Raw genomic sequence first — 72,089 nt, forward strand, 5'->3', positions numbered from 1 at the left:
GGTTCTGTAACATTTTCAAACATGTTTGAAAATGACATATTCAGATTCCTTGAATTTTTCTGATACTTTTTCATATATAAATTATTTTCATTGGAGTTACAGATTAATTTCTATGAATTTTAGAAGTTTTAAACATTTCTGGAATTATTTCTATACTGGAAAATCCCTTTATTGCGTTAGCCTGGCATCAGCAGGTCAACCGACCTGTTCACGTCAAACCTGACAGGGGGGACCCACTGGTCAGCCTCTCAGGGGTTAATCCCGCGCTGACCAGCCCCTAACCGAGTTTGACTTGGCCTTGGGCCCACTGTCAGCGAGAGATTAAGCTTAAAACTTCTGGATTAGACTGGCCACGTCGGCCCTCGCCGGAGCCTGGCCGGCGGCGACCAGATCCACGGCAGAACCTCGCCGGCGACACGCCAGAACGTGTTGTGGTGCTCGGAACAAGATGCTGAGAGCACTGGAGTGATCTCCAGGCTCGACCACATCCATTGCTGGCCTCAGGGAGAGCTATAGGTGGCCGGAGTAAGCCGGCGACGAGCCGCGGCGGCTGCCGGAGTACGGGTTTGATGGTCCAGTGGCTAGGGGGCTCGGATCCGAGGGGAAAGAGAGGGGAAATGACTACATGCTCACGGGGAGTGCAGAGCAGGGCTTAGACGGCTCGGGGAAGGGCTGTTGCCGGCGTTTCACCGTCGATTTGCCGGCGGACGGAGGTGGAAGACGATGGCGTTGGGGGCGTTGCAGAGCTCGGGGAGACTTCGGCTTCTGCAGGGAGGACCAGCTTGACGAGGCGAAGCTGCTGGACTACTCGGAGGGAGGTTCCTGTGGCTAGAGGCGCGACGGCTCGAGCTCGAGCTCGTAGCAATGGCGGCAGAAGGAGGGAGGAGAGATCCGAGAGGAGGGGGAACTGGAGCTGGGGAACGGATAGGGACGGGCTCGGGGTGGATACCCCCGTGCTTGCTAGCGCGAGGCGGCGGCCAGGTAGCCAGGGAGCTGCGTGGAGGCGCACGGCGACGCGGCGGCCACCTCCTGCTCCTACTGGCGAGGAGGAAGACGACAGGAGCAGTTGGGCCGGGCCACGTAAGCGTCAGGTAAGGTTTTCTCATTTTCTTTCTGTTTTGTTTCTGTTTTAAATACTGAAATTGATTTACTAATTATTTCAGCTCCCAAATGGTTTGTAAAAACTATGTTGAGCACCCTAGAATATTTGTTGGAATATTTCCAACCATCCCTAAATTTTTCAACATTTTTGAAAGTTTAAAGTTTCTGGTTTCAAATCTAAAACTTGAAACCAGTAGCTTTTTGCATTTATTTAAAATGCTTAAAGTGTCAAGAAAAAGGTTTTCTTCATTGCTTATATACTTTCATGATTTATCAGAAAGTTTGAACTTTTCTTGAGGCCATTTTGGGTTCATTGATTTTAAGTAGTTCGAATTTCCTTAAATTTGAGAAATGGCTAGGGTTTGTTGAATTTTCCTTCACCACTTACTTTGTTCTTGTTGAAAAATTCTTAGATGCAATGCAAGAAAACATGAGCACAAAGCTAACTTGCTTAAGGTGTCTGGGATGTGATAGTTTAAGACTTCAACATAACAATAATACCCCCCTCCTTCGTTTTCAAAATATAAGGTGAAGTAGGATTTTCAAAAGTCAACCATTTGAATGTTTGACTAAGATTTTTTGAAAATTTATCAACATCTATAATATCAAATCTGTATGATTAGATCAATCACAAAAAATATTTCTATATTTTATTCATTTTGTACTATACATATTAATATTTTATTCTATAATATTGGTTAATATACATAAATTTAACTTGCACGAAAATCGACGCATCTTACATTTTATGAAGCGGATGGAGTAGCATATAACATGCTCAACGAAGTACTAAGGAGTCGCTCGGCTGCGGCAAGTAAAAGGAATATGGCCCGAATCGAAGGTGATGGAGGTATGCCCGTTTGCGAAGGCGTCGAATAGAAGTTGATGCCAAACTAAGGATGTAAACCAGGTCATATCGGTTTAACAGTTTAAGGATTTTTTTCCCCATAGAGAATGAACTTTAAGCTAACTAAACATACCTTGTGGTGCCGTTGATTGTGTCATTTACATCTCTAGGCCGAGCTAGCCTTTTGTGTTTGATTTTGGGATTCAACTATGCTCATGCGGCGGCTCGCATGCACATGCATCACGTAAATATTTTCTCCAATGCTTGAAATTCAAAAAGTTTTTATCTTTAAAATCGTTAATTCAATCGATGATCTGTTTTTACCGTTGGCTTTGTCGCGACAAGATCTTCAAAACTAGATCCCATGTCGACATATTTCGATAAACTTTTTTTTTCTTCCGTAATTGCCACATTGTTCCACTCACTTGCTATATTATTGACCACTTACTTGCTCAATAAAAATAACTTAATTGCCATGTTTTTTGATATCGTTTCGTGCAAAGATTGTCGATGCTTATAAATGCAGTCCCCAAAATGTTTTGATGTGCTTGTCATATTTATTCTACTAAGTTGTCATGTGGTCTCATAAAGCTTGTATGTGCTTATAAAATCAGAGTTACCACATATATTTTTTGTGCTTGTCATTTTAATCCTACCTCGTTATCATATTGTCCCATACAACTTGTGAGTCATTGTAAAAAAATAGTTATCACGGTGTTTGCTGTATTTATCTGTTGAATTCTATCTACAATTGTTATGTTGTGTGGTAATAAAAGGACATTTGATTGTTCTGAAACGTAGTTGTGGTAGTGTTTTGTTGTGTCAGTCAGTTAAATTCTACTCAAATGACATGATTTTATATCATGTATAATGAAATCTGTTACAAGGCTTTTGTACAAAACAACATTAAAAAGTGACAATTGTTAAGAATAAGCAACTTGTATTCCTATGAGGCCATAGGCCGATATATATACATGTACACGTGTGGAACATATGCACGAAACCCCTTATACAACGGGATAAATACAAACGGGTACATGCCTTATATTATAACTCTAACACCCCCCTTCAAACTCATGGTGGATGAACAACACTTAGTTTGGAGAGATAAAAGTCATGTCGTGCTCTAGTCTCGGCCTTCGTCAGGAAATCCGCCAACTGTAACTCGGAAGGCACACACTGAAGATCAATAACCTGATCCTGCACACCAGCGCGCACATAGAAAGCATCAACACCAATATGCTTGGTGAGCTCATGCTTCACGGGGTCACACGCAATGCTAATAGCACCTGTACTGTCAGATAAGAGCAGAGTCGGTGTAGTGACAGAAACACCAAAATCTTGAAGTAACCACCGTAACCAAGTCACCTCTGCCGTCAAAAGAGTCGTCGCTCGCAACTCAGCCTCTGCACTCGAATGGGAAACTGCAATCTGTTTCTTCGTCTTCTAGTCAATGGGAGAACCACCAAGAAACACATAGTAAGCAGAAAGTGAGAGGCGATCTGAAGGATCACTAGCCCACGTAGCATCCGAATAGGCCTGAAGCTGTACAGAACTGGAGCGAGGAAAGAATAGATAGTGAGAGATCGTGCCCCGAAGATATCGGAGAACAACAAGGAGATGACTGTAGTGAACCGATGTGGGATCGGAGACGAACTGACTCAGAATATGAACCGGATAAGAGATATCCGGACGAGTGACAGCTAGATAGACAAGACTGCCAACAAGATGACGATAACGCGTTGGGTCGGGCAAGGGATTACCATCAGTAGCACGGATGTGAACATTGAGCTCCATAGGAGTCTCAACAATGCGCTTGTCAGTAAGAGCAGCACGAGCAAGAAGATCCTGGATATACTTTTCCTGGGATATAAAAAAACCATCAAAGGTAGAAGAGACTTCAATCCCAAGAAAGTATTGAAGAGGTCCAAGATCAGACATAAGAAATTGCTCACTAAGACGGGCCTTTACAAAGGCAATATACTTGGGGTCATCCCCAGTGATGATCATGTCATCAACATAGAGAAGAAGAAGAGTCCGACCACGAGGAGAAAGGTGAATAAACAATGCTGGATCATGAGCACTCGCTGAAAAACCAGCGACAGTCACCACAGAGGCAAAACGCTCAAACCAGGCACGAGGGGCTTGCTTAAGGCCATAGAGAGAGCGACGAAGACGACATACCATGCCATCAGGAACAAAATACCCAGGTGGTGGCTGCATGTACACCTCCTCATGTAGCTCACCATTAAGAAAGGCATTCTTAACATCAAGCTGAGATATAGACCAGTGGCGTGCAGAGGCCACGACAAGAAGTGTATGAACAGTGGTCATATGGGCCACAGGAGCAAAAGTCTCGTCATAATCACGACCATGCTCCTGGTGAAAACCACGAGCCACAAGACGAGCTTTGTGACGCTCAAGAGAACCATCGGAGCGAGTCTTAACCTTATATACCCACTTACAAGTGATGGGACGGACTCCAGGAGGAGGTGAAACAAGATCCCACGTACCAGTGTGTTCAAGAGCAGCAATCTCCTCTGCCATCGCAAACTGTCATTTAGGATGAACAACAGCCTGATGATAGGAAGTCGGCCCAAGAACAGCAGCACCAACGGTGGGAAATCCAAGGCGATCAACAGGCGGACGAGGGCGAGAACGCAAGGCATAGGGAGGCTGAGATGAGGATGACGACACATCCACAGAGGCATCCACATGACGTGAACGACGGGTGTAACACTGAGGAAAAGATGGAACAATGCAAGGTGGATCGCCAAGGTAGAATCGAGGGGTGAAGACGTATAAGTCACCGGAGATGAAGGTGCAGAATCCGGTGACATGCCAAGAGAGGAAACTGTGGGAGATGGTGGTAGCAAATCGACATGAGGTGGAGAAGCAGAGGGAGCGGAACGAATAGGCAAAGTCTCGATGGGGGTGAGAGGTGTATCAGGAAAAATGAGGAAAGAAATATCCTCCACTCAAAATGTCGAGGAAGATGGGCGTGGGTAGAAGGGACGAGACTCGTCAAAAGTCACATCCCGAGAGATACGCATCCGACGACCGATAGGATCCCAACAACGATAGCCCTTATGCTCATCACTGTAGCCTAAGAAGACACACTCAACAGACTGAGCGGTCAGTTTGGTGCGTTCGTGAGGGGCAAGAAGAACATAGCAAACACAACCAAATAGGGGAAGCATTGAAAAATTGGGAGAACGGTCAAAGAGACGCTCAAAAGGAACACCACCCTGTAGAGCAGCAGAAGGTTGTAGATTGATGAGATAGGTGGAGTGGAGACAGCCTCAACCCAAAAATGAGGCGGGAGAGAGGCAGCAATCATCATCGCACGAGCCGTCTCAAGAAGGTGGCGATGCTTGCGCTCGGCCACACCATTCTGAGCATGAGCACGAGGACAAGAGAGCTGAGCAAGTGTACCCTGCTCAGCGAGAAATCCACGCAACATCTTGGAGATATACTCTCCAGCAGAGTCAGCACGGAACACACGAATAGGTGTAGAGAACTGAGTGTGAACCATGGCAGCAAAACACTTATAGATAGATAATACCTCACTACGAGAAGACATAAAATAGATCCACGTGTATCGAAAGAAATCATCTATAAAGATAATATGGTAGCGATGGCCTCCCTTCGAGGAAAATGGAGCTGGACCCCAAACATCTGAGCGAACAAGGTCAAAAGGACGCTGAGACACAGTCTCGCTATGAGGATAAGGTAATTGAACCTGTTTACCAAGACGGCAACCCTGACAGTCTAAAGACACACCACCGGAAACGGATCCAAGAAGACCACGTCGAAGTAAGGATGAGAGACGAGAGCCACATAAATGACCCAAATGATGATGCCACTCTTGAAAAGAGCTGGTAGACAAGGCAACAGAGGAGGAGAGACTGGCTGCGGTGGCAGCGGATGGAAGGTGAAGCCAATCAAGCTCCTAGAGACCCTGAGAGTCACGGTGCCGGGGGCCAGCACCAAGAAGAGCACCAGTGTGACGGTCCAGAACTGAACATGAGTCAAAGTCAAGAATGACCCGACAATCAGAGTCAACAATCTGGCCACCAGAAAGGAGCTGCATGGTAAGCCAAGGAACATGAGCAACATCGGGAACATGAAAAGATGAAGTGCTAAGAGTGGCTCGGCCAGTAACCGGGAGAGAAGTACCATCAGCAGTAAGAACGTGAACAGGAGAATCAAGAGGTTGAGTAGATGAGAGAGTGGATGAATCGGGAGTCATATGAAAAGATGCTCCAGTATCAAGAACCCACGGAGTTGTACCTGTGTGTGTAGAAGGTGGTCTCACAATGTGAGAAGAGTTCGTAGCAGAACCAACAGAACCTGTCGATGAAGAAACAACAGATGGAGCTAGCAGACATTGAAATCGTCTCCTACTTCTCAAACAACAGTGCCAGAAATTGACACGTTGACGGAGACTGGACTTGCGTTGGTTTTTTCCCTTGAAGAGGAAAGGGTGATGCAGCACAGGAGCAGTAAGTATTTCCCTCGGTTTGAGAACCAAGGTATCGATCCAGAAGGAGGGTCTCGTCAAGTCCAGAGTACGTGCGCAAACACAAACAAACTTGCACCCAACGCTTCAAAGGGGTTGTCAATCCCTTCAAGATTGTTTACAAAGTGAGATCTGAAGGCGGAAAGTGCAACGAAGTAAAAAGTGTAAGGCTGAAAATATGGTGTGGAGTAGACCCGGGGCCATGGTGTTCACTAGAGGCTTCTCTCAAAATAGCAAATATCACGGTGGGTAAACAAATTACTGTCGACCAATTGATAGAACCGCGCAAAGTCATGGCGATATCTAAGGCAATGATCATACATATAGGCATCACGTCCGAGACAAGTAGATCGATACTTTCTGCATCTACTACTATTACTCCACACATCGACCACTATCCAGCATGCATCTAGTGTATCGAGTTCATAACGAACAAAGTAACGCCTTAAGCAAGATGACATGATGTAGAGGGATAATCTCAAACCAATGATGAAAACCCCATCTTTTTACCCTTGATGGCAACAACACGATGCGTGCCTCGCTACCCCTTCTGTCACTAGGTGAGGTCACCGCACGGTATGAACCCAAAACCAAGCACTTCTCCCATTGCAAGAATCATAGATCTAGTTGGCCAAACAAAACCCACAACTCGAAGAGAATTACAAGGATATGAAATCATGCATAAGAGAGATCAGAAGAAACTCAAATAAGATTCATAGATAATCTGATCATAAATCCACAATTCATCGGATCTCGACAAACACACCGCAAAAGAAGATTACATCGGATAGATCTCCATGAAGATCACGGAGAACTTTGTATTGAAGATCCAAGAGAGAGAAGAAGCCATCTAGTTACTAGCTATGGACCCGTAGGTCTATGGTGAACTACTCACGCATCATCGGAGAGGTCATGGTGTTAATGAAGAAGACCTCCGTGTCCGAATCCCCCCTCCGGCAGGGCACCAGAACGTGCCCCAGATGGGATCTTGCGGAGACAGAAGCTTGCGGCGGCGGAAAAGTGATTTCGATGATCTCCTGATTTTTTTGGGATTTTTAGGGAATATATAGGCGCAACACCTAGGACAGAGGGCGCCCAGGGGGGCCACAAGCCTGTGGGCCGCGGCCTACCCCCCTGGCCGCGGGGTGGGGGCTTATGGGGCCCTTGAGGCTCCCCTGCCTTGGCTCCCAAGCTTCCCGATCTTCTTCCGTTATGAAAAAAAATCTTTTCGGGGATTTTCTCTTTGGGTACCTATCACATTTGGGACTACTTTCATAGCATAAGCCAACTACCAAATCACGCACCGCCGTGCTCTAAAAGATATAAGTGAAGCACTAGAGCAAAAGTATCTAGCTCAAAAGATATAAGTGAAGCACTATGAGCAAAAGTATCTAGCTCAAAAGATACAAGTGAAGCACTATGAGCATTCTATCAAAATCACGATGAGTGCATGTCTCTCTCTCTCAAAAAGGTGTGCACCAAGGATGATTGTGACACAACAAAAAGAAAAGACTCTTACGATACAAGACGCTCCAAGCAAATCACATATCATGTGATGAATAAAAATATAGCTCCAAGTAATGTTAGTGATGGATTGAAGATGAAAGAGGGGATGCCTTCCCGGGGCATCCCCAAGCTTAGGCTTTTTGGTGTCCTTGAATTTGGCTTGGTATGCCTTGGGCATCCCAAAGCTTGAGATATTTACACTCCTTATATCTTTGTCCATAAGAACATCATCCAAAACTTGAAAACTTCACAACACAAAACTTAAACAGAAACTCGTGATAACATTAGCACAAGAAAACAAACTACCACTTCTTTTGGTACTGTAGCAAACTTGAATTCTATCTATATTGGTGTTGGGCTACTGTATTCTCACTTTTCCATGGCTAGTACCCCCCGATACTAACCATAGTTTCATCAAAACAAGCAACCAACTCAACAAAAACAGAATCTGTCAAAAACAGACCAGTCTGTAGCAATCTATATACTTCGTATACTTCTCGTACCTCAAAAAATCTGAACAATTACGATGGCCTGGGCAAAAAGCATATCAACCAGCAACAAAAAGAATCAACTCAAAATCTATTTCTGAATAAAAAATGAAAAATCATCTAGTGAGCGCAAAGTTTGTGTCTTTTTCCAGCACGATTAAACAACCATTACCAAGACTAGTCATAAAGGTTTTGCTTGGCTCAAACACAAAAGGAAACACAAAAAACACAATTACAACAGAATTGTGATGGTGTGGATGCAACAAAACAGAAAGAAAAAGATAAATACATTGGGTTGCCTCCCAACAAGCGCTATTGTTTAACGCCCTTAGCTAGGCATAAAAGCGATGGAATCACGTATCGTCGTCTTTGGTGCTCAAACCATAAGTGGCTCTCATCATGGATTCATAAGGCAATCTTATTTTCTTTCTAGGAAAGTGTTCCATGCCCTTCCTTATCAAATTGAAATCTAATATTCCCTTCCTTCATATCGATGATAGCACCGATAGTCCTTAGGAAAGGTCTATCAAGAGTAATAGGGCATGTAGGATTGCAATCAATGTCAAGCACAATGAAATCCACGGGTACATAGTTCCTATTTGCAATAATAAGAACATCATCGATCCTTCCCATGGGTTTCTTGACAGTAGAATCAGCAAGATGCAAATTAAGGGAACACTCTTCGATCTCATTAAAACCCAGAACATCACATAAAGACTTTGGAATCGCAGAAACACTAGCACCCAAATCACACAAAGCATTGCATTCATAGTTTTTGATTTTGATTTTGATGGTAGGTTCCCACTCATCATGAAGCTTTCTAGGGATAGAGACTTCCAATTCAAGTTTCTCTTCAAGAGATTTTATCATAGCTTCGACGATATGATCGGTAAAGGCCTTGTTTTGGCTATAAGGGTGTGGAGAGTTTAACATGGATTGCATCAAAGAAATGCATTAAATCAAGGAGCAACTATCATAATTGAATTCCTTGAAATCCACGGTAGTAATTTCATTACTACTCAAAGTTTTAACATCTTCTACTCCACTTTCAATGCTTTTAGCATCAATATAGATGGACTCCGAATCATTGAGACACTTTTCAATCAAAGTGGATTCATATCCAGCCCCATAATCATTAGGTTTGACACAAAAAAACAAAGATTCAATGGGAGTCACACCAAGCACTCTAAGATCTTCGTGATTCTCATCACGAGAACACCAAGAACAACTTGTATTCCTATGAGGCCATAGGCCGATATATATACATGTACATATGTGAAACATATGCAGGAAACCCCCTATACAACAGAATAAATATAAAGGGGTACATGACTTAGATTATAACTCTAACAACAATCAAGTTATTTTTTTGAGGCAAGTAAGTGGTTAATAATATGACAAGTGGGTCAAAAAATGTGGCAAATATGAACGATTTTTTTTGACGAAACATATTGACATGTGATCTAGTTTCAAAGAATTCGTCGCAAGAAAGCCAATGATGAAAACGGATCATCGATTGAATTAGCGGTTTTATAGATAATTTTTTTTAAAATTTTAAACATTAAAAAGGAATCAGACGTTGTCCTCCCACCGCACGGCAACGCAACCCCGGGCACGCTATCAATTAGATTTTCCCTTGATTTTGTGCACGATCTTTCTAATGTTTCTTATCCAAACAACCACTTAAAGCCAGTGGCCTAACTTCTCGTCTTTTACGGCTTGGGCATTGCGTTCGTGATAGGAAGGGTGAACTTAGGGTGAAATCATACTCACCCTTAGATCACCATCCAACGGTTTCGCGACCTTCTTCCCACCACACAACTACACAGGAAAACAGCGATGGCCGATTGCAACTAACATCAAGCTCCTGTCGTCGTCTCCGTCTCACCTCGTCAGATCTCACCAATCCTCCATCTCCGTGCGGTCTTCCCTCGATCTCGGCGAGGAGATAGTCCAAAACCCTAACCCCCTAGCCTCCCGGCTGAACCCGAGGAGGAGGAGGAGGAGGAAGAGGCGGAGATGGCCTTCATGGCGGCGCTGGAGGCCGATCTGCGCGCTCTCTCCGCCGAGGCGCGCCGCCGCCACCCCGCCGTCAAGGACGCCGCCGAGCACGCAACACTAAAGGTCCGCCCATCCCCTCGGCCCCCGATATTCCAGTGCCGCTGCTCATTTCGCCTTCATGTCGCTTGCTCGCTCATTTCGGATCCAACTGGCCAAGGAAGTAGTGTCCAAACATCTCGAACTGTGGTTGGAAGTTGTTGTTAGTCTCCTGTAACTCTCTCCGGTTTGGTTTCGTGATAGCAATGCGTAGTCAGCTAGCGATGTAGGAGCAGGACTCCCGGTTTGATGATTTTAGGTGACATTTTGCAGGAGAGCTAAGGTTTGGCCGATCCCGCTTAGGTGACTTGTAGGATAGTTATTTCAGCTGCAGTTTGTGACTTTCAGTTAGTCCCGTTTAATGGTTAGTGTTAATTTCAACTGTAGAGAATGGTTGTGAGTTTTTCGAAGGTTTGGTTCTTGCATTTGGAACCCACAGTTGATTTTGTTTAGACCTTCATTTTTCGTGGAGGTCCCAAGCTAAATCTTTGGGCACATAGCTTATGAGAGTAGTTCGAGTAGTTGCGCCAGAAGACTGGGCACATACACTGATGCACTCGATAGAGCTGGAGGAAATTTGTTGGTTTCTCCAGGCTGAAGGGTTCTGTACCTACTAAGCTGGGGTTCTGTGGTTAGAGGGATTACTTTTATTTACTGTGGTGGAGACTGGACACAAACAATTGGCTTCTTTTGTTTGCATGTTTCTGGGCACTGGGCACCCTATAAGTGCTTTTACAGGACTTCATAATAGAACACACAAAAACATGACTTGATATTAGCATAACTTGAGCAAAATTTACTGGTGCTGGTTTATAGTTAAGATGCAATACTACATAACAAGAGTTGTCAGTTTGTCACAAAAAATAGCCATGAACTATGGACATATGCACAGTGAAACATTGCTTCTCATATTTATTTGATCAAGTGAGATCATCCATACCCTACCTCTTAGAAGACTTGGTGCATGAAAACCAAAGCCTTTAGTCCCAAACAAGTTGGGGTAGGCTAGAGCTGAAACCCACAAGACCTCGAAACCAACTCATGGTTCTGGCCATGTGGATAACTACTTTCCATGCACCCCTGCCCATGGCAAGTATTTGGGTGATATTCCAGTCATTCAGATCTCACTTGCCTTTTCTTTCGTGTGTGTGTGTGTGTGTGTGTGTGTGTGTGTTGGGGCGGGGGATGTGTTACCACTTTTTATATTTTCGTGTAGCCTTCCTGTATTTGCACTGCCAAGCTTTTTTTTCCGCCATGTTATCTTGGCTGCATAGAGAAGTGGACTTCAGTGATGCTGAGGCACAATGTTGCACATAACTAATTCGACAGGTTAAACGACTAATGTCTGTGTTGTCAGCAGAGCTGAGAATGGTTTTTGATTAACTGGGGCTAATGGTTTGGTTTTTGCCCTGGGCTTGATTGGTTCGGGTTGTGATGGGTCCAGACTGCTATCAGTTTAGTTTGGTTTGGGTTTGCGTAAAAACAAGTTGGGTATGGCCGGGTGTGGGCCTAAATGGTTTGGTCGCTAACAGTTGTGAATCGTGGTTCAGAACCGGTTATTGAACTGGGCGTACGCACGCGACGCATGGCGGCTGAACAGACACGTATATACACTACGCGGTTGAACACACACGTATTGAGCTGCTACTATAGATCAATTACGTTGCTAGGTAGCTTGCTTGCCGGTTAGCTTTGCACATATGGTAGATTGATTTGGTTTCAACCCAAAACTAAGAACCAGGTTAAGCCCATAGATCGAAGAGTGGTTTGGTCTGGGTTGAGGTGGACAAAATGTACGGTTTGGTTTGGTTTTGGTTCTGCGCGACCATTGGAAGTGTGGTTTAGTTCTGGTTTAAACTCCATATTAATTGGTTATGGTTTAGGTTTAGTTCAGTTATATAACCGTTGCCAGGTTTAGTTGTCAGCAGTATCCTCTGAAGTCTGAACCAAATTAGCTTAGATTTTAGTCAGCATTTAGTTGTACTTGGCCTGCATGGACATGTCGTCCATATTTGTGCACATTGCTGCCTTGCATCAGTCTTTGATCTTGTGGAAACTACCTGCCACCTTCCTGTATTAGTTTTCAATGTTTAAGACGCTTTTGATGTTGTTTTGATTTATGAAGGAACTAACTAGATAATTTCATATACTTATATTTCATCACCATTTTATTGTTAGGATGCATCAACAACATAGCATGCCCAGTTTCAGACAAATGATTAAGCAAACCCATCCACAATTATCTGTTGGCACTAATTCCTACCATAATCCAAGTAGTGTAAGAATTTCTTCATCTGTAATAGCTAGATGATGAATATCGCTTTTCTTATTTCTTATGTTACTTCTGCACAAATACGAGTACTTTCTAGCCTTTATGTACATTTAAAATTCATTTCAGTTCTCATGTGATATAAGTGGTATGTCACTTGCTCAATTCACATCCATTTTCAATTCTTTTGGCCTGCAGCTCCGTTCTCTATCTAATCCAAGAGAAATAGCTCAAAAGGGGGATATATTACGGATCTTTCTGATGGCATGCCGTGTCAAATCAGTGAAGCTGAGTGTGATAGGACTATCCTGTTTGCAAAAGCTTATATCACATGATGCTGTAGCATCATCTGCGTTGAAGGAGATATTAGCCACTTTGAGGGATGTGAGTTTCTCTTCACTTATGTATCCACTCGCCTCACTTTTTTGAACTTGGTATAATAAATTTATATATTTGCCTTAGAATTTCTGTGGTTTCTGTTGAAGGGCTTGTGTTAATTGTTATTCTGGATAATTGAGTTTGATAATGTGTTTTTCTTTGGAAAGCTGATACTTCATCATAACATTTATATTTTAATAGGATCTTCTGCTTTATTTGACCACTTGTAAATATTTGTGTGATTTAATTTGATGGATCATCCTGTAGTATGTTAACTCTCAAGGCTCTAACTAATTATCACTGAACTGTGATGTTTGTCTGACTGCAGCACTCAGAGATGCCAGATGAGAGTCTTCAGCTGAAGACATTGCAAACAATGTTGATTGTCTTTCAGTCACATTTACGTCCTGAAAGCGAGGTAGCAGCTATGAATGGTTATCATCTAAATTATTTAATGTCTGTAATAGATGAAATGGTTTCTTATCATCTGTTGTATGCTTAGCTGGCCTTATAACACATAGAAGCTTCCCTCTATAAAAATGTTGAATCTACAACTCTAAAGCGAGCCAGTGAGCAGTCACCACTTGTTAGCATTCTTGCCTTCCGTTTTTGCATTTGACTCATTTGATTTATTTTACTTTATTTTGTAAAATAAGGTACTCTGCCTGTTGTTTTTGTTTGTTTGGAGTGCTGGTGCTTGGTTTTCGGACTTGGGTTACCAGATGTTTATGTTTCAAACATAGTGCTTTTTTATTCGTTACAGCAATCCAGGGAATCTTTCTTAAGTCCAACAGCAGAGAGTAACCCTGGTTGCACCATGAATTTTTGTTTCTGATGAGAGAGGGGAACACTGCTGTTGATTATTTCTTAGAATGCATGCAAACTTTAATTATTTTGGTAGTTCATGCAATTCTACAGGATGACGTACTATTTATTGAATGCCTTTTGGGAATCATTACTATTACTGTCCACAGGTTTATCTTATTAGCATATTGTTTCATTTCTCAGGAGGACATGTCTCAAGCCCTTGACATATGTCTTCACCTACTTGAAAGCAGTCGATCTTCTGACAGTGTCCGCAAGTAAGCCCATTCAAGTTGTTGGCTCATGGATTCAGAATTTCTTTGTGGCATTCTCCTAAATCATACACTCTTCATTTAGCACGGCAGCAGCTACATTTAGACAAGCAGTGGCACTGGTCTTTGATAATGTTGTTCTTGCCGAATCACTTCCGACTGGTAAAGCATCCCCAGCAAGACTCGGCTCGAGTGCTAGCTCTGTTGCCAACAATGTTACTCGTAGCTTCGGCCAGACGCTGTAAGGCTCAGTCTATTTCTCTTTCTTTAATATTGTTCTCATCCAGTAGCAATACAGCTAATATCATTACATGTTTGTTAGTAAGAAAAACACCTTTATGCATTATCATCTATGGAAAAATAAATTCATGTTGCATCAAACCACTCGTGTTTGACACATTATTCATAGATGGGAGACACATGAGATGAGACACTAATCACAGGCCAAGGCGTGACAAAAAAAATCCCTAAAAGATTTGCTCTAGCATTCAAGTGTGGAAGGTATCAAGACAAGTGGATCATAAATATTTAGACAGTTAAGTTAGAAGCCAGGATCCCGAGTCTTATTGTGAAGTGCCTGGCTTCTATGCGATGATCCCATTCTTTGTTGTTTAATCATGATTATAGAATAATATGAGCATTCAAACAATACTATTATATTTTGAATAGAAGATACTCTTATTAGCCTGTAATGGTGTATCACCTCTATTCCAGATTATAAGACATTTTGGATATTTCAATATGGACTATATACGGACTGAAATGAGTGAATGAACACACCAAAACGTGTCTATATACATCCGATACATAAAAAGTTAAAACATCTTATAATTCGGAACAGAGGGAGTAGTAGCTAATTGACTGTTCAGTCAGTGCAGATTAACTTCCTCCGTCCGAAAAATGTTCATAGTGTCAAAAATGGTCTTATTTTTTCTCGAGAAAACGGAAAGGACCTTTGCGTTTCTTTGCATTGAAAAGATAAGAGTTTAGTTACATCGTCCGAGGATGTGAATTACATCATGATCAGTGCACATCCGAAGTTTGTGGGATCACAAGTCGTAGGCCAGGTGCCCCGGCAGCCGCCCAAGAGCAGGCCTCGTCCTTTATCCTATCGAGAAGCGTATTCATGGATGGTGTTGCGTTGTCAAAAACGCACCTGTTCCTATGCTTCCACACCATACAGGCACCAGCAGCGCGACGGATTTCAGGGCTTTGTGGAGAATCGGCGGCGTGTTTTCGTTGGCATGGTTCCACCAGTCCATGAGCGACGGCCCTCGGTTGGGTGTCAGGGCTGGGATGCGAAGCCAGGCCAGAACCTCATGCCATGCTTGGCGAGCGAAGGGGCATTCCAGCAGCAGGTGTCGGATCATTTCCGGCTCTTGGTCGCATAGGAGGCATCGAGGGTGGTGCTGCAGTCCATGGCGGGCCAACCTCTCTGCAGTCCAGCATCGGTCCATGTTGGCTAGCCAGTGGAAGAATTTAACCCTCGGCGGCGCTCAGCTTCTCCAGATAAGTTTCCAGGAGTAGCAGGCCGTCGATCTGTGGAATGTGGCCAAGTAACAGGACTGCGCGGAGTAGGTGCCGGCTGCCGCTCGTCGTCCACTTCTAGATCAGCTGGTCCGGGGCATCGGAGAGCTTGGTGTGTTGCATGATCTACCAAAGTTGCAGATACTGACCGATCTTGTGCATGCCTAGGATGTCATGGATGTCGCGTGCCCAGGAGTTGCCAATGATCATGTCCGCCAAAGTTGTCGTCGTGCGCCGCCGCTTGGGGATGCAGCCATATAGGTTGGGCAGGATCTCGCGGATGGACTGGCCGTTGATCCACCGGTCCCCCCGTGGTGAGGCCATTCCTGACGGCCATGGAAGTGGATGCCTGGAACAACGCGTGCTCCATGGCTGAGAACTGGAGGTCGAGCCCTTGCCTGGATAAGTCTATGTACTATGGTCTTTGTGGGGCTGCAGCACATAGTCCTTTGTGGGGCTGCAGCACATAGTCCTTTGTGGGGCTACAACACATGGTCCTTGTGGCTGTTAGGATAGAATCCTTGACCATCAAGGACTGGCAGTTAGGATAGCATCTTGGACTAGCATCTTAGCAGCATCTTAGACTAGCATCTTAGCATATGCTTGGCTGGCTAGCAGCCTATAAATATGTATCCCCAACCCCTCAGGTTGGCATGGCATTGTGTGAGAAATAAACCAACGAAAATTGTCCCAACTCTCCTAGTGTCATCCACAACTATCAATGCTCAGGCTGAAAGGTCTAACAAGTGGTATCAGAGCCTCGTTATCTTGCACCCTGAGCATTTCCTGCTCACCTCTCTCACCGGGAGCTGAGCAGCCTAAGCCGGTAGCAGCTGCTGCTCCGACTGCCCCTAGTTACCTCCCTCCCTCCGGACTGTCGAGCAGCAGCTCGTCAGCAACAACCTCCTCTTCACGCAACAGCCCCCCTGCAGCGAGCCATGTCTGCAGGTCGCTCTCAGCACACGGCTACCTCGAGCATACGGCGCCGGCAGGAGGCCGAGCGCGCCGTGGCAGAGGAGCGTGAGCGAGCAGCTGTAGCAGCAGCTGCTGCGGCAGCAAGGGTGTCAAGGCTGGCTGCAGCGGAGCTGGCAGCAGCCAGAGCGGAGGTAGAAGCAGCCAGGGTGGAGGTAGAAGCAGCAGCAGCGGAGGCAGCACGTGAGGCTACAGCGGGTGCCAAGGCACTCCGCGTCGGCTCCGGCAGCTCCAACGGCTCCGCGCCTGCGGACGATGGTGCCGACGCAGACCGTAAGGCGGCTGCAACGACCAGGACCGCGGCCTCTACGAGGTCCGGACTGTGGTCAGGGATGTTGGTCCCAGTGTTGGGTGGCCTACCCTCACTAAAACCAACTACGTCGAGTGGGCCGCGATCATGAAGATCAGGCTCCAGGTGCGGCGGCTGTGGGAGGCAGTCCAGGACAGCAACGTCGACCACCAAGAAGATCGACGGGCGCTGGACGCCCTCATCGCCGCAGTCCCGCCCGAGATGCAGTTCTCGCTTTCCAACAAGCGGACTGCCAAGGAGGTTTGGGACGCCATCGCCGCGGCACGCATCGGCAGCGACCGTGCTCGCAAGTCCACACTGCAGGCACTTCGTAAGGAGTGGGAGAGCCTGGCTTTCAAGCCAGGTGAGGACGTTGATGACTTTGCTCTTCGTCTCAACACTCTACTGCAGAAGATGGTGAAGTTCGGCGATGCCACCTACACCGAGGAGAGAGCTGTCGAGAAGCTTTTCCGGTGCATTCCCGAGAAGTACAAGCAGATGGCTCGCTCGATCGAGTCTTTGCTGGACCTCTCCACGATGACGATCGAGGAGGCGATAGGTCGCCTCAAGGTCGTCGACACCGACGAGCCACAGCCTCCCTCGGGGCCCATCACCACCGGCGGGAAGCTGCTCCTAACTCGGGAGCAGTGGGATGCCAGCCTTGGTGACAAGAAGAAGGGGGAGCCTTCTTCCACGACGGGCGGTCGCAAGCGCGGCAAGCAGCGCAAGGCGCGAAGGGGCGGCAAGGCACAAGGACGTGCCGAAGGTGACGCCCGCGGAGGCGCCAAGGACGGCGTCGCTGGCAAGCCCAAGCCGGCACAGGACAACAGCTGCCACAACTGTGGCCGGCTTGGCCATTGGGCCAATGAGTGTCGCCAACCACGACAAGGCCAGGCTCATGTCGCACAGGCGGCGGAGGAGGAGACGGCTCTGTTCATGGCGCATGCAAGCATCGAGCTACCTTCAGCGACACCAGTCGCAAAGGCTCCCCTCCACCTCGACGAGCCAAAAGCACACGCTCTTCTCGGCGATGGCTCCGGGAAGGACAAGACTGCGGGGTGGTGCCTCGATACCGGCGCCACCCACCACATGACCGGTCGAAGGGAATTCTTCGCCGAGCTTGACTCCGACGCGCGAGGCTCCGTCAAGTTTGGGGATGCCTCAGCTGTGGAAATTAAGGGCGTTGGCTCCGTCATCTTCACCACCAAGACGGGAGAGCACCGGCTGCTCACCGGTGTCTACTACATCCCCGCGCCAAGGAACTCCATCATCAGCTTGGGACAACTGGATGAGAACGGCTCACGCGTGCTGATTGAGCATGGGGTCCTACGCATCTGGGATCGCCAGCGTCGCCTTCTCGCCAAGGTACCCAGAGGCGAAAATCGACTCTACGTCCTTGATGTGCAGGTGGCACAACCGGTCTGTCTCGCTGTCCGTCGGGACGACGAGGCGTGGCAATGGCATGAGCGCTTTCGGCACCTTCATTTTGAGGCCCTGAAGCGTCTAAGTGCCAAGGAGATGGTGCGAGGCCGGCCATGCCTCGACCATGTGGAGCAATTCTGCGACATCTGTGTGCTGACGAAGCAGAGACGACTCCCCTTTCCCCAGCAGGCGAGTTTTCGGGCCAAGGAGAGGCTGGAGCTCGTGCACGGAGATCTGTGCGGCCCGGTGACGCCAGCCACACCAGGAGGTCGACGCTACTTCCTGCTGCTCGTCGACGACCTCTCTCGCTACATGTGGGTGATGGTCCTCGACAGTAAGGGAGAGGCGCCGGACGCCATCAGGCGTGCGCAGGTTGCTGTGGAGGCGGAGAGCGGCCGCAAACTACGTGTGTTGCGCACTGACAACGGTGGCGAATTCACGGCTGCTGAATTCGCGTCGTACTGCGCTGATGAGGGCATCCAACGCCACTACTCTGCGCCGTACAGCCCGCAGCAAAACGGCGTCGTCGAGCGGCGCAACCAGACGGTTGTGGGGATGGCTCGGGCTCTCCTCAAGCAGAGAGGGATGCCGGCTGTTTTCTGGGGAGAGGCGGTGCTAACGGCCGTCTACATCCTCAACCGCTCGCCTACTAAGGCACTCGACGGCAGGACGCCGTACGAGGCCTGGCATGGGCGGAAGCCGGCGGTCTCTCACTTGCGGGTCTTTGGCTGCCTTGCGTTCGCCAAAGAGCTCGGCCACATCGGCAAGCTCGACGACAGGAGTACTCCGGGAGTCTTCATCGGCTATGCGGAGGGCTCAAAGGCCTACCGCATCCTTGACCCAGAGACACAGCGTGTGCGCACGACGCGAGACGTCGTGTTCAACGAAGGGCGAGGGTGGAAATGGGACAAGGCGGTGGACGACGGCTCGACGCCGACGTATGACGACTTCATTGTCGAGTACGTCCACTTCAAGGAAGCTGGGGGAGCAAGCAGCTCCTCTTCGCCGAGCACGTCTACCCCAGCCCCCAAAACTACATCGACTCCGGTGCCTGCTACGCCGACGGCACCACAACCGGCGACGCCGCATACTCCAGCCCCGACAGTCACCACTCCGGGCTCGTCTTCATCAGCACCAGCTCACGCAGAGCACAACCCGATGAAGTTCGCTTCCCCGCTCACTCACGACGAGGAGCGCATCGACGCGTATCATAGCGGCGAACCGCTACGGTATCGTACGATGGATAATCTACTCGGCGACCAGCCGGTGCCGGGACTGGTGCCACGCGACCTGGAGGCGCAGCTACAACTCGCGTGTGAGGACGGCGAACCTCGGTCTTTTGCAGAGGCCGAGAAAGACGCGGCATGGCGCGCCGCGATGCAGTTGGAGATGGATGCGGTCGAGCAGAACCGCACCTGGGAGCTCGCTGACCTCCCTCGTGGTCACCGCGCAATCACCCTTAAGTGGGTGTTCAAGCTGAAGAGGGATGGAGCCGGCGCCATCATCAAGCACAAGGCTCGCTTGGTGGCCTGAGGCTTCTTGCAGCAGGAAGGAGTCGACTTCGACGGCGCTTTCGCTCCCGTGGCACGGATGGAGTCCGTGCGACTTCTCCTTGCGCTAGCTGCCCAGGAGGGCTGGCGTGTCCATCACATGGATGTCAAGTCGGCATTCCTCAACGGCGACTTGAAGGAGGAAGTCTATGTGCATCAACCACCGGGATTTGCGATCCCTGGCCAGGAGGGCAAGGTACTCCGCCTGCGTAAGGCTCTCTACGGCCTACGGCAGGCACCTAGGGCGTGGAACGCCAAGCTGGACTCCACGCTAAAGAAGATGGGCTTCGAGCAAAGCCCGCATGAGGCGGCCGTCTACCGACGGGGCAGTGGAGGAAATGCCCTGCTGGTGGGCGTCTATGTTGACGACTTGGTGATCACCGGCATCAAAGATGCAGAGGTGGCGGCGTTCAAGGAAGACATGAAGGCCACCTTCCAGATGAGTGATCTGGGGCTCCTCTCCTTCTATCTAGGGATCGAGGTGCACCAGGATCACTCCGGGATCGCGCTTCGACAGTCCGCATACGCCAAGCGCATCGTTGAGCTAGCTGGGCTCACCGATTGCCACCCAGCTCTCACTCCGATGGAGGAGAGGCTGAAACTGAGCCGCGACAGCACGACGGAGGAAGTGGACGCTACGCAGTACCGACGCCTTGTGGGGAGCCTTCGCTACCTCGCCCACACACGGCCGGACTTGGCATTCTCCATCGGCTATGTCAGTCGGTTCATGGAGCGACCGACGTCGGAGCACCAGCAGGTAGTGAAGAGGATCGTCCGCTACGTGGCAGGGACCCTCGACCACGGCCTCCACTACCCTAGGTGTCCGGGGGCGGCACACTTCGTCGGGTACAGCGACAGCGACCACGCCGGCGACATCGACACCAGCAAGAGCACGAGCGGGATCCTCTTCTTCCTCGGCAAGTGTCTCGTGAGCTGGCAATCGGTCAAGCAGCAGGTGGTGGCCCTGTCCAGCTGTGAGGCCGAGTACATAGCGGCCTCCACCGCCTGCACTCAGGCGCTCTGGCTCGCTCGACTGCTTGGTGATCTCCTCGTCCGAGACACCAGAGCGGTGCAGCTCCTGGTGGACAGCAAGTCCGCCCTGGCTCTGGCAAAGAACCCCGTTTTTCACGAACGGAGCAAGCACATCCGATTGAGGTATCACTTCATCCGCAGCTGCTTGGAAGAAGGGAGCATCGAGGCGAGCTACATCAACACCACGGACCAGCTCGCAGACCTGCTCACCAAGCCTCTTGGGAGGATCAAGTTCCTCGAACTCTGCTCCAGGACTGGGATGATTCGACTCTCCCACAAGACGACGTACAAGACTTAGGGGGAGAATGATGGATAAGTCTATGTACTATGGTCTTTGTGAGCTGCAGCACATAGTCCTTTGTGGGGCTGCAGCACATGGTCCTTGTGGCTGTTAGGATAGAATCCTTGACCATCAAGGACTGGCAGTTAGGATAGCATCTTGGACTAGCATCTTAGCAGCATCTTAGACTAGCATCTTAGACTAGCATCTTAGCATATGCTTGGCTGGCTAGCAGCCTATAAATATGTATCCCCAACCCCTCAGGTTGGCATGTCATTGTGTGAGAAATAAACCAACGAAAATTGTCCCAACTCTCCTAGTGTCATCGACAACTATCAATGCTCAGGCTGAAAGGTCTAACACGCTCGGGGTCCTTTCTGGAGAACCATAACCAGTGCAGCCGCAGTGCGAGGCCAGCGTGTTCGAGGTCGCGCACAGCCCAGCTCCCCAAGCGCGATGGGGCGGCAGACTCGTTTCCAGTTCACGTGGCAGTGTCCTCCGTTGGCGGCAGCGCGCCCGGCCCAAGGAAATCTGCGCTGTATCTTCTCGAGCTGTTCTCAAAAATGGTCTTATGTTTTTGGACAGAGAGAGTGTCCTTCAACAACCCTTTCTTTTCTACTATTTTGTATATTTGGGTATCTGAAGCTCATATTTCCTTGTTAGTATTTCTGTCCATTGACAACATTGGCATCATATATATTCTGCTAGAATCTTATCAACTGCACCATCATTATATTTTGCTGTGTGATGGATACTTATTGATGAATGCACATTTGTGTTGCCTATTCGACCAAGAGACATCTTGCTCATTGCTCATGTGCTTTTTTAGTACATCTGTCATGGTCATGCTGTTAACATGGATGATAGTTTAACCAATTCTAAATTGCTTGTGTTTCTGTTCCATCAAATTTTTCCTTCCAGATATGTAGGATAGAACTTGATATTCAACGTACCATGCTTCACAGATCACTAGCGTTTAGCTATGGAGAACTCACCATGAGGGAAGATCTTACTGATGTTGGAAAACTCGGTCTCCGTCTGCTCGAAGACCTGACTGCTCTTGCTGCAGGTGGATCTGTATGTGTAAACAATTTCCGACAGTACCATTTCCGTTCTTCGTTAAATATGAATAATTAACTGGCTCATATTTTGCTGCTACATTTTATTTAGTATTCTAGACCTAAGTTTTCTTGATAAAGTTACTACTGTCTCTTTCTTTAGGCTAGGTGGTTACATGCTCAGTCACTGCATCGGACGTTTGCACTTGACATACTTGAGTAAGTTCTCTTTTCATGCTGAAAATCTTGGGATACTTCCATATTATTCAGTTGTCACAGCTTTCATGATGCTCAATATTATACACATTTTGTGTATTAACAAAGTGTAGTATTGGATGAAAGGTTGTTTACTTGCGCTGCCGCATTCACATGTCTTCGAAAAATTGAAGTGCACAAGCATCTCTCATGAAGGAGGTGCTCCGCGAGATGCTTAGAAAGTTAGAAGAGGGTTGTTTGCGACATAAGCATCCATTAAAAAGCTCAACCCTTTAGTGCAAGTATATACGCTTTTAGGTGGTTACATCTTCCTACAAACTCACAAGTGCCCATGCAAGCATTTTTACACGAAGCATTTAATTTGTGCCCGTGAATTTGTACATTTTTTCTTCAGTATGGCCAAAAAAAAAACCCTGTAAGCACATTGTATCATTAAAGATGTCGGCGGTAGTGGAATAGTTCCACTGTTGCAATTCAAACCCTTAATGTGTTTTTCCAGTTTTCACTTCTGAGGGGAGCATGGAAGCACTACTTATCACACTATTATCTCAAAGATAATCCAATGTGAAAACAAGATGTATTGATTCAAGTGCAATAGATACAGTCAGTTCTTTGTAATCTGGAACAATTTTTGTTTCATTTTTATATTTTCTTTCTAGATCTGTTAAATGGGCTAAATATGTCAGATTTGGATTAAGCCAGCACATCGTTAATTTACTAGTCATGTTGACTTGAGTTTGCTCTTAATTTTGTTTGGTCCGAGTTATGAAGGCGTTCTCCAAATTTCTGGATTGTTATTAACTTGTTTCAACATTTTTCTATTTCTTTTGTAGGTGCATTTTTCTTCTGTTTCTGCATTTGTTTTGTGATTTGTTACTGATTATCCTGTTTTATTTGTTAAGCAACACACCATAATTTGTTGTATTATTTTCCTCAGTTCCATTATAGTTTAGGCAGACTAGTGATGCCAATCTTTTCATCAGCAAGCTGCTTTTAACTTCTTTCCCCTCATAGAATATATGGAACGGGAGCCTTGGCGCAGTGGTAAAGCTGTTGCCTTGTGACCAACTGACCATGAGGTCATTGGTTCGAGTCCTGGAAACAGCCTCTTGCAGAAATGCAGGGAAAGGCTGCGTATAAAAGACCCAAAGTGGTCGGACCCTTCTCCCGACCCTGCGCAAGCGGGAGCTACATGCACGGGGCTACCCTTTTAGAATATGTTGATATTACTTAGGATTGGACTTGAAGATAACTTATACCGAGTCCTGACTCTGTTGCTGAGTTTATTTTGACATGCTTTGTGCCAGGTTTGTGCTATCGACATATGTTCCTGTATTCCGGGCATTATTATCTTACCAGCAGGTTCGTGTTTATGTACATCTTTTGTCCTCAGACATTTTTGTTAACCATTGATCCATAACAAAAGAGCCTCTTAAAACCTGCCAGGTATTGCGCCATCAAATATGCTCACTTCTTATGACTTCACTCCGCACGAATGTGGAGGTAAGTAAATGAAAATAAGGATTTTTTCTAAATGTATAGCATGCTAAATGTGTAGTCAGAAAATTATAAGGCCTTGCCACTGTTGCAAAATTTATATGCAGAAGCACAAATTCGACCTACCACTTTACTAACCAAGAAGTTTGAAGTGTCCTTCAAGTACTTTTAGGTGCATCCAGTATCTATGTTAAGTCCAGGAAGGAAAATGTCAAATGGTGAACCTCATCTTTTGATGTGCCAGTACCTAGTTCAGTTGCAAGGAAATTAAAATATATAAATGAAAGTGAATTTTCATGAGTTCTTTACTATTTCCATTTCCCGATTTCATGCATGATCCAGTTATTAACTGATTCTGTGTTGATATGTTTGCTGATTTATTTATCTTCAGCTTGAAGGTGAAGCAGGGGAACCTGCTTTTCGCCGTTTAGTCCTACGTTTGGTTGCTCATGTTATCAGACTCTACAGCTCTTCACTTGTCACTGAAAGTGAGGTATTGTTCTGTCCAAGCTCATGTGCACGCCAGTACCGCAACGGGCCTGTGAGCCACTAAATAGTCTGAATTAAACCATCTAGAACGATCAACTTAAGCTCCAACACAGAAACTTTCTGATAACTTTAATTGATCAACCGGAGTCCAGAAAACCGCTGATAATAACTAGGCTTTGTTTGGCATTGCGGTGGATTATGGCAATTGGCAATCTCTTTTCGTAGAACCACTTTCAGAGGTTTGCATTTTTTGTTAGCTACGTTGTCTAAAACTCAGACTGTGAAAGGAAGATATTACTATGTCCCAGATGACAGAACAATCCACTGGAAACGCGAGAAGAGCGATGAGATAGCAGTATTTATATAATTCTAATAGGAAGTGCTGCTAGATCTTTTGCTAATGGCTTTCCTGCAGCAGCTTTAAATTAAGCACTGGCATCGAAACTCTCTGACGTGATAAGTGGTACTCCCTCCATCTAGGTGCATTAGGCATCTTAGGAGGTGCACTGCAACCTAGGCACGCAGAGATTGGGGTAGGAGAAAAAATTGAATGGCAGAGGAAGCCAATCACACTATTTCTTTCTCAACTCAAAACGTGCTATTAATTAGGAGACCTCTTCAAATCCAAAAAGTGTGCCGCATAAATTACATGCATTGATCCTTCAATTAATATATAGGGTCTAATTAATATGCATGCAACTAGTATTACTGTAACATGCCTTAGTGTTTTGGGATTATTTGATTTTCGTAAGATGTCTAATGCACCGAGACGGAGGGAGTATCACCTCAAGGTGCAGTTCTATCAGTAAACCCCTTCTTCTGTAATATGTAAGACTGCAAACCTATACTTAATGTAAGTCCAACCGATAACTTTCGCTAACTATTGTGTAGGTTATAATTAGAAACAAAAGAACTGCTGGACTAACTATCCAGGTTCAGTATACATATGTATGACTGGTCTTAAAATAATAAAGACAATCTTGACCATTGGATCTTATCTGGATTGTTGAGATTGAGCACCAATAGTAACCAACATCTTTCAACAGCCTTCTATGAATCAGAATTATTAACTTTACCTTCTATTGACATCAACAATCAGCCCTAGTTTGTTCTATCAGTGATTTAACAATTGATCTGAGCTGTCATTCTGCTATTTTAATGGTATTTCGTTCCATATATATTTCCCAATAGGTTCAACCATAAGATTGTGTATGTTGAGCAAAATAGGTTGTACTTTCAGTTCACTTAAAGGGTGAAATAGTTAACCAGACAGCTCTATATAATAATGACTTAACGAGTGTTCAAGGTGCTTTTACTTTATTCTGGTTATTTATCCTACATGAGCAGTAAGATGCTTCTGTTGACAGGTATTTCTGAACATGCTTGTGAAAGTTACCCGCTTGGATTTACCTTTATGGCATCAGATACTTGTTCTCGAAATTTTGAGGGTAAGTTCCTTGGATACAACGGAAACTGATGTTTGTCGATGATCTGTTCTTACTTGTGTGTACCCGTTGATTACCAGGGTTTTTGTGTAGAAGCTCGCACTCTGCGCTCCCTATTTCAGACGTTCGACATGTATGTATTGTATCGCCCTAACTCCATGCTTTCTTATGATGTGGCCATTCTATGCCTATGGCTGAATTTATTGTTGACTTGTCTAGAAGCTTCCACATCATGCTTGTGTTGCAGGATAGGAAGTTAGTGTCTGCATATCTTTCCCAAAAATAATTATTGGCAATATTATAAACTGGCTCATAAGTCACATTCTGTTATTAATTGTCCGTTTTTAAGAGAATTGGTTCCAGGGTTTTACTTGTGTAGGCATGTAGGTAGCACATATCATGATGGAAGTTGTATTCTGTTGAAATTGTGTGACTTGCTTCATTTGTCTGCGAGAAAGGTCTTTTAGACAGTGTCTTGAGACATGTTTGGTTCCTTTCCATCCTTTCTGCCTCTAATGAGGTGAACTACCGAATATCTAATCAGGATTCAGGAAGCTTTATCTTCTGTGAAGTTTGTCATAGTTCATTCTTGTGCTATGATAGCCTTGCGAGTCTAGCGGGACTTGAAAATATAGTCGCGGTAACTCGATACCAAATTAGGGATAATTGTGTGATGTATTAATGCATAGACTCTTTTAACTTTTACTTCATTTTCACACCTATTTTAGGCTAACCACATCTTTTATGTCAAGTTATGCTAATTGAGTTAAAGGGTGATAAGGTTGCAGTGTTGTCAATAGTACTGTTGCTATAGGAAAAGTAGGTAGATTCAAGAAATCCTCCCGGAGAGACCATGATCCTAAAATGTTCAGCATCATTATTTGTTTATGTTTAATCGATGGAGACATGGTTTTTAAGGCGTCCCTGAAGCGTCGCCTAGTCGACGCCTAGGCGTCAGAGCGCCCGAAGATGGCAAGGCGTCGGGCTCGCCTTAGGCCATCGTCCAAGGCGTCCAGATTCTCTTGTTGAGGCGTCCAGGTCGTCGCCTAGGCGGGGGAGGCGTCGCCCTGGTCCAATTTGGACGCCTTGGTCCAGGTCGAGTGGGAACTTGTGAGGGGCGGGGCGGGAAACAGAAATTGGTCGGGATTGGATAGAAATTGGGGGGCAATCTGAGATGTGTTAAAGTGTATATGTGGATTGCCTAGCCCTTTCCATAAGTTCGGACTTTTGGTTGCGTTGGCTAGTGCATGAAGCTTAACATGGTATCAGGGCCTAAGGTCTTGAGTTCAAGTCCTGGTTTTCGCAGTTTATTCAAAAATTGCTACCGCCCCCTATGTGTCCACGTATAGGCCTCTTGAGCCATACCTCTGAGTTTGTCCACATGTTGACTTTCCTAGTCACACGTGAGAAGAGGGGGTGTTGAAGTGTATATGTGGATTGCCTAGCCCTTTCCATAAGTTCGGACTTTTGGTTGCGTTGGCTAGTGCATGAAGCTTAACAAGATGAAATAGATGGGAGAGAGAGTGGGGAACACACCGGTGACAGAAATCGATCTGAGAGAGAGAGAAGAGCTCTCTCCTCTCAGGCGGCCCCTCCTCCGCCAGATCCTGTCTGCCGGCCAAGCTTCCTCCCTCGTCCAGCTTCCTCCCCATCACCGGCCAAGCTTCCTCTCCTTCCCTGGCGCATCCCTCCCCCAGCAGGGCAACATGGTAGGACTGCCTTCTCTCCCCATGGTCTCTTTCCTCTCCGCCCCTCACTTCTGTGCTGCTGTGTTGTGCTGTGCTGCTGGAGGAGAGAGTGGGGAACACACCGATGACAAAAATGAACTAAGGCGTCGCCTTGCCTCGCGCTTTAAGCGCCTAGGCATTGAGGCGCCCCCCAACGCCTTAAAACGCCTCGACGCCTTAAAAACCATGGATGGAGATGGCAAGTCAAATCTCATTTTAAAAAGGTTCACTTCTTAGATATCAATGAACCTTGTTTTCTTTTGGTGATTGGATGTATATAAACGTCCCAAGGGAATTTAAGGATTCTAACATGTGACATAGATAGTTGTTAAGAGCATCTCTAGCAGATCCCGCAACCGACCGGCCCACAAAATTCTTTTACGGTTTCCCATAAACGAAATTGATGGTACGGAGATGCGAAGACAGAACAGACCCCGCATACTTCACCGGAGTTCTCGATTTTGAAAGTAGTAGTTTGCGTCATTAAACATCACCGGAGTTCCACATAGAGCATAATTCATACAAGCTTAATAAACATAGTTCAAACGGAAATTAAACTAGTTCAAACAGAAATATAACGCGGGGTTCTACTTAAACTAAACTAGGTTCTACTCGTCGGCATCGGAGCCAGAGTTGCCATCACCGTCGCCGGCACCGGAGCCGGGGCCGTGGAGGTGGTACTCCATTAGGGTGCTCGAGAGTACCTGCTCGAGCTGGTACTCCTCGCACAGCCACGGGACGTGCGCTGCTGCAGCCTTGTCGCCGGCGGCGGCTGCCTCCTTTGCTTCCCACCACGCGCGCTCGGCCACCCGGAGGCGTTGGATGGCCAGATCGAAGATCCGCCCGAGGCGATGGAAGTTTCTCCACGCCGGCGAGGTGGCGCTGTTGCTGCGTGACAGCGCGCCACGGCGGTGCGCCTGCTCCTTGTGCCATTCCTCCACCGGAGGGCGGAGGGATGAGCTCCCGGCCTCGTCGTCGTTGCGCCGCTTGCGGCCGCCGAACCCCCCTCGTCCACCACGACGGGCACCCGCTGACTCCATCTCCGACAACTTCCAGTGGTTAAACGTGACGCAAATCGCAGCTGGAGGGCGCTTGATTTCTTGCCGGAGGAGAGCAATCGCGGCGGAGGCGGATGGGGGGAAAAGCGGGACGGGAACCCTAAATCGTCCCAGATCCGGCATATATACCGGAATCGCGGGCGGTTTGCGGGCCTTTCCGCAAATGTTTTACGGGCCGGGCCGGTTTTACCGGACCTGCTTGGGCCATCTTTTTTGGCCCTCCCGTAAACCACCGGAAATACGCGCACCGGCGAGGTTATATGGGATCTGCTAGAGATGCTCTAACATGCTACTGGTGTGTTTAGAGCAAAGACCTTATTGGGGTTGCAACTAAGGTTTTTTTACCCTTGTCTAGATTAACTGATGAAGGCAACAACTGAAAGCCCCTCTGTTATGTTTTAAATTTGTTACCTAGGTCAGAAGCCTGCTTTGTACCTCCTTGTCATACGAGTTACTACACTGATGCTTTTCATTTCTGGGCATACATTATTCATTGGGTACATTTATACTTACTTTGGAAAACCTTAGTTAATATATGTATTTTTGCTATTAATACAGAAACCCTACAAATACTAATGTTGTGGAGAACATCGTTAAAGCACTTGCTTTGGTGGTAGCTACTATTCAGGTGATATGCCTTACCACATAACATTCTCATTTTGGTTTGTTGGCATTGCACTTCTAATTAGTCTCGTTATTTCAGTTCCTTGTGTGTTCTTGTACCACTTTCATGACATGACTTTCCCTTTTTCTTTTGGATAGTAGATTCTTTATCTATTTTTGTGCATTATTTGTGTCTCAAGATCGGATGTATTGACTTGGTAATTCCATCTCCAGTATAAGCTGCCTTTCTGTTTATGCTGTATTTAGGGCCTGTTCTGATCTCCTCCCACTCCCAACTTCACAAAATCTGGGTCGGAAGTCAGCCCGAATGCGATTGCTCCAGGAAGCTGAAATCCAAGAAGCCATTCTTGGGCTGTAGTTCATTTTTCTGAATCTGAAGCTGAAGTTATTTACGGACGAATTGCCACCGCCACGGAAAACGTTTCGCTCACCTCCTCCTCGCTCGATTGCGCAGGGACCCGCTTGCTCACATCTCCCTCCCCTTCGTGCAGTTCCGCCCCAGATGGGCTCCTTCTAGCCGGCCCAACATGGCAACCAGCAGGCCTTCAGCGCCCGTGCTGGGCTGCCAGCTCATCCAAGCGATGAGAGAAGCTACCACTGCTCCAGAACGTTTTCTGTTCGCCATCTGAAGCAAGAAGTGACCGAAGAAGCTAGATATGAGAAGTTCTGAAGAAGCTAGATAGTTTCAGAACAGGCCCTTACTATTCTTGATTTTAGATGAACTGACTTCTCACTCATGCTGATAGGCATCCGTACCATGCTTGACTGGCATATTTGGGCATTGATGTGCATTTATGATGCAAATGACTAGCCTTTTTATTTATATATTTATATGTGAACTAAAAGTAGTTGCAAATCCCAAATTGAGCTTTGTCGAAAACGGTAGTTTTGATAATACCCTGGTTTTTGTTTCTCTGAGCAAGTTCCATGCTTTCAGTAAGGCACGTCCTGTCACAGTATCTCATGAGCTATCCTCAGCCTGGCCCTAGATATTGTGCTGCCGTGTATTTGAGCCACCTAAGTTTGGTGAGACATCATAATACTTCCTATAGTTCACCCTGTAGGTCTAACCACACAATGCACACAGGCGAATAGAACACAAAGCTAATCTAACACTTAACAGGTATAAGCCTGTGTTGCCCCTATTAGATGAGGTGATCCCAATGTCTTTTTTCAACAAAAGGTCATTCTCTACCTGCATTAAAGTCACGGGCTAACATAGAAACAACATAGAAACTGGCACTGCAGCCGTGATGAGTTGATTCCAGTTGTATGTTATTTTTGTGGAAGACCATTCCTAAGAAATTTCTTACATTACAAAACGGAGTGGAGAGTCACCAGGCCTGTATGGCTGGGTGCAATGCCAGACCACCCGAGCTATGCTTTTCTTATCTTCTGTCATCCATAAGTGCATTTTCCAATGTTTTCTTGGTATGTTCTCCCGCTTTGACTTCAGCAGCTCTCCTTTTAGCTAACTTCCTATCTGAGTATCCTGTTTTCATCAATATAGAGAAATAGAAATTATTGCTTGCTTAATTCGTGTGCACAGGCGTAAATTTGGTCTGTGTTGTTTACATAACATATTGTCAAATCTCGCTGACAAAGTCTTACAAGAAACAGTGGGTTTGACATGACTGATGCCTGTTCGTCGTCATTTTGCTTCTAGTGCAATGGTACATTCCTATACATATATTGAGCATACCTTCTATTATAGGCTTCAGATTCAAGCGAAGAGACTCTTGCAGCTGTTGCTGGAATGTTCAGTAGTAAAGCTAAAGGTACCTTCTACGATGTTTAAATTCCGTTGATAGTTTACTTCTTCTGTTCTCTTCGTTTGTTTACCCAAATTGCTGAATAAATACGAATAAAATAAAACTGATATGATTTACAGGGATTGAGTGGAGCATGGATACTGATGCATCAAATGCTGCTGTTTTGGTTGCTAGCGAAGCACATACCATCACTCTTGCCCTTGAAGGCCTCTTAGGTGTAGTTTTCACCATTGCTACTTTGACAGACGAGGCTCTAGATGCTGGTGAGGTAAGACCGCAAGAAAGAAAGAATTATTTAGAAGAATTTGGGAAGGTAAATTTAATAACTGTTTTTGCCTTTAAGCTTGAATCACCAAGATGTGAAGTGGATCGTCTGGTATGTAGTGGACAATCAGCTCTTCTTTGTGTCGCCATGGTCAATTCAACATGGTTAACCATCCTTGACTCCCTTTCACTTATTTTGATGAGGTGAGGTCCATATTCAAACTTACATTTTTCGTGTACTTGAGTTTGTTTTCTCGTTTTCCTATGCTTTGCTCATGGGAATCAAATTAATAGGTCACAGGGAGAAGCTATAATATTAGAAATACTGAAAGGATACCAGGCATTCACTCAGGTGACCATAATAGCCTGTTTGTTTTACTTATCGCTTTGGAGGAAAACCCTGTTTTAGTGCTCTTATAGCATGACACCCACTTGCTATGGCTTTTAAATGGGATGCTGATGTTTGTTGTTTCTATTTTATCCTTTCTAGCCCTACTGTCTGTTGTAGTTCTTTCTACAGAATTATACCAATTACCTTTTCTTCATCATGATAATATGGCACGTAAACTCTTGCAGGCCTGTGGAGTGCTCCGTGCTATAGAGCCATTAAACTCTTTTCTAGCATCGCTTTGCAAGTTTACAATCAATAACCCAAACGAAGGGGAGAAGAGAAGGTATGCTACTGGCATCTTGTTTGTGAGAATAATAACACACTTCTACGGGGAGCTCCTCTTAAGTCTGTCTTGCATTTTGAATACATGATGGCTTTTTCAGTATAATGAGCTTAGTTACTATATATGCATGTCTAAATGATTGTGGTTTGCGGTCATAATACTCGTTCATGTGATGGGTTCAGCCATGTCACCTGCTGATCATTAACTTCAGGGTACATAAAAAGAGTTTTCTTTCTTTGGGTTTGCCCCTAAACCCAATGTTTGCTTGTTCTATTTTGACCTGTTCCCTTGCCATGAGCGAATTGGAATGGATCAGAGGCTGGTGGGATTGACATGATATGGTAGAATTCACTATACAGCTGTTGATGAGCTCCAGGCCAATAATCTGAAGCCCATGGAATTTATCCTAGGAAGGAAAGACAATTCCAAATCTGTTGTCTATGAATCTCACGGAGAGTTAGATCCTGGCTTAGGATGAATGCTGCAATTCTCTTATCTTCGGCCAGCACACGCGTCATGCTCAATGGAGTGCCTGGCCGCCCGATCTGGCACCGTCGTGGGCTGCGCCAAGGCGACTCCACATCACCGCAGCTATTTGTCCTGGCAGTCGACACGCTTGCCCGCCTCATGCACCGGGCGCTCCAGACCGGCATCCTTCGGCGCCTGCACCCCCGCCGCAATGTCCCGGCCATTTCTCTATATGCCGACGACGTGATGCTGTTTTGCCATGCTGAGATGGATGAGGTGCTCGCCGTGAAGAGCATTCTGGGTATCTTTGAGACCTCATCGGGCCTGCAGGTCAACTACGGCAAGAGCTCGGCCACGACCCTGCATGGCGACGAGGATGGCGCCGTCTTGCTGGAGGCTCTTGGCTGCCAGTCTGCGGACCTGCCCATCACCTACCTGGGCATCCCGCTCACCACCCGTCGACCCTCCGCGGCACAGATGCAGCCGCTGGTCACCTCCCGTCGTGGAAAGCATGGCTCATGAACAAGGCCGGGCGGCTGGCACTTGTCAAATCAGTCCTCAGCGCGATCCCAACTCACCAGATGCTTGCCTTAGCGCCCCCGAAGAAGACTCTGAAGCAACTAGAGAAGATCCAGCGTGGCTTTCTCTGGGCTGGCCGCGAGGCTGCGCTTGGAGGACACTGCCACGTGAACTGGTGCATGGTCTGCCGGCCGCTCACATATGGCAGGCTGGGTATCCGAGACCTCGAGCGCACGGGGATCGCACTCAGACTCCGATGGCTCTGGCTATCGAGGACGGGCGCCGACCGAGCTTGGCAAGGCCTCGACTTGCAGTTCTCCCACGAGGAGCTCGGCCTCTTCTACGCCTCCACCTTCATGGTGGTAGGAGATGGCCTCACTGCCCTGTTCTGGGAAGACCGCTGGCTGCACGGGCAGTCTATACGCGAGCTCGCGCCCCTGCTATACCTATGCATTCCCAAGAACAGAAGAAGAGCGCGGACGGTGGCGGAAGGCATCGCCGGCAATGCCTGGGCCCGAGACATTCGCGGCGTAGTGGGTTTGCAAGAGATCGGCCAATACCTGAGGACATGGCAGCTTGTGGCGCACACTATACTGTCCACCGAGCCGGACAAGCTCGTTTGGAAATGGACGGCCAACGGTGTCTACTCGGCGAGGTCTTGCTATCGGGCAACCTTCCACGGATCATTGACATGCCGTTCTTGGCAGCTCATCTGGAAGGGATGGGCTCCATCGAAGGTCAAGTTCTTCGACTGGCTAGCGAACCTGGACTGATGCGGAAAGGCTCGCTCGCCGAGGCCTTCCCCATCACGACCGCTGCCTGCTATGCGACCAAGAGCCGGAGACCATCCGACACCTGCTGCTCACCTGCCCTTTCGCGAGGCAGGCCTGGCACGAGGCCCTATCCTGGCTGCGCCTACCGGCCCCGTCGCCGGAGCATGATGCCTCCATCCAGGACTGGTGGATGAGGGCGAGGGATGCCACACCACCATCGCTTCGCAAGGCGCTGAGGTCAGCCGCGCTACTGGTGCCCTGGATGATATGGAAACACAGGAATGCGTGTGTCTTTGACCATATTACTCCGTCGCCCGACGAGCTCTTGGATAGGATCAAAGATGAGATGAGGTGCTGGGCGAGAGCCGGGGACAAAGGGCTTAGGGTAGTCTTGCCCCCATCCTGGGATGTCCACTAAACCTCTTGTAACTATGCTGTAATCGTCCCTTAGGAGGCTGTAATCCCCCTTCTTTTCAATACAAAGAAACGCAAGGCTCTTTGCGTTTTCTCGAAAAATAAAATGAATGCTGCAATGTAGATATTGCTGATTGCTGATTATGTTAATGTGTCAATTTGAAATCTAAACTTTGCCATTTAAGTGTTGGGCCAGCACATTTATTATCATTTTAATATTTAGGTGATAAATTTCTTTACACTAGTTCTTGAGCTGTCTATAAAACAAAGCCATAAAGTTTTTCATTAACCTTGTGCAATTCTTCTCTTCTTCTTATACCTGTTAGTAGTATCTTGCTCTCTCCTGGATCGAAGAAGCCAGAAACTTCGATGGATCAGCGTGATAGTATTATTTTGACACCAAAAAATGTGCAGGTAACAGGCGAGATTTTCAGCTATGTTGTTTCCATTGCTTGCTCAATTTGTATTACATATCTATAGTTGGTATTTTTTTAATCCAGGCATTGCGGACACTTTTTAATGTGGCACATCGATTACACAATGTCCTCGGCCCCTCCTGGGTTTTGGTAAGTAGAGAATTAGATTAACTAGCTCTAATTACTGTGACATTATATCTGATTCTTGAAAACTTTTAAGGTTCTGGAGACTCTTGCAGCACTTGATAGAACTATTCATTCTCCGCATGCTTCAACCCAGGTTGCACAGTGTGAAGTCTGTTAAATTCTTGTACTAGCAATGTTCCCATAGGTCTTAAATTTTCTGAACTGGTGCAACATATTTCTCTGGCAGGAAGTATCGGCTTCTGTTTCAAGACTCTCAAGAGATACATCTGGACAGTACAGTGACTTCCATATTCTCTCTTCTTTAAATTCTCAGGTCAGGAGGCAAACACGATATTATAGTTATTTTTTCTTTTGGTCATAATGTTTCTTTTTGCTGTTTTTCATCTCTTAACTACATTTTGCATTCATTTGAATGCCGCTTTGTTTCTTTGTGGATGTAGTTGTTTGAAAGTTCAGCCTTGATGAATGTAGCTGCAGTTAAGTCACTTTTATCTGCGTTGCATCAATTGTCAAGTCAGCACATATCAGGAAATTCGCAATTATCAGGCCAGCAGATTGGGAGCATTGCATTTTCAGTGGAGCGCATGACATCGATACTTGTCAATAATCTGCATCGTGGGTGCTTTCCTTCTTGAAGCATGGATATGTTCTTTTCTGACAAACTACCTATTTAAATCAGTGATGATCCTAATGTTCTGTGCTATAAGTACTCAAATAGACACTCCCTCCATTCCAAAATATAAGGTGTATTAGTTTTCAAAAGTCAAATATGTGCATGTTTGACCAAGTTTTTAGAAAAATATATCAACATCCACAGTACCAAACTTATATCATTAGATTCATCACTAAAAGTATTTTCATATTTTATTTATTTTGTATTGTATATATCGATATTTTATTCTATAATCTTGGTCAAACATACAGAAGTTTGACTTCACAAAAATCGATACACATTATATTCTGGAACAGAACGAGTATTTGGTAAAACAAAATAATAATTTATTTGCATAATAAAACAATTATGTTTGCTATTTTCTGCTCTAATTTCACATGATGAACATAATTTGCAACTGGTGTCATTTATTTTTAGTACATGTGAACACTCATCTTGCAGGTCTGTATATGGCTATAAATTTATATCATCTCATATGATCGTATCCATGCCGATAGATCACATTAAATTATCATCCTTGTTTTGTGAGCGAGGATGTTCTGACATGAAATATGGCATAACAATTTACCAGTGCGTGAAATGATTATGTGAAAGAATGAGCTTTGAATTATAGATATGAGAGCTTTCTAAGGGTTTAACAACAATGCACTGAACTTAATCTTAAACTTTAACTCATAGTTACAACTGAATGTGCAGTATAGTTAGGATATAAAGGTTATTAATTCCATAGTACTGTGTCTTCATTGTTTCTTACATTGACTTGTTTCATCATGTTACAGGAGTTGAATCAATATGGGATCAAATTGCTGCACACCATCTTGAGGTAGCAGTGCATATTTTTGTATTGACTGTTAGCTTTATTATTGTCATTTGTAATGCCTCGATGATCTTGATGATGGCAACAAATTGCAGCTTGCCAATTGCTCCAACCCACAATTACGTAATATGGCGCTTGATTCGTTAGATCACTCAATTTGCTCTGTAGTGGGTTCTGAAAAGTTTCAGGGAATCAGTTCAGCACCTCATCCTTTGAAAGAGTACCAAGTAAGTACGCAAAAAACTTTCTTATTCATCTTCTGTGATCTTCTCTGACATTTTGAATTCGGTGCTTGCTAGTTGGTCGAAGAAAGTGAAACACGATCATTTGAGTATGCAGTTTTATCTCCATTGGTGATCCTTTATTCGTCTAACAAGAATATTGATGTTCAAATGGGGGCACTGAAAATTCTTTTGCATGTTCTTGAGGTACTTAGTTCTTACTTAGTTCTGTAGTCTTCCATTTGGTAGGTCATACAATATACTTCTTACTCGTACTGTTTCAGAGACATGGAGAAAAGCTGTCCTATAGCTGGCCCAGCATTCTTCATATGTTGAGGTGTTACTGCAGTTCATGCTTGATTTTTTTTTCTATTTTGTGTTTGTTACCTGTAGTTCCTTACATCCATTTTTTCTAGGTCTGTTGCCGATGCATCTGAAAAAGATGTCATCTCCTTAGGTTTCCAGGTAAATTCCAAACCACAGTCTTGATGTTTGGCTTAACATGGTAGTTTAATTGTAGGTGTGTAGCTCACTTCGGAGCCTGTACTATCGACCTTTAACACCAGGTTATGGATATGGAATGAGACTGTAATGTTCACTTCTAAAATGGAGAACGAGTCAACAAGAATAATATGTTCTTTTAGTTATGCCAATAACCAATTTGGTAGTCTCAACAGTCACTTTTTTGTACAGAGTGTACGTGTAATCATGAATGAAGGACTGGCGACAATACCTGTACAATGTCTTGATGAGTAAGTCTTGAATTCTCCATGCTACCAGAAACTACAAAGATCTCCATTATTATGTATAAGAAAAATCTCTTTTTGGTAGCTGGTCGGACACCAAAAATGCTTAAGGGCCTGTTTGGATAGGTGCCCACGGCTGTTGTTATGACCAGAGGCCCAGTTAGCCAAACTGGCCCAGTTATCTTAATAATATTAGGTGCTTAGCCCAGTTTATTATAGCCTAGGGAACTTATATATAGTCATGTAATCAACACTTTTGAGATTAAGCAAAGATCAATCTATTTTGATCGGCTCCAACTAGGAGCCGGTGCCCTAACCCTAGCCGCCTCTTCCATCGCGCCGCCGCCCCCATCCGTGCGAGACGGCGCCCCTGCGCCGGCGACCACGGCCGATCCCCTCCTTCCCCTACAACCTCCAGCCAAGACCCGTTAGAACCCTAGTTTCTACCAGCTGCCCTGACAATTTTTGGCATTGACCAATGGGTTGGGCACGCGTTTGGATCGCAGCCAAATTTTTAGATCCTAACCAACTTTTTGTTCACCTGCGCGATGATTCCACACTCGTGTGGTGGTGAAATCCTGGCGGCGAATTCGCTCGCCAAAAAATTGGCATGCCATCGTTTTGGTAGGGCTCCTATGTGCACCATCCAAACAGGCCCTAAGTCATTCATAGAAGTTGCAAACAATAAATGCACTAAGTAAATAATCCTTGTTTTTTACCAGGAGATTTAGTGCATGCAAAATTTATGATGTCTGAGCTGTAAAGTTAATGATGCTCATAAAGTTGGGCATGTACATGCAAAGTTCATGAGTTGTTCATAATATCTGCTTCAGTTTTTTCTGATTCTTTTATGCCAACAAATGCAGATGCATTTTGGTTACTGGGGCGTATGGTGCCCAGAAAACTGACATAAACATAAGTTTGACAGCAGCTGGTCTTTTGTGGACTGCGACCGATTTTATTGTGAAGGGATTAAGTGGCAGGTCTGTTCAGAAAGCTAATCACACGAATGAAGGTACATGGGCACTTCAGATAACATTACCATTCTTTTTGATTTTCTGTACTTAATACATGCTCTCTTTTGGATTGCAGAGGTTCAGTTGGGTGTATCAACGGAAGAGGGAGATATACCAACCAGTGAGGAAGGTGTCAAGCGAAATCCCTTGCAACAACTGGTTGATTACAATAAGCTGTTCTTTTCAGTTTTTTCCGTCCTTCAAAAATTGGGTGCAGATGACCGTCCGGAGGTATGTCTTTTCAACATGCCATTTGTTCTGTGCATGTCCATTCATGATTTGCTTAGCATCTTCTGAGTAGCTTATTGGTGATTCCGTGGCACAATTGATAATTTTTGACATATACAGCCCAGCATATTTTATACAATTTTTTTTATTCCAAGGTTCGGAATTCAGCAGTTCGGACTCTGTTTCAAACTCTCTGCACCCATGGTCAAAAACTTTCTCTAAGTATGTGGGAGGATTGCCTGTGGATATATGTTTTTCCAATGCTAGAACATGTTTCCCACTTGGTAAGTAATGTAGCAATTGGCTAGCATGTTTTGATATTTCCTTGAATCTTCTTCACTTGTAATTAGCCCCTAATCTACTATATTATTTTTCAGGCATCTACCTCGTCTAAAGATGAGTGGCATGGGAAGGAATTAGGAACTCGTGCAGGGAAAGCTGTTCATATGCTTATCCATCACAGGTTTTCAGTCGTTGAAAGCACTGTAATCAGATTGTATTTGTTTCATATGATTTTTTTAAAGTAAAAAAGCCACCTCTGTTATTTGGTTAACTCCATTATCTTTGGGTCACCCCACAAATTGGAAGTTAAGTTGGTCATTGAACCTACTTCCATCTTGATTCTGTAGGCTAACTTGTTTTGATTGTAGCGCATGTGCACGTCCGCGCTCATGTACTCTGATTAACTACACCCACCTTGTTTATCTTAAGAACTGAACCTGAATGGATGTGAATTAATACCATTACTCTCACCACTAAGCCGCATGTCCATTCGTGTTTAGTCTTACTCATTCTGGCATCATAGGGTCGAGTTCCTTGTGATCTTTCATGTTTCTTGCCCTTGTTCTACCCTTTTATTTATCTGATGGATTGTTCTTTTGTTTATCCAGTCGAAATACAGCGCAAAAACAATGGGATGAAACTATTGTTCTTTTATTAGGTGGTATAGCACGGCTTTTACGATCATTTTTCCCTCTCCTCCAGCAATTGAGCAAATTTTCTTCCGGTCAGTTTTCTGTAGTGGCTATTATGCTTATGTGCATACCAGTTAGTAAATTACCAGTAACTGTTATTGACACACTCTGCTTAAAATTGTTCAGGTTGGGCAATTTTGCTTGCGTTTCTAAAAAATAGCATCTTAAATGGTAGCAAGGAGGTAGCTCTTGCAGCTATTAACTGTTTGCAGACATTTGTTAGTTCAAACTGTCCGAAGGTTGTCTCTCTCTCTCTCTCTCAAATAGCTTAGTATAGTTTGCAAGCTAAATTGAATTGTTGAGCTGTCATTATTTGCCTGTTCAAATTATTTGTGATGGTGAAAGCTTAATGTTGTATTTTTCTTTATATGGGAACAACTGAGTGTGCTACCTACTGTCCTCATGATTTAAACACTGTTACGCCATGACCTCCTTTGCTATCCCCTTGCCCCCTCTAAATTTATTTATACACAGTTTTAAACATGTCCTCGCTTTTGCTATCTCCTTACCCCTCTAAATTTATAGTTCTAAACATGGTATCGTATATGTCATCTCATGATATAATAGGAAATATAGCTGTCAAATTAATGAAAGCACTAACAAAAGATGATTTCAGTCTGTATTGTTGATAATAACATTGTTCTTGAAGCGAATAAATCTGTTATTTCTGGACCAAACTAAGTCAAACTGGAACTGTTTGACCAGTGACTGGATAAATGGAGTAATTGGCATTTTAGATAGGTTGTGTAATTGTGGACGTGTTTACCATCTTGGCAATGGAAGCTGTGAGAGGAATGTAATCACCTGATGACTGCTATTACGACTTATGACTGCAGTTGCTGTTTATGTTTTTTGTTGCATCTGAAAGAAACAAATCAGATGTTCTCACAGCTATGCTGGGGCAGTGTAACTTTAAGGAGCCTACTTGTTCTTCAGAGATTTAAACATTTTCTCTGCATTTCCCTATTAAAGGACTTGATTTACACGTTCACAGTGGTATAAATGGCATGTCTTCGGCTTGTCACATTCTTTTATTGTTTCTGCTAAAATCATGAGTACATGTTTTAAGATAAAATCATCACATATACATGTTTGATGTATAATTAATAAAATTTTCAGGGCAATCTAGAATCCTCCTTTGTCAAATCCGTTCTTGATATTTACGAACTTGTTCTTCAAACTTCACCAAACTATAAGAGTGACTCGGCTGATAAGGTGAAGCAAGAGGTCCTTCGTGGTCTTGGTAAATTTCTGGATTTCGTAGTTTGTGTTGATAAGTTCCATGTGTTGCAACGAGCTACTAATCATGTTGCATTCATGCAGGGGATCTTTACGTTCAAGCGCAATATCTATTTAATGATGACATGTATCTAAGGCTCATGGCTGTTATGCATCTAATGATTAAGAGTTCCATGAATTCTTCAGATTATGATAATGAATTGGTATGCTCGTGAACTCCAATTTTAGTATTGTTTGCTACACTGTTTAGTTAAACATAGAATTCTAGAAGTGTCCTGTGTGTAAACTGTAAAGTATGTTGATATTTTCCCTGGTTAGCCATGCACAGTGGGGAGCGGGTTATGTTCGTGCTTTTAGAAAGGTAAATTGTGGGCATTATGAGTAGGACTTACACAGCCAGTCAGAACTGGCTGTTTCCCACTGTTTGAGGTCCAACCAGCCTGGGATTGGAATGTTTAGTGGTGCGTTACTGCCGTCTGCAAGTTGCTCGGCTTACAACCATTTTTGACCAGTTCCAAATGTTTTGACTGGGAACAACTAGTTTAATGTTCCCTTTCCGAAACTAACAGGGGCCCACAACAAACCTGTCTCTTGTTTTTATACCCTGGATAGGATAATACACCATGAAAAAAGCTTTAATCTCTGTTTTGTCTTTTAGATAGTCCCAGAAGGTGCCTTTTATTCCATGGTTCTTTAATTTACTCTTCTCATGCTTGACAGAAATACATGCAAAGCTTTTGCTGTTCTCTTAAAGAAATATATTCTGTGGTACTTATTTTGTGACAACCACAAAAGAAGCCTTTAATCTTCATTTCCCTCATATGTACTCTTGGAATCTTTTCTTTTTTAATTCCTGTTCCTACCTTGACAATTTCCATGCTGTAGGACAGGATGTATTGAACTTCATAACTCACTTAGCTTTTTATGCTTTAGGGTAGCATCCCTGCTGTGCAGCGTGGTATCTTAGAAATAATTCCTATGCTACGCCCAACAATGATGTTATCATCAATGTGGTCGCCTCTCCTGCTTGAGCTGCTATGCTATCTTAACGGAGAAGAAAGCCCCCTGCACAGGAATAGTAGAGAAATACGTGAACAGAATTCTGATGCACTGGCCAATGGCACAAAGCGTGCTTCTGGTAAGAAATGCTATCATATCGTACACACATGTTTGTGTAATTTAAGAAATATGATATCTTGAGCAATTTGTTGTAATTTATCATGGCCACAGTTGAACGAGGCCATATCAATGGCAGTGGCACAAAAGGGGATACTGTGGTGGGCTGTGGCTGCGGCATTCTATTTGTAGAAAAGCTTGTGCCAATCATGGTCAACCTTTTCCTAGAGGCTCCACCAAATGAAAGGTGTAGTGCCTCACCAGAAGTTATTCAAGGTCTTGGAAGGTAAATTGCCTTAGCTTTACAGCCTTACAGTCCCTAGCAAAGCTTTGGGGGTAATAGTTACTCCGTCTGTAAAGAAATATAAGAGCGTTTAGATCACTGTTTTAGTGATCTAAACACTCTCATATTTGTTTACGGAGGGAGTATGTTGTAAACCTGTGCGTCTAGAGTTCCTTAGCCTTTCATGTGTTGAACATAACTTGTGTTGGTTGTAAACCTGTACTCATAACTAGAAGACTCTAGAAAACATTACTTAAAGGTTAAGACATCTCAGCTTCTACCCATAGTTAGAAGACTCTGGAGAACATTACTTGAAGGTTATGAAAATGAATACGACAACATATGACTTGAGGATCGACTTAGAACTCAAAATTGCCTTCTGTTTTTTTTTCTTTACCTTTCTCTACTGTCCCTCATCAGATTGTTTATTTACTCCTTGCTTACTATGGAAATTGTTAACACAGGTGCATGAACACAAGGAGAGACAATCCCAGGGGTACCCTTTGGAGAGTTTCTGCTGAATGCTTCAATCGCGTTGTGACAGATGAGGTGAGGCAGGAAAATGCTGAATGTGGAAGTGACATGAACTCATATAGACTTTCTAGAGCTCGCTTCTGGAAGGAGGTTGCAGATGTGTACGAAACCTTCCTTGTTGGATCTTGTGGGCGTGTGTTGTCTTCAGATGTTCCTTCAGCTGACTCTGCTACAGCTGATGAGAGCCTTGAGATGACTGTCCTCACTGTTTTTGGAGACAGTGTTCTGAAATTGCAGAAGGAGGCTCCTGATGAGGTTTGTTCATAAAAAAGACGTATTTTTTTTAGCTTTGCAGTTGTACATGAGAAATAACTAGTTGCGGCTTGGAAGAGTTCTAAAAAATATGTCCTTGTAAATGCTCAGTTCTGTCCATCTAACAGGTAGTTGAAAGGCTTGTTTTCTTCCAGGTATTGCAAAGGCTTGTGAACTGTCTTGATCGTTGTGCATCACGAACAGGATCCCTACCTATTCAAACTGTCGGTCTTCTACCATTGCACTGCAGCAGATTTTCTCTGGGCTGTTTGCAGATGATGTTTTCTTTAAGCAGGTGCAACAATTTTTTCTATTTCATTTGCTTGCTTATGCCAACTACCAAAGTGAGAGTACACTTAGAACACAATGTTAACCTGTTCCTTTAATTGCAGTTGTATATCGAAGACAAGCTCATACCCTGCAGTATCAGAAACCAGCAAAGTTTCTATTTCCATTCTTACAAAGCGATGTGAGGTTATACTGGGTCAGTTTTTAGCGGATGAAAATGACCTAGGTATTTTTCAATATCGATGATGATTTAACCTTGAGCTTTCTTTTATAGTAACGTTGTTGCATCACTAGTATATTAATTTTTTACAACAATGCCGCCAATTTTGTAATGATAATGTTATATTGTTGCAGGAGACCGTCCATTGCCTAGTGTGAGGATTGAAGAAACGGTTTGTGTCCTTCAAGAGCTTGCTAGGCTAATATTAGACATTGAAACAGCTAATGCTCTCAACATACCACTGTACCTGAAAGATGCTTTACGGGAAAACCAGTCCCATGGGAGGGCCCATTTGTTGTTGTTGCTTCCCACTTTCTCTGAGCTTGTCGTCTCAAGGTAAGAGAAGGGTTTTCTAGTCCAATAGAGTTACTAGGAAGTACTCCCTCCGTCCCGAAATAAGTGTCGCAAATTTAATACTAAGTTAGTGCAAATTTTGTACTAAAGCAGCGACACTTATTTTGGGACGAAGGGAGTAATATAGAGCTACTGTTTCAGACAGTAAGAAATACCTAAATTAGGTAGATATTGATTTGTGAAATTGTTAGCAAGTAATGCAAAGTTACAACCAAAGTTACCACTGGTAGTTGCTGTACAGTTCACTAGTGGCTGTCAAATACTGTATAAGGATTGTAGCTGCAATTGATTAATAAAGAGCTGTTAGGTAGCTACCCAGGTAACATGTAGAATCGCTTGTAAATAATGCAGATCTATCCCTGGCATAGCTGAGAGGTTCCCAGTAGCACTAGAGTTTCCAGTACATATCATTGATAGTCGCCAGTACATAGCACAACTCATTGATAGTTGCCACAAATAATGGGAGCTGGAACTGTAGAGCCGTGGGCAAGTAATATCAGAGTTACGCTATGGCAATACAAACTGACTAGCAAGTTACTTCGCTGATTTAAGTAATAGCCACTTTCTGACCATAAACTAGCTGTCAGCTGTGAAATAACTTGTGCCATCTCCAGAACGTAAGAACTGAAATGTTGTGTAGATCACCGCAAGTGTCAATCTTGTAGACCCAGTTCGAATGATCATTTAAAGGTTAGAACTGAAATGGTCACAAACTATTGGGATCTTTCCCTAGCAGGAAAAATATTGCCAACTTGCTATAACTATTTGGCTCTATTTACCGGTAATAAACTAATGGATAGCTGATAGTTGCTGTTAGTTGATCAACTCAGCCAGATTTTTTTTTTTTGATAACAACTCAGCCAGAATTGTGTTCCTGAATTTTCTCATTAATATGAACAATTGTTTGTACTCCATAAAATAAGCATAAATGATTCCTGTGGACTATTGTTTTCTTAAATAATGTCTTTCGTACCATACATGTTAAGTTGTAGAATACACATAGTTTATAGGATTTAGGTAGGATCTCAGATTCTATGATTCAACCCAACCACATAATCCTGTCAGAATATATCCTACACAATTGAGAATCTCAATCCTTATTTAGCTTTGGGTTCATTTGAGCCATTATTTTTCTTGTTACTCTTCATATTTACACTGGCATTCTGTTGTCCCTGCATCAGAGAAGCCAGAGTTCGGGAGCTTGTTCAGGTGCTTCTCAGACTCGTCTCCTCAGAGCTGGGCCTGCAACGCCTGATGTAAAGATGAAGGATGAACTCCATTTTTTTTGCTGGATTGGAATGCTATGTCTTCGTTAGTATTCCACCTCTTCATTTACATACATGATCCTGTATATCCGTCATGACGGGCAAGAGGCGCTCGAGGAATCACATCTATAAATGAATAGGGTTGTACATGTAACATTTTGTCGAGTAAGTTGTTTTCAGTTCTGTAAACATTAGGTATATAGCCAATATTCTTCATGTTTGACGTAGCAGTAGTCAACCTCTAGCTGTGACAGTAACTTGTATTTTGAACTGTGGATCAAGGCTGTGTTGGTGTTGATACAAAATAATGAACCATCTATACTGATGAATGATCTGTAAGCACATTCAAGCCACTACAGTTATATTTGCCACCTTGGCGTGTGATTTTTATTCTGCCAGAGGTTTTATCAGCTGTCGGAAAGGGTTAGCTGACACATATGTTATATGTATAAATTTGCACGGACGTGCAGTGCTAGAACAGTGGGAACTTTTCTGCTTTTAAAATGCGTTCTTTGTGTATCTCGTTCTAAAACATGGTAAGATATACTCCCTTCGTTCCTAAATATCTTTTAAAGATTCTATAATATGGATTACATACGGGGAGCAAAATGAGTAAATCGACACTTTAAAATGCATACATATACATCTATATGTAGTTCGTATTGAAATATTTAAAGACTTGTATTTAGAAATATAGGGAGTACAAGATAGATATACATAGTATGAAAATATATTTTTATAAAGAATCTAATAGGTGTTCTGTATAATATGTTTTTCCACAAACTTGATCGAATTTAAAGACATTTGACTTAGGACCAATCTAGAACTTCAATTAATTAATTTGGAACTGAGGGAGAGGAGTACTAGCTAAATGCTCTTGCATTGCTATGGAAGTTCCATTATTGCATGAGTTGGTTGGCTAGTGTCATTGTAGTTCCTAACCTTGTGTAAGTAAAAATGTACATAAAAAACATTAATTGAATCAACTACACAAATGTTTATCATACAATTTTGTTATCCAATTGGTTTGTGTAAATAAAAATCACCCCACCGATCACGTTTGATCCAAAATCACCACAACATAGCATGTTTTATGTCGTAGATCAACCCAACCAAAGGCATGCAACATGAACTCAACACCATTGTCACTAAAGAAATCATGACCGCCTCCAAGTCTACCACCACCATTTCCTCCTTGTCCATCACCATCTCCACCCACATCCACACAACCATCACCCCATCTTCACAACCACCACCACCATCATTCCAAAGAGAGACCTTCGTTCAGGTAAAGATCACTCCATGAGTGAGCTCTCAAGACTTTTTTTTGCCGTGTCATCCATTGTGGTTGGGTTCATTAACATGATAGCACGTTCTTCGACTTTCTTTCCATTCACAAGCCTCTCCTCTTCTAGTGCAAGCCTATGCTCATCCCCTTCAACTTCCTCTATCCGGCTGCCAACCTTGACCTCCATTTCTCGCTTCCAACATCTTGAGCTCATTCCATCTTGTTGTCTTCTCTTCTTTGTGTTCGGCCGCCAAGGCTTTCTTGCTCTCAATCATGGCCACAAGCTCTTCTTTGTAAATGCCATTCATAGGCTCCTCTCTTGTTCATCTCTTTTCCAATCTTGTTACCATATGGTCTCTTGTTCGGATTTTCATCCTCCTCGCCATCTTCATAATTGGGTATGCTTAACCTTTATCTTTCCGGTGTGGTCTTAGAGTTTCTCCTAGTTCGCTTCTCATTTTAGCAAAGTTCTTAGTAGCAATGGTCCAATCTGAAGGGCTTGTGACCGCACTTTTTATTGCGTTGCTTGAATAGATCTTGGATGATAGGCCCATTCTCTGAGATTTGCACACCACTCAGTGGAGCATGGTTGACTTGATCAATACAAGCGGACCATCAGTTGCATTGGTCTTGGATGATACCTCAACGGTGTCCACGAGAGCCTTGTATGCGTCTTGATGTGACTTTCACGGTGTTGTTTGTAGTACTCGACAATCCTACACCACAACCAGTCGTTTGATTGATCTGTTTTGCCCGATGCATCAGGTGGCATGTTCACCTAAGAGCAAGTACAATAAGGTACAGTCAGCAGGCTGTAAGGATTAAAATACTATATTTTTGCTGAGTTGGATGAGAGAGAAGGGAAGCGGACTCTTCGTGAAGAGCGGGCTCTAGCACGTGCTCCTAGGTGCTTTGTGAGAATGAAAGGTGGGCCATATATGATAAAAATAGTACTCTTCTATAGCTAACTATTGTACAAGATAGCTATAAGATGGGCTATAAGATGGCTTATAGCCATCAGTTGGCCATACTATTAACCATGCTCTAAGTGTGAAACAAAGCAATATATTTATCTTGACAATAGCTGTGAGTTCTTGATATGGATGGTGCCTTCACAGTTGATTTATGTCTCCATGAGATCATCATCCTCTTCGACCTCCTCCTCCTCAGCCTCCCCTCCTCCTCATCCTTCAGTTCGGCCTCGAAATTCTGCCCGCGCTCTTCTTGTTGATCAAACACCGAGTCATAGTTGAGATCGTCAAGCTGAAGCGAGTAAAGTCTGAAAAAAACCTTGAATTCGTACCTCCTGTCGAAATTGACCCCTCACCTTCTAATCCCTGAAATCGATACCCTGTACTTATCAATCCCGGTCAATATTGACCTTCTACCTATTTGGCACACCGGGAAAATGAACAATCCCAACTGAACTCATATGCTACTCTCACTGACAACTCGGGTCCGCATGTAAATTAATTCCCTCTCCTCCCCTCTTACCCGTTTTTTCTCTTGATGTTCAAACGATGAGATAAAAAGAAGACCCGAGATGTCTAGCCAAAATTGAAGGGCCAGGGAGAGCACGCCCATGCGCCTCTGTGAAGACGACAGTGAGAGGTTCGGTAGTGGGGAAAGAACTGGATGCCCAACATGGTTGCCGCCGCGTTCGGCATCGCCGCATTGGTTCTTCGGTGCGCCAAGGCCGCCGGCCCCGCGCTCAACTTCGTAGGCTTTGTCGTGGCCTGCCTCAAGCGCTTAGTACCGAACTCAAGCACACACTTGATCGATTGGTCAATCTTGAAGACGCACGCAAGTATAGAGAAAATGCCTGATGGATCCTTGAGGATAGCTAGCTTCCCATGTGTAGTAAACTAGGAGTAGTAGCCTAGCTACCGGATGCTTTGCTTGGTCGTTCTAGACTTCTGGAGTAGCACAACTCGGCGAAACACTCACGCCTCACGGGGACGCTGCCTAGCCGCCGCCAGTCCGACGACGCCTCCCCGGCCGAGGGCATTCCGGCAACCTTGGCCGGCATGAGGCGTGTATTTAATATCGCGCCTATCATCACTTCATCAGTTCCTCTCCATGAAGGTGCGCTCTGCCAAGCTCTCGTGCGCCCAATCAGCGAGGGAAGATGCTTCCCAGGGCACAACCACTCTCAGAGCTGCACACGCCACCAGCATCATCGAGTTGCCGCGTCGTTTCATTGGTGTAGCAGATGTAGATTTTGGAGAGAGAGAGAGAGAGAGGAGAGAAACAAATTGACACGATGAAGATGACATGTAGGTCCATCCAGTCAGCGATGGTAGATAATGATCCCGTCGGGGATTGTGTGTTTCTAAGACACCAAATAAATCTAGGCTCGGACAAGGTCAGGATTGATCGGGATCGATAAATATGGGGTGCCGATTTTAGGGATTAGAAGGTGAGGGGTCAATTTCGATGGGAGGTACGATTCAAGGTTTTCTTCAGACTTTACTCAGCTGAAGCATATGTGACTCCTCCAAAGACGACAAGAATTTGATTGCACTCATATCCACACTAGGACAACAAAAACAACAAGCTCGTCACCCTATGATCGCAATCAATCACTAAACAATGCACCTACTAAAATGAAAAGTCTAGTTTTTTACCTTGATGGCATTTCATCGACTACTTGGTGGCCACTACCCTTGGTACTGCTTCGGCGGTCGGACGAGTCAGACGAGCGAGCATAGGGGAGTTCGAAGATGGGGTACGAGGTGTCACGCGAGGAGGAGGCATATGCGCCTTCTTTTTCCTCCTCTTCTTTGTTGCCTCCTCAACAATCGCCGACACGGCCGCAGTCGGTTTCCTTGCTCATTAACCGATGTATGGAGTAACGGGAGGGAGGCCTATCGTCGACGAAGATGCAACAACCTTACCACCGCCCTTGGTGCCGGTGGTGGTTGTCGGTGTTGTGGCATGAAGCAGGTTTTTGGTACCCAACCTCTTCCTTGGTGCAGGCAACGACGATGGGGTCATTTTCGGTGCCGCCGGGCTGGTGGCGTTTGTCGGCAAGATGGAGGAAGGGTCTTGCCTGCCCATTCTGTCCGAAATCGGGGACTTCGGTGGTGGTGGTGGCGAGTATGGCTCGCGACGACAGAAAGTTGTGGCCGCTCGGCTGAGAGAAAGTAGGCTAAAACTTTAATTTTGTGAGGCGCCGAGCCGGTATATTTGATTTGAGAGAATTGACCTCACTTTTCGAGCCATGTGAGAGCTCGGTCACGTGTGGATAGAGAAGAAAAATAAGGAGTTGTAACTTTTTAGGGGATCGGTTAGAGATGCGATGATATTCTTACTTATTCCTCCTTGTTTATATATAAGGACATCTTGTATTATGTGTCAAACCTTAATCATCAACTACACTGACAAAATACATGTGATTGATGGTAATAAAAAAAATTCCCCTAGCGGCGGCTAGGGTTTTATCTCCTTGCGGCGACTCGTGTCGTAAGTCCACCATAGCCGGCGTGCCCCGCCGTTCTTCTCGGGAGATCGCACCTAGGCTGCTACTGTCGGCGTTCCCCCACCCCCTCCATTGGTACATGTTGCGTTTTGCAGTCATCCCCTTGGTTTTCCATGGCGGCGACATCGATTGCGTTCTCATCTACGGGCCATGGCTCCCAAGGAAGGGTGGATAACGACCTTCGTGATTTCTTCGACAAGGTGGACCTCCATGAGGAGGAGTTTAAGGATGTTGTGGTTGAAGAGGAAGCCCAGAGCTGTTGGAGGAGATTCGTTGGATAGCCCTAGCTAGGGTTCATACTAGTAAAAGCTTTAGCCTTGCAGATTTCTACAAGGATATGAGGGCAACATGGAATTGTGCCCATGCAGTTCGTTTTCGGCCAATTGGCCCAAATCTGTTTGTCGTTCAAGTCTACTCCCTTATTGATTGGGACCATATCATGTCTGAGGGGCCATGGATCTTCCGCAATATGGCTTCCCTGTTGGCGCCCTATGATGGTTTTTCCAATGCCGAGGAGGTGTCGATAGTTCACATGCCAATCTGGCTACAGATCCATAAACTTCCGGACGGACATTGCATGCAGGATCTGATTGTAAAATTGCTTCGGTCTACGGGGGAGGTTCTTGAGACTAGAATTACAGGAAACTCTAGAGGAGACTGTGTTCGTGTTCGTGTGAAACATGACATCAGGAAACCTCTCACCAAGTTCGTTAGCATTGTAAAGGGAAAGAGTCGCAATATCTATGCAGTAAGGTATGGGAAGTTGGCAAGGTTTTGTAGCGCTTGTGGTATCATTGGCCACGAGCACAAGGAGTGTGGCAATGGGGTGTTTGCACAGAAGGACCTCAAGTTTGGCTACTTCATGTATGCAGATCCGCCGATGCGTGTCCGTTCATACTGGGAACATAACCGGAGTGGGAGGAAGATCAACAATGATATATCGACTCCCAAGTCGGTCGGAGGTAAAGGGGAGGATATGGATGATGGAGAAATCAAGGACATTGCTTCTAGTCCGCTTAAACCTCCTACCTCTCTGGGCATGGACCTGGGTAAGTCTTCACGTAAGCGTCTGAACATGGATGGTGTCTTGGCACCTCCTGCTGCTTGACCATCTACCCCGGCTGGGGATGTGCTTCTTCTCACAGATGGGAAGGTGGTGGTTCATTCGGCCTCTCCCAGCAACAGTACGGGTAGCAAACGTGTTAAGATGGATAGTGAAAACTCAAACTATGAAAATGTTTCGACGGGCTGCCTGGAGGAGCGCTGCCAAATCCAATGAGTCACCTATTTTGGAACTGCCGGGGGGCGGGAACTACCGGATAGTTCATGAAATTGGGGCTCTTGTAAAAGCCCATTCCCCAAGGCTGGTATTTCTTGCCGAAACAAGACAGACCGGTGCAAAAATTTAAAGACTGAAGTGGAAATTAGGACCGAAAGGTTCTTATGGCGTGGATTGTGATGGTCGTGGCGGGGGACTAGCTATGTTCTTGGACGAGTCCCTCCAGCTGAAGGTAATGGACTCCTGTAGAAGATTTATTGATGTAAGTATTGTTGATCAAGGTTCTGGAAAAGCATGGCGGTCTACTTTCGTTTATGGAGAACCAGGTGTTGAACATCGTCATCGCATGAGGGAACATCTGGCTCAAGCATTGTCAAATTCCTCATGCAGACATCAAATTCATCCCTTGTTTTACTCCAGTCCTTAGTGTTCTTCAGGATGCTGGTCTCTTGCTGTTCTGCATGGATATTTGTGACTGGAATGAAGAGCTAATTCTTCAATTCTATGGAACCTTTCATATTTCTGGTGAAGTGGTACGTCTCCAACGTATCTATAATTTTTGATTGTTTCATGCTAACTTTGGATGTTTTGTATGCCTTTTATATCTTTTTTGGGACTAACTTATTAACTCAGTGCCAAGTACCAGTTCCTGTTTTTTCCGTGTTTTTGACCCTTTTCAGAGAAAGATTTGAAACGGAGTCCAAATGGAATAAACTCCCCGAAAAGATTTTTTCTGAAACAGAAGAAGATCGGGAGACTTGAGAACCAAGGCAGGGGGTCCCCAGGGACCCCACAAGCCCTCTAGCCCCGGCCAGGGGGGAGGCCGGGCCTCCCAGGCTTGTGGCCCCCTGGACCTCCTCTGCCCTAGGTTTTGCACCTATATATTCCCTAAAATCCCAGAAAAAAAATCAGGAGATCATCGAAAATACTTTTCCGCCGCCGCAAGCTTCTGTCTCCGCAAGATCCCATCCGGGGCACGTTCTGGTGCCCTGTCGGAGGGGGAATTCCGATACGTAGGGCTTCTTCATCAACACCATGACCTCTCCGATGATGCGTGAGTAGTTCACCATAGACCTATGGGTCCATAGCTAGTAGCTAGATGGCTTCTTCTCTCTCTTGGATCTTCAATACAAAGTTCTCCATGATCTTCATGGAGATCTATCCGATGTAATCTTCTTTTACGGTGTTTTTGTCGAGATCCGATGAATTGTGGATTTATGATCAAATTATCTATGAATCTTATTTGAGTTTCTTCTGATCTCTCTTATGCATGATTTCATATCCTTGTAATTCTCTTCGAGTTGTGGGTTTTGTTTGGCCAACTAGATCTATGATTCTTGCAATGGGAGAAGTGCTTGGTTTTGAGTTCATACCGTGCGGTGACCTGACCCAGTGACAGAAGGGGTAGCGAGACACGCATCGTGTTGTTGCCATCAAGGGTAAAAAGATGGGGGTTTCATCATTGGTTTGAGATTATCCCTCTACATCATGTCATCTTGCTTAAGGCGTTACTGTGTTCGTCATGAACTCAATACACTAGATGCATGCTGGATAGCGGTCGATGTGTGGAGTAATAGTAGTAGATGCAGAAAGTATCGGTCTACTTGTCTTGGATGTGATGCCTATATGTATGATCATTGCCTTAGATATCGTCATGAATTTGCGCGGTTCTATCAATTGCTCGACAGTAATTTGTGTTGGGTAACGTAGCATAAATTCAAAAAAATTCCTACGCATATTCAGATCTTCCTATGTAGAGACCAGCAACGAGAGAGGGGTGAGAGCATCTTCATACCTTTGAAGATCGCTAAGCGGAAGCGTTGCTAGAACGCGGTTGATGGAGTCGTACTCGCGGCGATTCAGATCACGGTGTGATTCCGATCTAGTGCTGAACCACGACACCTCCGCGTTCAACACACGTGCAGCCCGGTGACGTCTCCCGCACCTTGATCCAGCAAGGAGGAGGGAGAGGTTGGGGAAGATCTCCGGCAGCACGACGGCATGGTGTCGATGGAGAGACGAGGTCTCCCGGCAGGGCTTCGCCAAGCACCGACACAGAGGAGGAGAAAGAAGGGCAGGGCTGCGCCGAGAGAGAGAGAAAACGGTGTCTCCAAAAGCCCAAAAGTGCCCACTATATATAGGAGGAGGAGAGGGGGGGTGCCACCCCTAGGGTTCCCACCCTAGGTGGTGCGGCAGCCCCCGAGATGGGAGGTGCAGCGGCCAGGGCAAGGGGAGGGGGTGGCGCACCCGTAGGTGGGCCTTAGGCCCACCAGCGCCTAGGGTTTCCCCCCTCTCCACCTCCCGCGCCTTGGGCTGAGTGTGGGGGGCGCACCAGCCCACCTAGGGGCTGGTTCCCTCCCGCACATGGCCCATCTAGCCTCTCGGGGTCGTTGCCCCCTTCCGGTGGACCCCCGGGGCCACCTCCGGTGGTCCCGGTGGTCCCGGTACGTTACCGGTGACGCCTGAAACACTTCCGGTGTCCAAAACCATCCGTCCTATATATCAATCTTTACCTCCGGACCATTCCAGAGCTCCTCGTGACGTCTGGGATCTCATCCGGGACTCCGAACAACTTTCGATAACCTCGTATAACAATTCCCTATAACCCTAGCGTCATCGAACCTTAAGTGTGTAGACCCTACGGGTTCAGGAGATAGGTAGACATGACCGAGACACCTCTCTGGCCAATAACCATCAGCGGGGTCTGGATACCCATGGTGGCTCCCACTTGCTCCACGATGATCTCATCGGATGAACCACGATGTCAAGGATTCAATCAATCCCGTATACAATTCCCTTTGTCTGTCGGTATAGAACTTGCCCGAGATTCGATCGTCGGTATACCTATACCTTGTTCAATCACGTTACCGGTAAGTCTCTTTACTCGTTCCGTAGCACGTCATCGTGTGACTAATGCCTTTAGTCACATTGAGCTCATGATGATGTTCTACCGAGTGGGCCCTCAGATACCTCTCCGCCACACGGAGTGACAAATCCCGATCTCGATTCGTACCAACCCAACAAACACTTTCAAAGGTACCCGTAGTGCACCGTTATAGTCACCCAGTTACGTTGTGACGTTTGATACAACCAAAGCACTCCTACGGTATCCGGGAGTTGCACAATCTCACGGTCGAAGGAAAAGACACTTGACATTAGAAAGCTTTAGCATACGAACAATACGATCTAGTGCTACGCTTAGGATTGGGTCTTGTCCATCACATCATTCTCCCAATGATGTGATCCCGTTATCAATGACATCTAATTCCCATGACCAGGAAGCCATGATCATCTATTGACTAACGAGCTAGCCAACTAGAGGCTTGCTAGGGACATGTTGTGATCTATTTATTCACACATGTATTACTGTTTCCTGTTAATAAAATTATAGCATGAACAATAGACGATTATCATGAACAATGAAATATGATAATAACCATTTTGTTATTGCCTGTAGGGCATATTTACAACAATTTGTTCACCCACCGTAATACTTGCTATTTTGAGAGAAGCCTCTAGTGAACACTATGGCCCCCGGGTCTACTCCACACCATATTTTCAGCCTTACACTTTTACTTCGTTGCACTTTCCACCTACAGATCTCACTTTGCAATCAATCTTGAAGGGATTGACAACCCCTTTATAGCGTTGGGTGCAAGCTCTTTTGTGTTTGCGCAGGTACTCTGGACTTGACGAGATTCTCCTACTGGATTGATACCTTGGTTCTCAAACTGAGGGAAATACTTACTGCTCCTGTGCTGCATCACCCTTTCCTCTTCAAGGGAAAAAACCAACGCAAGCTCAAGAGACGACAGAAGGTTTCTGTCGCCGTAGCCGAAGGATTTCTGGCGCCGTTGCGAGGGATAGCATGAAGCAGTTCTTGACTGACCAAATACACACACTACACTTCTCCTGCAACGGAATTGCTTCATGTGGTCTCAGTTGGAATCCCCTTAGAAGGAGTTAGGTGCATCTATGATGAACCTGAACTGCCAAATCACATGATGCAAGTGCCGATGAATCCTTTGGCTCCTCGCAAACCATGAAGAACCACATTCCTAGTTAAGGACCTGCTGTATGTGCCAAGGACAGTCTATCACATCTTGACCAAAACCCTTAGTCATATCAAGGGCCACTACTCTGAATAAAAAGATGTGGTGGGAATCATGAAGAATTTGCTGTTCAACATCATTCATGGGATTCCCATAAATCTTCACGATTTCTTCACGAGGACTTTGGCCAACATTGCAATGTCACCTTTTGAACTGAAGCCTTATGCATCGTGGATCATGAAATTCATCAGGGCCAGATCCTCAATTCCTTACAAAGATTATTGTCGGGGCTCTGGGATCGGGGGTACCCAGACCCACGTGCGTGTGGCTCATGGCCCAGTGCCTGCTGGGGGCCCCAGGGTGCCCCCCGTTAAAGCCCAAGGATTCGACCCTCGTGAGGGTCCTTCCTCATGAGGGACCGATCATGGAGTTCTCCCCACGCCATTTCCCACGTGGCTCGCGGGAAAGAGGCGCCTCCCGGTGCTCCTCACCCGAGGAGCAGACTTACCGAGGGTGGCCTGCTATGGTCGCGTTGTCCAACCTCCTCACGTAGATGACGTAGGTCGCGCTGCGCGGCACCAGGTCGGTGCCAGCGGGCACGAACAGAGAAGCTTCCCTCTTTGGTGCTAAGGGAGCCAAGCCAGCTGCGGGTTCCCAAAGCAGCCCCAAAGGTTTCCCAATCAGTGCAAGAGGACTAAGGCTGGGGGCTCGGTAAGACGGAAGTCACCCCCGAGCCCACCAGAGAAGGGCTTTTGCACGCGAAGACCACCTTTGTCAGGGCGGGCCGCTGTCCTGTCCCCTTTCAAAATGGCCGTTGTGGCTACCCTTCCCACCAATTGTGTTTTCGGGGAAGAGGACCAAGGCTAGTATAAAAAGAGGCCCGACCTCCATAGTAGGGAGGCTCATGGTGTTCGACTAGGCCAAGAACCCGGCTTTGTACTCGCCTTCCACCTCAAGCAATCTATACAAGCAGGAGTAGGGTTTTACACCAAAAAATGCGTGAACCTGGGTAAACTGCTAGCATGTTCTTGCTTGCTTTCCTTAGATTGAGCCGTCGGAGAGTCAGAGTGAAGTTAAGAGGTAGAACACGGTTGGAGAGCTAGCGCACCCCAGAGTTTGAACCTTTTTTTGGGTCTGCGGAGCCCCGATCCCGACATTTGGCGTGCCACATAGGGAGTGCGTAGGCGCTCTTCAGCTCCAATTTTGCTCCCGGCTTCACCGACCCCATGGCCGACACTCGCTGTGTGCGCTGAGCGCACAACTGCGTGGGTCGTGGTGACTGCGCCCAGAGGCCCTCGCACCTGCCATCACTCCGTCGGGGCCGAGGCCGCGTCCATCGACCCTGCAGCCCGCGAGCAGCAGGCCTCGTCTGTGCATCCTTCCGTGCAGCGGGAAGGCTTCACCGCCACAACTTCTTCCTCCCATGACCACCTTGAGCAGGTGACCACGCAGGCTGCACCGCTCATGGCGCGCGAGCTGCTTTGCTACCGCCCGGCGGACGCCGGCTACAACGCATGGCTGGCCCGCATCATGCAACTCGTCACCGTCGCCGCAGAGGCACAGACGCCCTCCCGCTCGCTTCGCCCCCTCCATACTGTGATGAAGCGGGGGTTCAAGGGGCGTTGCCGCCTCCTCCCGCGCACAGCGACCAGGCCGAGCCCATGTACGGCGCGCGCCTCGGGAACCCACCTCGCGAACCACCACCGCACGCCCAAGAAGAAGGGGACAAATGCCAAATCGTTCAGTGCGAGGCTCTGCTAGATGCTTGTGGAGCCCTCGAGCAGTTGCGTGAGCGCCTCGACCGGGTCATCCAGGATGTTGCAGCGGCCGAGCGCCAGAACCGGGCTGCCCTCGCGCACGGTGGCCACTCAAGCACCGTGGGTTGCCAGACCTTCACTTGTGAACTGTGCAGGATGGCTTGGCTGGCTAAGTTCAAGCCTGACCTGCCCCCGTGCTACGACGGCTCCCTTGACCCTATAGAGTTCCTCCATCTCTACACCCTGAGCGTCGAAGCGACGGGTGGCGACGACAAGGTCATGGCGAACTGGCTTCCGATGGCGCTCAAAGACGGCGCACGATCGTGGCTCCTGAACCTGCCCGAGGGTTCGGTTTCTTCATAGAGCGACCTCTGTGAGCTGTTTGTTGCCAACTTCAAGGGCATGCACGACCTCCTCCTCTCCGTCAACGACCTTCGCCGCGTAAAGCAGCGCCGTGGAGAGACCCTCCGCAAGTATATCCAGAGGTTCAGCCATGTGCGTAACAAGATCCCGGCGCCACGGACAAGGCCGTCATCATGGAATTCACCAATGGTGTCAAGGACCTAAAGATGTGCGAAAAGCTCACCGTCAACGACACCCTGAGCACGGCCATGGAACTGTTCAACCTGGCCGACAAGTGCGCCAAGACTGAAGAAGGTCGTTTGTTTGCCCGTGTAAATCCAGACGTCGCACCCGAAGACGCCAAGGCCAAGGCCAAGGAAGTCAAGCGCAAGGGACCCTCCATGCTTGCGGCTAAGCCTGAGGAGAAGCGCGGCTGCAAGCGAAGCGTGCCCGAGAAGGAACATTGCTCGTTCTGCATCTACCACGAGGTGCACACCCACAACACTGAAGATTGCCAGGAGCTCAGGGCCCTCCGGGCCGAGCGGGTTGGCTGGCGCCTGGAGCACAATGACCGTGGTGCTGGTCACGGCGGTGGCCACGGCGGCGACACGTGGGATGGCCTCAACGGCAATCCCTACCGGGGCTGGTACGAGCAGCCTCGCGACAACGGGTAGCGTGACCAGCCTCGCGAGATGCACCTTGGGGACAATGTGCTGCTTCCCCCACTCCCTCCGCCGCCACCGAGAAGGAAAGAGGACAACCAACATGATGAGGAGGTCGGGCCTATCAGGAGCCTCGCAGGGTGGCCTGCAATCTCGGCGACGCCACACCCCCTTGTCGAACTGCCAGTTCAAGCAACTCTCTCGAAACCAGGGGCTGCGAAGCCCCTCATGTGGTCCCAATACGCCATCACCTTTGACGCCAAGGACAGCCTGACGTATCTGGCCGTCGCGAGCACGCTTCCCATGATGTGCACTCCCACCATCAACAACGTGGCAGTCACCAAGACCCTCATCGACGGGGGCGCAGGCCTCATTGTGCTCTCTGTCGAAACCTTTGACATGCTCCAGGTGCCTTATGACCAGCTGCTGACGACCATGCCGTTCTCGAGGGTGACCAACGGCTCCACCATCCCGCTGGGGTAGGTATGCCTTCTGGTCACCTTCGGCACGCGCGACAACTATCACACCGAACACATCGAATTCGACGTGGCGCACATCAGGCTCCCGTACAACGCCATCTTGCGATACCCGGCGCTGGCCAAGTTCATGACGGCGACCCACCATGGCTACACCGTCCTCAAGATGTCGGGTTGCAGTGGCATCATCACTGTCGTCTGCAATGAGAGGGAAGCGGTGTGCTCCCTCGAGCGCGCTTACAGGGCCGCTGCCGCAGAGCGCTCAAACGATGCTAGAGGCGATGTGCCTTGCGAGGTCGCATATCCGAGGAAGAAGCAGTCATTGCCCGCCTCTGGCTCTGCCAAGGCGAAGGGTCCGGAGGTCGAGGCCAAGGTTGCAAGCCCCGCGCGTGCTTTGAGCGTTTTCCCTCTCCCGGCATAGGAAGGCGTGCTGATACGTCCCAAATGTATCTATAATTTCTGCTTGTTCCATGATCTTTTGGGTGACATTATTATATGTTTTGCTACACTTTTATATCATTTTACACATATTTGGACTAACCTACTAACTCAGTGCACCCAGTGCCAGTTCCTGTCTGTTGATGTCTATTTTGCAGGGGCTTTTACCCAATTTTCCGAAGCCTGAAAAAATCCAGAAAAATATATGAAAATCAGCGAAATAGAAGCTTCGGGATCACCGAAGGAGTGCCAGAGGGGGGCCAGGGGCCTCCCAGGCAGCCTGCTGGCGCGACCAGGCCCTAGGCCGTGCCAGGAGGTCGCCTGGGTGGGTCCCACCTCCTCCGGTGCCCTCCTTTGGCCTATATTTAGGGTCCTGAGAGGAAACCCTTGCAGACTTTCGGGAATCGCCAATTTCTCCATCGTTCCGGCGCGGCAGCGCTTCCAAGATCGGGAGCGTCAGGAGACCTCTTCCCGACACCCTGTCGGAGGGAGGATTGACCTCTGGGAGCTTCTCCACCGCCATGGACACTTCCCGGACGTGCCGTGAGTAGTCCTCCTTGGACCATGAGTCCATGACCAGTAGCTATGTGATGTCTTCTCTCCAATCTTGTGCTTCAATGGTTAGTCCTTGTGAGCTGCCCTACATGATCAAGACATCTATGTAATTCTCTTGCTATTGCTATGCTCGGTTTGTTGGGATCCGATGGATTATGAGATCATGTTCAGATTGTTATGAGTTATATATATATTTGATTACCCTTTTATATTATGTTCCTTAGTGATTCATGCATGTTCTCCGTTGCTTTTTATTGCTTTGGCCAAGTAGTAGATTGTAACTCCAAGAGGGAGCGTTATGCATGATTGTGGGTTAGGGCCCCTCGATGTCTAGCTTGAGTGACAAAAACATGATACTAGGGGATGTGCTTGTTGCCACCAGGGAGAAAACAACGGTGCTTGTGACCACGGTTGCAAGGATTGTTTACCTTACGCATAGTCCGTTAATGCAGTTGTCCATTGATTTGAGTCTACACTTTGGGTGGGGCTCACCACTTAATACCGGAGAGATGTTCTGGATAGATATCTCAAGGTGGATGATTAGTAAGTAGATGCTGATGCATAAACATCTACTTGTCTTGGCGTACCGCCCATTACTATTGAACTTCAAACTATCAAGGAGCATAATTAGCATTGCGGTGCGATCATAATTCTGTCAATTGCCCAACTGTGATTTGTTTACCCAAGCATAGTTTTTTATCATCTTTTGGGAGAGAGACATCACTAGTGAACATCATCTGACTCCGGTCTATATCACCATCATTGTTTACACCTCCATCATTTACCGCTTTCATTTACTTTTCCCTTGCAATCACTATTACCTTTCCGCTTGTGTTTTCATCCTTTGCAAACTACAAGGCCAGAGAGATTGACAACCTCTTTGTACTCGTTGGGAGAAAACTTATTTATTGTGTGTGTAGGTCCACGTCTTCTGCTAGCGCCAGGGTGGAAGACACCTACTTGTTGAGCCTAGGAGTCCTCCTGGTTCGATAAACCTTACAGTCTCCGTGTGAGGGAAATTTGCTGCTCACTACATCTCCACCTTCCACTTGGGGTAACCAACGAGTGGCGGGAAGTATATCCACCAAATCATCATCAAGTGAATTTCTGGCGCCGTTGCCGGGGACTCCAGTCTTCAAGATAGGAGAGTTGCAGACTATCTTTTACCTTTGCTTTTTAGTCTTGTTAGTTTGCTTTTTAGTTCTTGCTTTAGAGTCCTATACCAAAAACCACAACAAAATTAGTTACTTTGCTTTTAGTTGTCAAGCATGTTAAGGTTTGATGCTTGGAAGGAATCTGAGGTCCTAGATTTCCATCAAAGGAATGGAGAAAATATGAAGTAAGCATGGGATAGAATTTCTGAAGCACACAAAGGAATTATGCCTTGTATACCTATTAAAATTGTGCTTACAAATTTTTATCATGGCCTCTTTATATGGTGCAAACACTCTCTTGATATTATAGCTAAAGGAGATTTCTTGAGTGTGATGAGGCAAGATCTCTTGATATTATACATGGTCTATCTAATAATCTTGTTTATAATCATGGTTATGACACTATTATAGATAGACTTGCTACTATTGAAGGGAAAATAGATGCTCTAGACTTAAGAGAAAAAGAGAAACCCATGGTTGATAAGGAACATATTTTGAAAATAGACGATGACTCGGAACCTTTTTTTATAATTAGCATCTCTAACCAAGACTTCCTTGCTTATTGTGATATTGGATCCATGGTTTCTACTATGCCAAAAGTTGTTTATGATTCTCTCTGGTTAGATATGGACATTTTTTCATCTTATCATGAACACGCTAATGGTGATATTTCTGAAATCTAGGGAAAGGTAAAAGATGTCTAGGTTACATTCTCTAAAAGGAATGCAACGGTTTATTTCTTCATCATGGAGCCCAACAAAGGGAATATAGTGCTTGGAAGGGACTTCCTCCGAGCCATGAGAGGCTTCATTGATATAGGTAAAGGACACATACGCTTACATGGGAAAGTGAAAGGTACGTACCCGTTCCCTAGGAAAAATAAGGATGAACTTGTTGAGGATCCGTTTGAAGGTTTTTATAATTCCGATGTCTTCGGAGAATCTTGATCCTCCTTCTTGCATTATGCCTAGCTCAAAGGTATAAAAGAAAGCGCTTGTTGGGAGGCAACCAATTTGTTTTTTACTTTCTGTTTTAATGGTCTTGATGTATGTTATTACTGTAGCAACATCATTGTATCTTTATTTTTAAGCTTTGTGTCAAGTTATAGCCTCCGATTGCAAGAAAGTTCAAAAGTTGTGACATGCTGTCCAGAAATAGATTATGTCTACCTGACGGAAAAAATCTCCAAAAATCACCTGACCATACTTTTGATCTGAATTGTTTTAACAACATGCTCTATATAATTGTCTTTCTGTAATATGTTCTGAGTTTTTTGATTTGAGTTGCAGAAGTGCCCCGAATAAATTATTTACTACCTTCTGTTCTGTTTTTCACAGATTCTTCCATGTTCTGCGTTTTCATTGTTTTGCAAATCCTAATCTTACTTTTTATTTGCAAAAACCTTTTGGCGTTCATAATAAGCAGTAGCTTTTCATGAAAATCTTTATTTCCAGTAGGTAATGAATTATTTTATTAAGGGAACTAACCACTCTAATCAGCTTATGATGAGTTTCGTATGAAGGGAGTTTTCAAGTATGCGATGGGAAAGATGATGAAAGAAGATACAGGAGTGTCAAGCGCTCAAGCTTGGGGCACCCCAAGAAATATTCAAGGAAACTCAAGCGTCTAAGCTTGGGGATGTCCCCCGTGCACCCCCTTCTCTATCAACAATCATTAGTTCGTCCATCTCCATGCTATAATTTTATCACTTCATATGATATATGCTATGCTTGGAGCGTCCCACTATTTTATTTTTAGTTTGTTTTAAAATTTCTTGCTGTTCATAACAAGTTGGAACCTAGCCTACCTTGTTTGGGAGAGATACACGCTCCATTCCACTCTAGAACACAACATAAGTTTTCATGCTTATCTTTTTCGTGTGTTCTCCATCCTTTCGTAGCTACTGTCATGCTTAGCTCTTAGTTTTCATGCTTATATTTAAGAGCTATTATTTAGGTTGATTTTGGAACTCTCTTGAGTTTTCATGCTTATCTTGTTTAGAGAGTTGACTCGTTGCATTGAGTTGTGTGTCTTGCATGAGAGGTTGCTATTTAAGTATAGTAGTAATTTGCAATAGTTTTGAGGTATTGATTTGAGTAATGTTTGGACCATTGGTGCCAAGAGCTTGAGCCTGTTAGTGGTAGGTGTCGTATTTTGGGAAATCCGTGTGTTTTTCAAAAACTAAAAAAATAGTTGAGAACTCTAGCTACTAAATTGATCGCTAACCTGTGGAGGGGTTGGAATATATAGAGTACCCTCACATTACCATGAGTCGAGGATGCGCAAGGATAACCAAACCCCCAAACACTCTTCATCGGGGTACTTGTATCTTTGTGAATCTCCTAACTATATAGAGAGTTACCGATAATAAGTGTATGAGTTCTTCGGACTAATGTGAGTATTCGATTATTGGCATTTCCACCATCCATATTTTGCTAGCCTCTTCGGTACCGTGCATTGCCCTTTCTCACATTGAGAGTTGGTGCAAACTCCGCCCGTGCATCCAAACCCATGACATGATACACTCTGTCATACATAAGCCTCATTATATCTTTCCTCAAAACAACCACCATACCTACCTATTAAGGCATTTCCATAGCCTTTCCGAGATACATTGCCATGCAACATCCACCATCTCATGACTTGATCTTCATGTCATACAAACTTTTTATTGATCATAGAGCTGCATGCTAGTTGGGCCTTGCCCTTATTACTGCTACATGACGCGCTAGTATCATTGCATATCCTGCTACACTGGCAGATGCATACATTTGCATACATCATGATAGTTTTCACTTGTCTTTATGTTGAGTACTCCTTATAGAGTGTGATGATTTTTCTTTTTATTCATGTAAAACATAGAGTGTTGTGCTTAAGTGAGGAAAATATCCCAAAGTGGACAAAACAAAAGATCCCAAAGAGGACAAATAAGAGATAACAAGAAAGATACAAAGAGGCCACCAAAAAAAGAGAAAAAAAATAAAAAGAGAGAAAGGGGCAACACTACTATTTCTTTTGAAAGATCCACACTCGTACTCCATTATTATATTGGTACTACATAGAGATTATCATTCATGCATAACTATGTGGGGACCCTTACACTATAGAACTTGGTTTGAATATTCCAATGGCGAGCCTCCTCAAATGAGCTCTAGGTCTTGATGAGAAAACAAGTTGGATGCACCCCACTAGTTCCATTGAAGAGCTTACCTTAGCTCACATGTGCATCCGTTACATGGCAATCCCTACTCCTCACATCATATCTATCATTTGAATTTCTCTCGCCTATGGTTGTCCTCATTGATGTGAGCCTTTCACACCCTTTTTCTCTTCCTTCCCCATCATTATTATATTTGCCATCCTAAGTGCCAAGATATCTTGCTTACACTCATCCATTGCATGAGTGCTCAAAATCGAAAGGGAGAGGATCATTTTGACTTGTGCGTGACTAGTGGTCTGGGGATGAGTCAAAATAAGATTCCAAAGGATACCAAGTGTGAAATTTTAGTAGATTGAGTTCTCAATTAAGAAAATATTTTACAATCTCAACCCATCTCCCACTTCTTGCACACAAACACCATTTGGAGACATTCGAGTCACGGACAGCGAGAGCTCTTGCACCTTTATGTTCTTACTTTGTTAAATTCAATACAAGATATAGACTCTTGCTTGTTATTGTCTTGACTTGAATTGCATATATCACTTGCTTTACTTTCAAGTTCTTATATGTGTGTTAGCATGTCACCACAGAAATTATTGTGTTATCATTTATCTACTCGAGGACGAGAAGAAATTAAGCTTGGGGATGTTGATACATCCCAAACGTATCTATAATTTCTGCTTTTCCCATGATCTTTTGGGTGGCATTGTTATATGTTTTGCTACACTTTTATATCATTTTACACATATTTGGACTAACCTACTAACTCAGTGCACCCAGTGCCAGTTTCTGTCTGCTGATGTCTATTTTGCAGGGGCTTTTACCCAATTTTCCGAAGCCCGAACAAATCCAGAAAAATATATAAAAAATGAGAGAAACAGAAGATTCGGGATCACCGGAGGAGGGCCAGAGGGGGGCCAGGGGCCTCGCAGGCGGCCTGCTGGTGCGACCAGGCCCTAGGCCGCGTTAGGAGGTCGCCTGGGTGGGTCCCACCTCCTCCAGTGCCCTCCTTTGGCCTATGTTTAGGTTCCAGAGAGGAAACCCTCGCAGACTTTCGGGAATCACGAATTTCTCCATCGTTTCGCCGCCGCAATGATTCCTAGATTGCGAGCGTAAGGAGACCTCTTCCCGGCACCCTACCGGAGGGAAGATTGACCTCCGGGAGCTTCTCCACCGCCATGGACGCTTCCCGGACGTGCCGTGAGTAGTCCTCCTTGGACCATGAGTTCATGACCAGTAGTTATGTGATGTCTTCTCTCCAATCTTGTGCTTCAATGGCTAGTCCTTGTGAGCTGCCCTACATGATCAAGGCATATATGTAATTCTCTTGCTATTGCTATGCTCGGTTTGTTGGGATCCGATGGATTATGAGATTATGTCCAGATTGTTATGAGTTATATATTTGATTATCCTTTTATATTATATTCCTTAGTGATTCATGCATGTTCTCCGTTGCTTTTTATTGCTTTGGCCAAGTAGTAGATTGTAACTCCAAGAGGGAGCGTTATGCATGATTGTGGGTTCGGGCCCCTCGATGTCTAGCTTGAGTGACATAAACATGAGACTAGGGGATGTGCTTGTTGCCACCAGGGAGAAAACAACGGTGCTTGTGACCATGGTTGCAAGGATTGTTTACCTTACGCATAGTTCGTTACTGTAGTTGTCCGTTGATTTGAGTTTACACTTTGGGTGGGGCTCGCAACTTAATACCGGAGAGATGTTCTGGATAGATATCTCAAGGTGGATGATTAGTAAGTAGATGCTGATGAATAAACGATCTACTTGTCTTGGCGTACTGCCCATTACTATTGAACCTCTAACTATCAAGGACCATAATTAGCATTGCGGTGCGATCATAATTCTGTCAATTGCCCAACTATGATTTGTTTACCCAAGCATAGTTGTTTATCATCTTTTGGGAGAGAGACATCACTAGTGAACATCGATCACGTGACTCCGGTCCATATCACCATCATTGTTTACAACTCCATCATTTACCGCTTTCATTTACTTTTCCGTTGCAATCACTATTTGTCACATCCCTAACCCTTAAGCAAGTTAGCCTTGTGCTCATGTCTTCTTTGCATTTGCATCTAAGAATTTTCAACAAGAACAAGAAAGTGGCAAAGGAAAAACTCAAAACCCTAGCCACTATTTCAAATAAAGGATTTCTCAAACTAGTTAAAATCAATGAACCCAAAATGGCCTCAAGAAATGTTCAAACTTTTTGATAAATCATGAAAGTAAATGAGCATTGGAGAAAACTATTTTCTTGACACTTTAAGCATTTTAAATTAATGCAAAAGCCACTGGTTTCAAACTTTAAATTTGAAATCACAAACTATAAATTTTCAAAAATGTTGAAAACTTTGGAAATGGATGGGAATATTATAACAAATAATCAGGTGTGTCTAAAATAATTTTTACCACCTTTTTGGAGCTGAAATAAATAGAAAAACATTAGTTAACAAAACAGAACAAAACAGAAAAGAAAAAGGAGGAAGAAAACCTTACCTGACGCCTGAGGAGGCCCAGCCCACCAGGGGCAGGGTCGTCTTCTTCCTCTGCCTTCTGGCAGAGGGGAGATCGACCACGGCGGCCCCCTCCACCTCCTGCTTCGCCGTGGCGAGCTCCAGAGCCTCCGTGCCAGCGCGACGACGGGGATAAGCTCCCCAGGGTCTCCTCTATCCATTCCCCAGCACCGTTTTCCCTCTCCTCTCGGATCTTGCCCTCCCTCCTGCTGCCGCCATTAGAGCCGAGCTCGAGCTCGAGCCGCAGCGCTTCTAGCCACGGGAACATTCCTCCGAGTAGTTCGTTAGCTCCGCCTCGTCGAGCCGGTCCTCCCTGCAGAAGCCGAAGTCTCCCCAAGCTCTGCATCGCCCCCAACGCCGTCGTCTTCCACCTCCGGCCGCCGGACCTCTCCCGTCGATTCGCTCCCTCCGGCGCACCCCTGAGCCCTTCAACAACACCATCGGAACCGCCGTGAGCTCGTCGTCGTTTCCCCTCTCTCCCCACGCTCTTCCGTGCATCGTAGCCCCGTTCCCCACCAAGGCCGAGAGCTCCTCGCCGCCGGTCATGTCGTCGCCGTCGCTGTGGTGTCTGATCCACGCGCTCGAGCTAGGGTTCGAGCTCCTGGAGCCTCCAGGAGTGTGATGAGCCCATCAGCTGTCCTCCCCGTGCCCTAGAGCCATCGCTCGTAGAAGGCCGAGTTTCGGCCGCCGCTTCGGCTCGTCGCCGGCGCCTCTCCCGGCGACCCTAGTTTCCCCTGATGCCCCTACTAGATGCGGCGTTGCTCCAGCTACCCGTATCTCCTTTCTGCGCCCAAAACCGACGGCCGATGCGCTGTCTAGCTCTCTCCGGCGAGCCCTCCGCCGCGCCCGTGGTCGCCGCCGGCCATGCTCCGGTGGGGGCCGACGTGGCAAAGCTAACCCAGCAGCTTAGGGGCTTAATCACTCGCTGACAGTGGGCCCAAGGCCAAGTCAAACCCCAATTAGGACTGGTCAGCGCGGGATTAGTCCCAGAGAGGCTGACCAGTGGGTCCCCCCTGTCAGGTTTGACCTGAACAGGTCGGCTGACCTGCTGACGTCAGTCTGATGCAATAAATAGAATTTCCAGTATAGAGATAATTCCAGGAAATTGCTAAAACTTGTAAAATTCATAGAAATTAATCTGTAACTCCAATGAAAATAATTTATATATGAAAAAGTATCAGAAAAATTCAAGGATTCTGATTATGCTATTTTCAACCATGTTTGAAAAAGTTACAGAACCCTAAAATGTGGAATAAGGAATAATTCAATTCTTATAATTACTTTTAAAATGGAATTTGGAAAATATTCAAATTTCAATATGATTGCAATGATCACACACTGTCCTAATCACAAATCAGTACCATAACATGACATTTCATGCATGCTAGCATCAAGTTGATCTGAACATCAGGTCGAATCAATTAAAACGGTATATGAGAATACCCCGTTTGAATTGATATTCGAATGTGATTCAAATCAATTTCAAACCTAACACATGCTGATTATAATAGTTTGTCACCTTGCATTCTCATGCCATGCTCATGCATCATCTTGTTTGCATATGATTGTTATTGATTGTTGCCATTCATTCTGGTAGGCTCCGCACCCTCGGATTCCACCGAATATCCGTCTGATGGATATCGTCCCTCCTCTGAGCAACAAGGCAAGCAACCCTTTTGATCATTCCGATAATTCCCATGTTCTTGCTCTGCACTTATTTATTGCATTAGGATCAAATGCTTCAACTGCTTTTGCCACGTTAGTTGAACCCACTTCCTTTGCATGACCTAACCTTGTCACAGTAAATAGCCGAACCTTGCAACCTAGCGTACCTGGTAGTTGCTTGAGCTATGATGTGCCTTATCCTGCTATGCATGCTATGCTTAGAGTTGTGTATGGTCTGTCATCCGGGAGATGAACAGAATTGTGGAATGTGTTCGGTGAGCAAAGGTTGTGTGTTGAACTTGATTTGGTAAAGGTACCGGTGAAAGGCTGTGTAGGAGTACATGGCGGGTTGTTTCATTGGAACCGTCCATAGGAACTGAGTTCCGTGTATGTAATCCAAGACTAGATACTACCACATGCTGGGCCCTGAAATATGACCCCGCTTGGCCTATTAATCGCGTAGTACTCGGTCCAGGAGTTGCAAGTAGTTTCTGGTGTTTATAGTAATGCTGGAGGCCGTGCATGGTGCTGACCTGAGAGGTGGGCCGTGATGCGGTAGGCAGTGGCACGGTGTACCAAGTGGCACCCGGATGGTGGGCTTGGGAACCCTGCGCACATCGTTTGAGGCCGTGGCGGAAACCTCGGCCGGATTTCCGTACGGGTTACTCTCAGATAGGCGATAAACCTGGACTAGGTACTAGTGTGGTTAACGGTCGTGGCCGACTCCCTCGCTGGGCTTCCGCTTGAAGGTTGCCGAGGTGCATGAAGTGCACATGGCGATAAGTGGCGAGAGCGTGTGTGACGAAGTACACCCCTGCAGGGTTATGATCTATTCGAATAGCCGCGTCCGTGGATATGGACTACTTGGAGACATATGTTGTTCATAGATAATTTGAATGGCTACTCATAAAATTGCCAAGATAAGCGTGAGTGTCGTGGACGGCATTTCCGTATGGAGACGGAATGATTCCACGATAGTGTATTGTTGTGGTGTTAGTGGACTCGCGTGCGAGAAATCAAGTTGTCAAAATTATTTTAAAATTGCAAGTTGTCTAGCCACGAGTCAAATGCTGGCTTTCCGCATGAAGCCCCACAATACCTTTTGATACCTTGCATGAGTAGTTAGTTGTCCTAAAGTCTTGCTGAGTACCTTCGTACTCATGTTTGCTTAATAAATGTTGCAGAGGTTGCTAATGACCCTAATGGAGGGTTCTTCATAGACATCGACGACGACGAGTAGCTGGTGTCCCAGCTATGATCTGGCCCTACGTTGGATATGTAGTATAGTCAGGCCATGTGCCTTCTAGTTGCCCTGTCTGTACTCAGACAGTTTAAACTCTTCCGCTGGCTTGTAACTGAATGACTGCCATTATGGGTCGTGAGACCCTTGATGTGTAATATTATGTGTGTGGCTCTTCCGAGCCTCTTAAATAAAGGTTGTATGTTTATGGTTATGTTGTGATGCCATCGATGTATCTATACATATCGGTATGCCATGCGTACGTGTGTCGTACTTGATATGTATGGGGTTCGATTACCTAGTCGTGAACTTTAGTAGCACTCCTTACAAGGAAATGCCCCTTTGTGATTCAACGAGCCTTGGTAGTTCGCTACTGCTCCGGACACATTGGTTGACCGGCATGTGTCCTTCTTAGCTGCTGTGTCTGTCCCCTTTGGGGAAATGTCACACGATGTAATGGAGTCCTTGTAGCTTGCTACGACTCGTCTACATTCGCTGATGACCGACACCTGCTTTGTTGGGTCATGTATGCCTGTCCTTGTGCGGTACTACCACTTTGGTTTATGACTAGACTGTTGGAATTATGCCCTAGAGGCAATAATAAATATAGTTATTATTATAATTCCTGTATCAAGATAATAGTTTATTATCCATGCTATAATTGTATTGAATGAAGACTCATTTACATGTGTGGATAACTAGACAAAACACCATCCCTAGCATGCCTCTAGTTGGCTAGCCAGTTGATCGATGATAGTCAGTGTCTTCTGATTATGAACAAGGTGTTGTTACTTGATAACTGGATCACGTCATTGGGAGAATCATGTGATGGACTAGACCCAAACTAATAGACGTAGCATGTTGATCGTGTCATTTTGTTGCTACTGTTTTCTGCGTGTCAAGTATTTATTCCTATGACCATGAGATCATATAACTCACTGACACCGGAGGAATGCTTTGTGTGTATCAAACGTCGCAACGTAACTGGGTGACTATAAAGATGCTCTACAGGTATCTCCGAAGGTGTTGGTTGAGTTAGTATGGATCAAGACTGGGATTTGTCACTCCGTGTGACGGAGAGGTATCTCGGGGCCCACTCGGTAATACAACATCACACACAAGCCTTGCAAGCAATGTAACTTAGTGTAAGTTGCGGGATCTTGTATTATGGAACGAGTAAAGAGACTTGCCAGTAAACGAGATTGAAATAGGCATGCGGATACTGACGATCGAATCTCGGGCAAGTAACATACCGAAGGACAAAGGGAATGACATACGGGATTATACGAATCCTGGGCACTGAGGTTCAAACGATAAGATCTTCGTAGAATATGTAGGATCCAATATGGGCATCCAGGTCCCGCTATTGGATATTGACCGAGGAGTCTCTCGGGTCATGTCTACATAGTTCTCGAACCCGCAGGGTCTGCACACTTAAGGTTCGACGTTGTTTTATGCGTATTTGAGTTATATGGTTGGTTAATAAATGTTGTTCGGAGTCCCGGATGAGATCACGGACGTCACGAGGGTTTCCGGAATGGTCCGGAAACGAAGATTGATATATAGGATGACCTCATTTGATTACCGGAAGGTTTTCGGAGTTACCGGGAATGTACCGGGAATGACGAATGGGTTCCGGGAGTTCACCGGGGGGGGGGGGGGGGGCAACCCACCCCGGGGAAGCCCATAGGCCTTGGGGGAGACACACCAGCCCTTAGTGGGCTGGTGGGACAGCCCACAAGTGCCCTATGCGCCAAGGAGAAGAAAATCAAGAGAGAAAGAAAAAAAAGGGGAGGAGGTGGGAAGGAAGGGGGACTCCCTCCCACCAAACCTAGTCCAACTCGGTTTGGGGGGGAGAGTCCTCCCCCTTGGACTCGGCCGACCCCCTTGGGGCTCCTTGAGCCCCAAGGCAAGGCCCCCTCCCTCCCACCTATATATACGAGGTTTTAGGGCTGATTTGAGACGACTTTTCCACGGCAGCCCGACCACATACCTCCACGGTTTTTCCTCTAGATCGCGTTTCTGCGGAGGTCGGGCGGATCCCTGCTGAGACAAGGTAATCACCAACCTCCGGAGCGCCGTCACGCTGCCGGAGAACTCTTCTACCTCTCCGTCTCTCTTGCTGGATCAAGAAGGCTGAGATCATCGTCGAGCTGTACGTGTGCTGAACGCGGAGGTGCCGTCCGTTCGGTACTAGATCGTGGGACTGATCGCGGGATTGTTCGCGGGGCGGATCGAGGGACGTGAGGACGTTCCACTACATCAACCGCGTTCTCTAACGCTTCTGCTGTACGGTCTACAAGGGTACGTAGATCGCTCATCCCCTCTCATAGATGGACATCACCATGATAGGTCTTCGTGCGCGTAGGAAATTTTTTGTTTCCCATGCGACGTTCCCCAACATAGACATGTCGATCCGGGTTCTTTGACATTGGATTGCTAGCGACACTATCGCATACGTGAGTCAAAAGACGCAAACGGTCCCGGCTAAGGTAAGGCTGCAACCGTGGAGTTAACCGTGCGTGAGACCACAAAGGTATGCGATGTGTTACAGGCTGGATTCCTATGGCTTAGGATCGGGGTCCCGACACTATTACTTTCCCACTTGTGTTTTGATCCTTTGCAAACTACAAGGCCGGAGAGATTGAAAACCTCTCTGTACTCGTTGGGAGTTAAGTTATTTGTTGTGTGTACATGTCCACGTCTTCTGCTAGCGCCAGGGTGGAAGACAACTACTTGTTGAGCCTAGGAGTCCTCCTGGTTCAATAAATCTTACACTCTCCATGTGAGGGAAATTTGCTGCTAACTACATCTCCACCTTCCACTTGGGGTAACCAACGAGGGGCAAGAAGTATAACCATCAACT

At 45.8% G+C, this 72,089-nt stretch overlaps 1 protein-coding gene across 4 annotated transcripts; it reads left to right on the forward strand.

Moving 5' to 3' along the window:
* Positions 1-10,266: 10,266 nt before the first annotated feature.
* On the forward strand, positions 10,267-45,533 carry LOC123444531 (protein MON2 homolog). Of its 4 annotated transcripts, none has more exons than XM_045121271.1 (44): positions 10,277-10,588; positions 13,029-13,214; positions 13,537-13,626; positions 14,217-14,290; positions 14,370-14,525; positions 22,322-22,433; positions 22,578-22,633; positions 23,938-23,992; positions 24,077-24,133; positions 24,519-24,620; positions 25,984-26,064; positions 26,142-26,194; positions 29,405-29,474; positions 31,185-31,248; positions 31,362-31,510; positions 31,586-31,710; positions 31,801-31,858; positions 32,083-32,180; positions 34,681-34,768; positions 34,855-34,920; positions 34,991-35,050; positions 35,144-35,230; positions 35,358-35,532; positions 36,370-36,413; positions 36,503-36,634; positions 36,707-36,835; positions 36,913-36,965; positions 37,045-37,093; positions 37,322-37,380; positions 38,241-38,389; positions 38,467-38,621; positions 38,774-38,902; positions 38,996-39,081; positions 39,509-39,624; positions 39,719-39,831; positions 40,712-40,835; positions 40,916-41,034; positions 41,765-41,969; positions 42,062-42,233; positions 42,695-43,019; positions 43,145-43,311; positions 43,409-43,530; positions 43,659-43,860; positions 45,060-45,533. In XM_045121271.1, the coding sequence occupies exons 1-44, from the start codon at positions 10,484-10,486 to the stop codon at positions 45,136-45,138; spliced, it is 4,896 nt and encodes a 1,631-aa protein (XP_044977206.1). In that variant the 5' UTR covers positions 10,277-10,483; the 3' UTR covers positions 45,139-45,533. The 4 variants fall into 4 exon arrangements, with proteins under 4 accessions (XP_044977210.1, XP_044977206.1, XP_044977207.1 ...); XM_045121272.1 differs by having other exon boundaries at positions 34,684-34,768; XM_045121274.1 differs by having other exon boundaries at positions 10,278-10,588; positions 43,172-43,311.
* The last annotated feature ends 26,556 nt before the right edge of the window (positions 45,534-72,089 follow it).

The sequence above is a fragment of the Hordeum vulgare genome, chromosome 3H (assembly GCF_904849725.1).
Source record: "Hordeum vulgare subsp. vulgare chromosome 3H, MorexV3_pseudomolecules_assembly, whole genome shotgun sequence".
In the NCBI taxonomy this organism is placed as follows: Eukaryota; Viridiplantae; Streptophyta; class Magnoliopsida; order Poales; family Poaceae; genus Hordeum; species Hordeum vulgare.

Excerpts from the sequence above, each read along its gene's own strand:
- LOC123444531 (XM_045121271.1), top strand. The coding sequence starts at position 10,484 with ATGGCCTTCATGGCGGCGCTGGAGGCCGATCTGCGCGCTCTCTCCGCC. Across the intron at positions 13,215-13,536 it reads TATTAGCCACTTTGAGGGAT|CACTCAGAGATGCCAGATGA; the intron begins GTGAGTTTCTCT and ends GTCTGACTGCAG. Across the intron at positions 31,511-31,585 it reads AGGCTCTAGATGCTGGTGAG|CTTGAATCACCAAGATGTGA; the intron begins GTAAGACCGCAA and ends TTTGCCTTTAAG.